Raw genomic sequence first — 69322 nt, 5'->3', positions numbered from 1 at the left:
TGAGCCTTCTCCCCCTTTGTGTGGTGTTAGTCACACTGGTATGAGTGTCTGTAATTCAACTACATATATTGTAGTAGTTAATCCACCTGATAAATGCTCTTGTGTCTGACTGCATGATTTCAGAGCTTTAACCCAGATTTGTACCTTTTTATAATCAGTGTTTGCTACTGTCTGAAAGAAAATGCCTAAATGTTCTGTTAATTTCTTTTTCTATACCATTGTGTGTAGATCCCAAGATCAGGATCTTCGATTTGGGCAGGAAGAAGGCCAAGGTCGATGAGTTCCCTCTGTGCGGCCACATGGTTTCTGATGAGTACGAGCAGCTTTCTTCAGAGGGTGAGTAGTGGAGGAGCCATGACCAGATGCATAGATGTGCCCTCTGAAACCTGTTATTTAGGTGTTTTTTTCTGCCTGGGAGCTGAGAAACTAAAGTACTCATGGTGCTAAATTAATAAAACCCCTTGCTGTCACAAGCCAATGTTTTTCTTAAATAATTAGGAGGAAAATTGACAAATTTGTGAGAAAATCACTGAAATCTAATATTCACTTTCAAGGCCTTTAGTGGAACATGCACCCTTACACTTGGAACAGATGTTGGGAATATGTAGTGTTGTATATGCAGATGTGTAAATTTAGACTTGTATGAGGCTTTCTGTTCATGTGCACGTGAATGCCTGTGAAAAGGGTTACTTGGTACACTTGCTGAGTGTTGTCCACAGACACTTTGGACAAGTGTAGAATACTATGGGTGCTTGGTACTCATAAGTCTGTGCAGTTAAATGTGTTGAAACTGGTAGATGCAGATATGTAAATGTATTAGCAGGGATGTTTTTGAGAAGAACTGTACAGAAAGGTTACAGCAGCAACATGCTACAGTGGTTTATTCAATTGTAGTGCATCCATCCGAGTATACACATGAAAACTCAATGAAGAAATAATCTCCCTAAAAAAAAAAGCACAGAACCAAGCACTAAGGAGTTGCACAAATAAAAAAGCTAATGATTCACTATACTGGCACTGAACCTGAAATGCTGTCAGTGCATGCCAAGTTCAGTTACTAATGTCATTTTTTGTCATTTTGTCCCCCTCCATGTCCTCCTGTGTAGCTCTGGAGGCTGCCCGTATCTGTGCTAACAAGTACATGGTGAAGACCTGCGGTAAGGATGGTTTCCACATCCGCATGCGTCTGCATCCCTTCCATGTCATCCGTATCAACAAAATGTTATCCTGTGCTGGAGCTGATAGGTAAGATCTCAAAGATTTTTACAAATGGATGAAGAGCTATTTTGCCAAATCCAGATGATTTGAATACCACCATATGCATTCATCGTACAGTGTTAAACATATTTGCGGCTCTGTTCTCCATCTTCTGATTGTCAGGCTCCAGACTGGAATGCGTGGTGCTTTTGGTAAACCCCAGGGCACCGTGGCCCGTGTGCACATTGGTCAGGTGATCATGTCTGTCCGTACCAAGGCCCAGAACAAGGAGCACGTGGTTGAGGCTCTGCGCAGAGCCAAGTTCAAGTTCCCTGGACGCCAGAAGGTAAACAAGCGTGTCACCTGTCTTAACACTCAAACCATGGAGTTATATTTATCAGTCAGTTGTATGAAACAATTGGAATATCACAGGCTAGAGAAAACTTAACTACGGCTGCAATTATTCAGATCAATCATGTTCTCAACTACTAATTTTTTTGTTGGGTCTGATGAAAAATGTCAGTTTCCCTAAGTCCAAGATGACGTCCTTGAATGTGTTTTGTCCACAACCCAAAGATAATCAGTTTGCTGTCTTACAGCAGGAAAGAAACCAGGAAATATTCACATTTAAGAAGCTGGAACCTGGCAATTCTGACTTTTCTGAAATACATACATTTAAAAAAAAAACTACCAAAGTATTTGGCAATCAATATAATAACAATATAAATATACACAATCGAGTAATCTAACTTAAAGGAAGGGATCACCCGAAAAGCAGAAGTCAGTCATCATCTCCTCCCTCCATGCTCAGGTGAAGTTTCATAGTCCACAACATTTCTGGAGCTTAACAGCAAAACAGCTGTTCAGCATTCTCCAAAACAACTAAGGTAGCTGGGGACTTGTTTGAAATGTAAAAACAAAAACCACCTCAAAAAACCCCACAAAACCTTCTCCAGTGTAATCCAAGTCTCCGGGACATGGAGGGTGTAGATAACGTCTTTTTAAAAATCAGTTTGTGGTCTCGGGGGTTCTGGAGACTTGGATTATGTCTGACGAGCTGTATGCAGCCGTTTTGTTTACATCTTAAAACCCTTCAGTTGTTAAGGAGAATGCTGCCATGCTGAGTGAGTAGATATTGACTGAACTTGTATTTGTTTAAATTGTTCCATAACAAGCATCACTTTACCTTCATGGTACAGCTCTGCAGTTTATTAAGCCGACTAGTCTCACTGAAGTGTGGTTCTGGTGTGCAAAGGCTGCAGATAGTGACTCTTTGGTTGTGTATGTCCTCAGCTGGGTGGTGCTGAGTGCTTTAAGGGACCACTGAGACAGAGCTTGTCAGGGGCCTTATCAGGCTTTTGAGCTGTTAAGTGAATTGCAGGTGTTTATTGTTACACTTACAAGTTTGTGTTGAACTTGTGTCTTTGTTCTCACATTCAGATCCACATTTCCAAGAAGTACGGCTTCACCAAGTTCAATGCCTGTGACTTTGATGACATGATGGCTGAGAAGCGTCTGATTTCAGATGGCTGTGGGGTGAAGTACATCCCCAGCAGAGGCCCTCTTGCCCGTTGGAAGGCCCTGCACGCTGTGTAGAGCGGCTACAGCATTTCTGTGACCACAGGCTACCAATAAAAGTGGGTTTGATTACAAAACTGAATGTTGTGATGGCTGATTTATTTCATAGGGTGTCTACATTAGGCAACTGTATTTAAACTTGGTCTTTGGTACAGATAATGTATACACATATAGGCAAGTCAGCTTTTTTATATTCCAATAAGGACATTTTAATGACCCTTTTAATTGAAATATCACAAATTTGTGTTAGTCTTATGGGCTGATCATTTTGGCAGTAGTGTACACTGATTTCATAAATTGTTGCTCAAAGATATAAAATCTGATGGACTTGAGTTCATAACTATCAGAACAGATGGGATAATGGAAACCTTCACTCCACAATACTTCAGAGAGGAAGAATTTTTAGACACTTCTTTGACCACTACTATTACTACTACTCAAGCGGCTAGCCCTGTTATGGGACTGAAAATCCCTGCTGTGCTGGGCTATAGTGTAGAGTCAAACTGAGAAACTACTGCCAACTTGGCTCTACAGTCAGATTTAGCCTAAACTTTCTTAAAGGAGCCATTTGTAATTTCCAGCCACCAGCTTCAATTGAATAGTGGGCAGTATTTCCCTTTCTCAATGTTTAGTTCAAACCCTTTTTGGCATTTATCTTATATACACTACTCAAAAAAATGAAGGGGACATTTTAATCACATCAGATCTTGATGAACAAATGAATCAAGTTGAAAATCTTTACTGATGTACATTGTATAATTTGTTGAGAACAAAATGACGTAACAACGATCAGTGGAAACCAAAATCATGAACCCATCGAGGGCTGGATTCAAAATCACACTGGAAATCAGAGTAAAAATTTGAAATCACAGGCTGATCCAACTTGTTTGAATTTCATCAACGCAACTCATAATGTGACTCGGTAGTGTGTATGGCCCCTGTGTGCCTGTACGCACCCAGACAACGTCTGGGCATGCTCCTGATTGGTCGCATGGTGTCCTGCCAGACCTGGATCAGGGCATCGGTGAGCTCCTGGAGGGTCTGTGGCTGTACTTGGTGGCGTTGGATGCACTGATACATAACATCCCATAGGTGCTCAATTGGATTTGGGTCAGGGGAATGGCATCAGAGCCTTTGTCATCCAGGAACTGCCTACACACTGTGGCCACATGAGGTCGGCGTTGTCCTGCACCAGGAGGAACCCAGGGCCCACTGCACCAGTGTAAGGTCAGACGATCACTCTGAGGATGTCATCCTGGTACCTAACAGCAGTCAGAGTACCACTGACCACTTCATTTACTTGTCTGTGGCCACCACATGAAAACCATTCCCTTTTTGGGGGTTGTCTTGCTTTTGCCTCTCCATTGCACCTGTTGTCACTTTCATTTGCACCAAAGCAGGTGAAAGTGATTCACAATCACTAAATGGACAGATTGATATCCATGAGGTTTAACTGACTTGGTGTTATATTGTGACCATAAGTGTTCCCTTATTTTCTTTTGAGCAGTATATTTATCTCCTCAGACTTTTCGTTTTTCAAGTGATAAGAAATACTAAGATGTTTAAGTAAAAGACATACAATGGACTTGTAGTAAATACATTAAAGAAAGATTGCACAAATCTTTACATTCTTTAGTTTGATGCTCCCAGACTCAGCTGATGTGACTGATGTAGACAAATGATGTGCAAGCACGTGAAAGGGCTTGAAATGTGTCTATGCAGTTTAGAAGCACTGGGATTTATTTAAAAAAAGAAAACTTGATGAGGAAATGTGCGCACATTTAAGAAAACTGACCCAAGTGTATGAACAGTTTGTAGAGGGGAGAAATGGTGAATTGAACCAGATGTCTAAACATTCCTTAATTTCACGTTTATGATAATGTAGATCTTAAATTGACATTTAAACAAGCAGTGTTGTTTGTAGTAATAAGCTGCAACCAGTCCACAAACACCTTTCAATTGTAAGGGATATAAACCAACTCTTAATCTAATTTAAATTAATCTTCAATCAAAGTCTGCTCAATATTTAATCAGTGCTGTCTCACCATCATAGAGGGGAGGGCTGGACTGTAGCTATGGTTACTAACTGATGTCATCATCAGTTGAAGAAATCCAAGATTACATCAACTGGCATTAAAAAATGGTAGAAATGAGCTTTAGTTTCAATATTCATATATGACCAGGTACAATTTCACATTTCACAGTTTTTGTGTGTTACATTTCTGCAGTAAAGATGCTTCAGGCTGGAGCAGCAATATTGGACTGTGGGAGGAAGCTGGAGTACCTCACATGTTCCACATGCAAACTCCACACAGAAACCAAGGACTTACTTGCTTTGAGTCAACAGTGCTAACCGCTGCACCAATACTGGCAACATGAACGGGTTAACTTGCCTTCTGATCTAATGGAGCAGCACAATGTACAATCCATTTATCAAGTATAACCCCAACCCTTATAACATCAAGGGACGCTTTGTCTTTCCACAGAAACACATTTGCTAACCTCCAACCTGTTCAGGCCTTTTAACAACAATCAGATTTATGACTTGATGGCTACTTGTTTGTAACCTACCTTGTAATGTGTTCACCTAGTACAAAGCACAGTTGCTGTCACTCAGCACAGGTGCTGATTGCTGCCTTTGTCAGCAGTTAGACAGGAACCTTTATAAATGTTGCAGTATGTGCAGAACAAGCCTGTCAGGTTCGTGGGAATTTATGTTTGACCTGTCCCTTAAAAAAGAAGTTCTAACCCTAAAGACTGGATTCATACAGTGTGTGTGTGTTTGTGTTTTTGTTGTATTGTAATATTGTAATGTCCATTTGAGTTGTCATTGTTATATTCTTATATTTTGGTATCTAATGCAATTTTTGTATTTGTTATTTTGTAAAGAAAACAAGTACGTTTTTATTCCACTTTGTCATGTGACTTTTTCTATGTGTGGTCGACTGACACTGTATATATATATAAACTACAGTTAAATGTGCATTTCAAGTGTAAAAAAAATAACCCTAATAGTTACCTAGTAGTATACCTTAAGGAACAAAAATACTATATAACTAGTAGACTATCAATATGATGTTAAGTTCACTTAAAGAAAACTTAAAGTATATTTGCAATATGAAATCACTGTATTAAACTAGTAGTTTACTAAGAGAATACCTTATGTTAAAGCCATGGCTGTGCTTCCCTCTGTTCTCAGTGCTCCCTGTCTCTCCCTGTGCATAACACTTTAAGTGTACTTTAATAAACTAATGAGAGGGCTAGAAGTATAAAACTAGTAAACTAGCTCCTCTATCCCAATAAAGGCCAGTTATTTCAGTTGTACCACCATTACCTGGAGTAGTGACAGGAGGAAAACCATGCCTCTTCCTGTTTTTGTTGTCAGTGGCAGTTGTCGTAGTTCACCCTTCATTTTTGCAGGAAAAATGGAACATGGAGGGCAGGCTGAATATCATAGTGAGATTTATAGATAACCAGTCTATACGCAGATGGTGCCATCTCCTACAGCCATTACAGTGTGCAAAAGTTAAAGCAAAAAAGTTGTCTATTGCCAGTTTAAGTTTAATTTCATATGTGAACAACAATGAGTCCTTAGTGATTAGTAGCCTTATTCAGATGACTTGGTGTGGTTCCTCACAGGACAGACTAGGTGTGGTCTATCAAGTGTGCAGTAGATTACAGAAGCAGAAAGAAAGCAATGCATACTGTACATGTCTCATTCAGTCATTACTATATACGACAGCAAACTGCACTGGATGCATTCAGCCTGTGGCTGCTGCTGTCCAGCTCGGGAATTCTCTCTGCTTGACAGCACTACCAATGGTAGTGAAGGAGCGATGCATCAATGCAACCACAGGTTCTGCTCCAAACTCCACACTGATGGACAGCTGACAGAGCATCATGTCCAGCTTCTACATGACCTAGAAAATCCTGAGCCAACTGTTGCCCATCCTCCAAGGCTTGTTTCTAGCCTGTCTGGGGGGCAGGGGGTGGATGAAAACCCCATGGTGGTGCCACTGATAGGCTTCATCCTGTCCAGACTTGTGATGCTGCTGATGTTGACTCTGGACTGGCCTGTGGAGGTCTTGTGGGTGGCGGTAACACGGAAATAACTAACCGATCACCAAACCATGACAACAACAAATGAAATGGCAACTTGTAGAGCGCATACCTTCCACTAAGGCCCAACAGTCCCCTTTAAGCCTAATCCAATATCCAAATAAAACATATTTAATTCTTCTAAATCCAGATTTTTATTAGGATCTACATCAAAATTTTACTCTCTCAAAGATACCAGCTAACTACGCCAGATTTCCACAAAATGTGTCATATCATGTTCACATTACATATCTATGACCTGACTTTCATTTCAGATGGTGATGGTGGTGGAGTTGCAGGTGACTAGACTGCCCCACTAGTGACCACAGTTTGAGATTGTGTCTCAACTTAAAAAAAAACTTAATTTGTAAATGTGAAACCACTGGTTATTTTTCAGGAGACCGTGGGACAATTTCCAGCCATGTTTGTGTTGACAAAAACAGATATTTTGGACGGGAAGTCAAGACATTTGCAGCCATGTTTGTGGCGACTATAACAGGTATTTTAAGCCAAAACATGATGTGTTCCTAACCCTAACCAAGTGTTTTTTTGCCTAAACCTAACCAGAGCATAAGTACAGTGTTGAAAATTGAACTTAAAAACATGAAGTTTCAACTTTCATAAAGAAAGTTTTAAATTGTCTGTAGTTTTGCAGAAACATACCTTGCCAAAATGTATTCTGGCTATTAGGTTGCAAGAACAATGTATGATTCCGTGAGAAATAATGAAAATGTTGAAAAGCACCCTATCTCACAATATTCAAGCAAGAAAAAAATCCTGGATCCATTGCTTTAGCAGGATCCACACCAAAAGTTAATGGGATCTATTCTGGGACAAGACCCATCCTCCATCCAAGTTTTTTAGAAATCCGTTCAGTAGTTTTTGTGTAATCCTGCTGACAAACCAACCAACCAACCAACCAACCAACAAACAGACATTGGTGAAAACATAACCTCTTGTGGGAGATTACAAAAATGTGACTTATATGATTATAATTTTGGAGCTGGTTTAGTATGATTGTGACCAAATTATAATAGGCCTGATTGTGTTTGTGTTAACATATGTATATGTATTATTCAATTTATAATATCTTGTTCACATTTTATTCACAAACATGGACATTGTACCTGCCTCAAAAATCCAGTGTTCACTCAATAGTCTGTGTTGTGTCTCAAAAATTGTCCTCAAGTCAACAAAAGTGGACATTTTGACATTCACATTACACACTAAGCTTCATGAAGGTGTCACTGCACTGCACTGCATCACAACCTTATGATCAGCTCTTTGTGTTTTGCCTATGAATGATGCGTCTAAATGCTGTCAAGTGACAGCTTTACCTCCACAGTGACACTTCCACAGTATGTGTGCACACTGTTGTCATGGTGAGAGGCTGAGAAACCAGCCCTATTCCATCCCCATCCAGTGAGTGAAGAAGAGGTGAGAAAAAGAAAAGGGGGGCTGAAAGAGGAGGTAGGCAGGAAGAGAGGAAACAGCGGCGGCTCCAAAAGACCACGTGGGAGACTGTTGTATTTCACAGCGTCACATGTGAAATACATGCGTCACTATGAGTCAGAGATGGTGATGGCATCCTCATCTTCACTTCAGGTCTCTCTGTGTCAAGACGGAAGACTTACATCAAACCACACAGACAGGATTTCATCCAGTGCGGACTGTAATGAGGCAGGGAGGACTGTCCCTGCTATTCCACAGAGATACGCACACATACACACAATCACGTCTCGTGGCTTACCACACAAGCCCCACCCCCTCGTCTCTGGTTTGTTAGCCTCTATTTACCTCCGTGTTAATCCTCTCCCCTTTCACATCCCCCCTCCCACACCCTCATCTCTCTCGCACGCTCTCTCTTTTGCTCCTTCCCTCTCTCCCCTCAAAGCCAGCCGGCTGCTATTTGATCCAGGCTGCTTGTTACATGATCTCCGGGAATACAGCGCTCGCTACTTGATGGCTTTTTGGGTTGTTCTCGCGTTGCTGTGTAGGGAGCACAAAAGGATGCAAGTGCCACACTGAACCTACGTTGTCTGACCTTTCCTTCCCCTTCCCTTACTGTGATTGTAACCTTTTTATACATCCATCTCCCTGAACTCCCCTCTCACCCACTATCAAGACCCCCTCAACCCCCTGTATCTTGATTAATGCTGCCGCCCCCTCGACAATGTTACCATGCATTAACTGGCTGCAGCCTCTCCTTGCCTTGATCTCCTCCACCTTGCTAACGCGAGGCCACAACTGTCCATCCAGCTGTTTGTGTCCAGACCACCACACTGTGGACTGCACTGGTCAAGGTCTAACCAGAGTCCCAGACTCCATCCCTCTGGACGTTCGCCGTCTCCTGCTCTCCAACAATTGGATTCCCTGGATTCCTGCTGACTTCCTGGTCCTCTACAGTGACCTGGTCTACCTAGACCTGAGGAATAACTCCCTCTCTCAGCTTGACCCAGGGACCCTGACCACCTCCTCAAGATTAGTCTTCTTGGACCTGGGGAGCAACAACCTGACAGAAATCACCTCTGGGACATTTGGGGAGTCCAGGAGTTTGATCAAACTGCGACTGGGGAACAACCCCTACCTCAACATGGTAGGTAGAGATGCTTTCACAGGGTTGACTTCTTTGAGAGAGCTGGAGCTGGAGAGAAATGGTCTCACAGAACTGGATGTCAGCATCCTGGAATCCCTGCCTTCTCTGCGAATGCTCCGTCTGGAAGGGAACCCCTGGTTCTGCAACTGTGACTTTGCCAAACTGTTTGTATGGCTGATGGAGAACCGCCACAAGCTCCCAAAGGGTAAGAGGGCAACAATAATTTTTCTTGAAAATTGGACGTTTAACATTCAATTCAGCAAAAGCAAGTAGAACAAAAGAAATCCAATGAATTAACAAAAACACATCAATACAGTGATGTGACTGAGAGCAGGTCTTTATCTTTGTATTCAGAGGTACAAAATGTAAATGTGGTCTATCCAGTGATGAAGTTGACAATTTTTGGTATCGTTGGAATCGAGATAGGCAGAGTTGTGGAGCCAGACACAATGGACAAGACAAAGCCATTGCTGTACACTGAACAACACTGAAGACTGAAATATATACCGAGAACAATGCAACTTGATGAGTGAACCAGATTGACCTCAGTAGTAGTGTTTTCAGGCGTATGTAGACTGTATAGATTTACATTCATAAAGACATTTTGTATTTATTTATATAAGAATAATTACCAAACCAAAGGAAAAACTATAGAAACTCTATAGAGCTCTTCAAATAATGATACAGCACTGTAAGTGTGCTCCTCTGCAAATCCTCATCTATTTGAATTAAGTAACCCTTACAATTAACCTCTGAGGTGCGACTTCTGTTGAATAGGAAAGGTGAGTGGAAATAGAGGGATATCCCATTGACAAACAAGTATGTGTGCTGAGCCATGTGGCTGAAACCATACAGGCACAATGTTACAGTATTTTGGAATGCAACTAGCTGGAAAACAATAGAATTACTGAAACCTCTTAGCTTTTTCTGGAACTTCTAACTGTATCTCAATAACCCTTATCAGCAGAGTTTGCTCAGTTGTAGTGACATAACTTTAGTATGAACATGAGCAGGTCATATGCATATGGGGAGATGGAAGCTTCTGTTTTTGTTCAAAGACGGTCTCTGGCATGATTTCTCATTGATTTTGACCATTTACTAGTTGATGTCGTGACCACTTTTAGTCTTTTGTTCACAGAAACTCAGACCAAAGCAAGTTCAGCTGCACAAATGAACCAGATTTTGAGTAAGACTTTTTAAAGATTTTACATTATATACTGTTGATGACTGAACGATGCATCATATTTGAGGTGCTAATCTTTGTTCTTTAAATCTTAACCTTGAGACTGAATATGTAGTAGTGTAGTGGAGTAAAAAGTAAAATATTTGCTTGAAATTTTTAGTATAAGTAGCATAAAATGTAAACACTGCACATAAGTAGGCCTACAATAGTTAAGTGAATGTGCTTAGTTACTTGAACCACTGGTTATATTGATGTAATATAATTTTTTATATACATAGATTATCTTGACACTGGCATACAGTAAAATAAAGCCTTTTAACATTGCACAGCTATATCAACAACAAAGTACAGGGTTAACTTACAAAATGCAAGATTAATTTAAATATCTTTCTTCAACACAGGGTTTGTACAACAAAATGCAAGTTGTTGTCCCTCTATTCTCCCCACAAACTAAACTTATGTAAATAGATGAATAAATAATTACTCATAAAAATAAACTAACTATCGTCTATTGCGGGAACTCTCTGTGACAGAGATATGTTAAAAATGTCAGTGATAAGATCAACTAGCTGACTGCACATGCTTAGTGTTAGTGCTTAACCATGCAAGTACAAGGCCAGGTATATTACCTGGACCAACAACTTTATTTCTATTCACGCTCAGCAGGATTTTTTCAGGACCATACAGCTTTGATTGAGGAGATCAAAGCGAGCATAAAATGTATTGAGCTCATCTGGCATCTAAATTAAAAAACGGAGCAAAGTTGGGGAGTAACTGGCCTCTTCGTTTGCGTAAGCTACTGTCACCGTTGGGTGATGAGTAGCTGAGAGCACAAATGTCCAGAGTCAACAATCCAAAAATGCAAACAGAAATTGTCTTCTGTTTACTTTTAGGTCACTTAAATAACATTGACTCACTTCAGTACAGTGACACTGTGAAAAAGACAAGCTCTGCTTGTTTTTAACTGGGCCATTATGGTTTTGAGTTTTAAAAAAGAATGAATGACAGAGTGGCAAGGCAACCCAAAGCCTTGACTGTTTACTACACCACTTCTAATACTGTGACACCAAAACAGTGACACCAGCTACCTATGTCTAAACTCCTTCATCACAGTAAAGTGACACACACACACACACACACACACACACACACACACACACACACACACACACACACACGCACACACTGAATTAGATAAATGGCTTTAGGAGGAGGGTGAACAGACTTGGAAGTTTCTGGGATGCTCTGCAGAGTCACTTTCAGAGGACATTTTCCTGCAGCCATTTTACATCTGTGGTCCTGGCTACATTCAGAATGATACGTGTTTGTGTCTGTTCAACTGTGTGTGTATACAGATGTGTCAAGTTGTATGTCCCCTTCTGTGTTGCCACTTTGTGTTCCTCTCAACGCTATGTATGCACACATGCAATATCTTTGTTCTGTTTCACATGTGCTTGTTTGTATCTGTGCATAATATACATATGCACTGTTGTGTGCACAGGAATACATACATTTGCACATTCGATTAAACATGTATTCCCACATGTGTACATTTTTACATGTTTGTGAACACGCACTTTAGTGCATTTATGTATGCGTGTGTTTTAATGTCATTGTGCTGTGCAGTGCCCATATGAATGAATATACATGTGTTCTTTGTTCACGTACCGTTATGATTATATTTCATTGCTAATGCTCATGTACTTACATCTGCATATTTGTGTTTTATTTCTCTCTATGTTGTCCTACTTGTGTTCCTCTCTATATACACAGTGTGTGTGTGTGTGTGTGTGTGTGTGTGTGTGTGTGTGAAGGGATGTTTGTCTCTCTGTCTGTCTCCTGCATGTCTGTGTGAGCATGAGTCTGGCTGCCTGTTGTAGTGCCACGTGACTGGAATATCACCAAGGGATGAGGTCACTAAGTCCCTTTTCATGTGGAAAACCCTTCTGGTCTTACAGTGACTCACACACACAAACACACAGACACATGCACAACCAGACACACAGGCATAAACACACACTTGACAATGATGTCTAGTGACTCTTGGGTACAGCAGTGCTACAGAGGAATCAGGATAAAATGGAAGTGCCTCTCTCTACACAATAGACACAAAGTGTTTAGGGATAGGACAATGATAGATTCTATCCCAGATTGAAATAAAAATGCTCAGGATAAGTTGATCTTAATGAATTTCCATTATCATGATTATTTCATTATCATGATCATGCGAGTGTCCTCATGCGATTGACTTGGAAAAGCTGTCTAGCTCTATAATGTACAATGCTTCATTTTTTTTCATGATTCATTTTGAATTGCCACAATGGAGAGCTTGCATTCCCATCTCTGTGACCACCACCCAGCTCTATTCTCTGGACAGTTTGATTGTTTTTCATGAAAAAAAAGGAAAGAAATGTATATCCTTTTTGTGACACTATAACAATATTTGTTTCTTAACAACATATAAGATACATTGATTCCAGATTGTTGCTGCTAGGTATATAGGCGGACTGTCTGTTTTATGGTCAGGATTTAATGCTAGTGTTTATGCAGCTGTGTGAATCACAGAGCTGGTACAGTAGAGACTGGCTAACGTTAGGGGTAATGTGAGGCCTCTGGCAAACTTTTGCAAAATGATGTTAGCTTTTCTAACATCAAACATTTAGCTCGTATTATAGTGCAAAAAGTAAACAAAACGAATACCATGAAACAATATTAAATGGCATCTCTGAAAGATGTTTAAATTAGTGTAAGGCTAAATCCATATTTCCACCCTCTGGACCTTTAAATTGGACAGTCTTCAAGACTCGTTGTCTTCCCTTGAACATGCCCACAATGTCTGCAAACCTGCAAGTCTGCACGTCTGCAAGTGTAGTAAAGTCCGGACATTTGGATGCAGCCAATGACTTGTTCTGACATGACGAGCCCATTAAACACGACTGTTGTCTCAGGCAGCTGTCTGTCTGTTGGTGCGTTCTATTGCACTCGTAACCCAGAAAAAATAACTGGATGTGGATATGTGCGTGTAACATTTTTGTTGTGTAATGAAATCTTTCATTTATGCTGTGTTCTATCACGATTTTCTCAGACCAAGTAACTATGCTGATGCTTATACCTCTGCAGATATCTCTAATGTGATAATACCAAGATCATTCATAAAGACCTTGCAGTTGCAGCGATAACCTCCATTCATATTGGGTGCTTCATTTTCTTGCTTAGGTGCTTCATTTTCTTGGTTGTCTGTCAGCTGGTTCTCTTGTTGTTTTCTCTCTTCACAGGTATGGAGGGAATAGAGTGCTCCCTGCCTCTGGATGGTCGTCGTGTCCCCCTCAGTTTACTCTCTGAAGACAGTTTCCGGGAGTGCCGTGGTACCCTCTCCTTAACTGACTACCTCATTGTTATCTTCTCCGGCATCTCTGTCTCAGTGGTGGCCATCATGGCCAGCTTCTTCCTGGCTTCCACAGTCCACTGCTTCCAGCGCCTCAGCAAGGGCGGCAAAGGAGACGAAGAGGAAGGGATCGACTGATGAGAGGGAGGAAAGGAGAAATGAATTACATATAATGCAAGCGTTTCATGAAAATTCTTGCTCCGATATCCTCTTGGTATCCCAGAGAGAGCTCGACAAAACATGGCAGCAAGGAGAGATCAGTGGTGGGGAGAGTCAAAGAGCCACACTCTGAAAGCTCTTACCATGTCATATCCAAGAGCACAATCAAGCTATCATGAGTCACAGACTGGTTTGGGAAATATCAGATAGGCTTGAATCACTATAAACAGGTGTTGTTTTTACTGAATGTAGCCATTTCTGCTTCTGTGTTCAGCACTGACTGTAGAGATCAGTGAAGCTTTTCATTTGAAACAGGAGAGCAATAGCATTGTCCTCATTAAGACTGAGATCGGTAAAAGTACTGTTGGTGGCGATAATGGGACAAACGTGACAAAGCACTGGGACTATAGGGAATCAAAGATTAGCAAGGGTAATATAAAATGTGTCTCAAACAATTTGTATAAATACTAACCTGATTCCAAAAAAGTTAGGACGCTGTGTAAAGTACATGAAAACAGGATGCAATTATTGCAAATCCTTCCTGACCTACATTCAATTGAAGACAGTGTAAGATATTTAATGTTCAAACCAATTAATCGCGGTCAAAATTTTACATACACTTCCAGTTCCAATGATTTCTACAGCTCTCATGTTTCTGTGATGAATGAGTGAACACAAACTACTTTGTCACAAAAACATTCATGAAGTTTGGTTCAGTAATGAATTTATTATAGGTCTTCTGACAATGTGACCAAATCTGCTGGATCAAAAATATACATATAGTAACTTGAACGATCAATGTAGGTGATTATAGAAAGTTATGTGAATCAAATGTTCTTTGTAGCATGGCCTCTTAACTTCTTCTGAGTGATTCTGATTGATAACAGCTGCTGACTTTTCTGGACCCATTTTAATAGGGCTTGTTTGATACATGCATTAGACTCAGCCACAATGGGAAAGAGCTCAGCATTGATCTGGAAGAGCACATTACTGATTTGAACAAGTCAGTAAAGTCACTTGGAGCCTTTTCAAAGCAGTTACAGGTCCCAAGATCAACTGTACAAACAGTTAGGCTGTACCACGATCAGGAAGAAAACACAAACTATCACCTGCTGCTGACAGAAAACTGGTCAGGATGGTCAAGAGTCAACCAAAAACCACCAAAAAGGAAGTCTGCAATGAATTAGAAGCTGCTGGAAGACAGGTGTCAGTGTCCACAGTCAAGTGTGTTTTACATCAACATGAGCTGAGAGGCTGCCATGTTAGAAAGAAGCCCTTGTTCCAGACACAGCACCTTAAAGCTGGACTGAAGTTTGCTGCTGATCACATGGACAAAGGAAAAACCTTATGGAGGAAAACTCTGTGGTCACATGAATCAAATATTGATGAAGAAGGAGGATTATCTCCAAATTCTTCAGGAAAACCTCAAACCATCAGCAGAAGATTGGCTCTTGGGTGCAGTTGGGTGTTCCAACAGGACAATGATCCCAAACACACATCAGGAGTGGTAAAGGAATGGACTTCCTAAATCCTTTCTTGAACCCCATGGAGAGCATGTGGACTGAAGAAACAAGTCTGTGCCAGGAGGCCAACAAATTTAGGGAACATTAGCACTTGGCCAAGTTGCTCCGTATTGTGCCAAAACAGTATTGTCCCTTCTCCCCAGTCCCCCGCTGGCCTGCACCCACATTGCTCCAGCCCAAACCGGTCCTTAACACGGTTACTTCTTGTACATATTGTACGTAATCGTAGAACAATGGAGAACACAGAGAACTTGACTTTGCTGACTTTTTTGTGGTTTATTTTGTGTGGTTTGGTCATAGACGGCCCTCTCACATTCCTGGATTTCTTGATTATGCAAGGCGGTGTAATACCAATGCTTTTACGTAGTGCAAACGTGTACCTGAGCGCGGTACGGAGCACTCACACTAGTCAAACAAATTGGACTTGGGGGTCAAACGTGCTTGGGCACGGTATGGACTGCCTAGTGTGAGTGCGCCCTTAGTTGAACTTCACCTGTTCTGTCAAGAGGAGTGGTTAAAATTCAGCCAGAGGACGACCAGAAGCTTGTGGATGGATATTAAAAGCAGCTAACTGAGGTGAAAATGGCCGAGAAACATTTAACCAAATATTAGAATTACTGTTTGTATATTTTTGATCCAGCAGATTTGGTCACATTTTCAGAAGACTATAATAAATTCATTACTGAACCAAACTTCATGAATGTTTCTGTGACAAAGTAGTTTGTGTTCCTCTCATTCATCACAGAAACATGGGACTGCTGTGGTATATATGTATGTAAACATTTGACCGCGACTGTACAATCATTCAGAATTTGATGTTTACAACACATTCCAAAACAGTCTGGACTGGAACATGTTCACCACTGTATTATATCATTTCTTTTAACAATACTCAGCGTTCGGGAACTGAGGACACTAATTGTTAAAGTTTTCAAATTGGAATTCTTTCCCATTCTTGCTTGATGTTTGACTACAGTTGTTCAACATTTCCAAGTCTCCATTGTCTGGACTTCAGGCAGGTCAGTCCAGTACCTGCACTGTCCTAATATGAAGCCACGCTGTTGTAACATGTGACGAATGTGGCTTGGCGTTGTCTTGCTGGAATAAGCAGGGATGTCCCTGAAAAAGACATCATCTGGATGGCGGCATATGTTGTATGTACCTTTCAGCATTAATGGTTCCTTCACAGATGTGTAAGTTGCCCATGTCAGTGGCACTAACACATCCCCATACCATCTTGCTCTTCAACTTTGTGCTGGTAACAATCTTGGTGGTGCCCTTTGGCCCAGATTTCCATGATTCCAAAACTTATATGAAATGCGGACTCATCAGACCAAAGCACATTTTTCCACTATGCATAAATTCATCTCAAATGAGCTCGGGTTGAGAGAGAACTCAGGAGTGTTCCTGGATGTTGTTGACGTTTGGCTTTTACTTTGCACGGTAGAGCCTTAACTTGCTTTTGCGTTTTCTGAAGTGTTCCTGAGCCCATCTAGTGATGTCCTTAACACAGTCATGTTGGTTCTTAACACAGTACCGCTTGATGGATCAAAGGACATTCAAGTTTAGTCTTCAGCCTTGCCCCTGACGTGCAAAAATATCTCCAGATTCTCTGAATCTTTTAATGATATTATGGATTATAGATTAACAGGGCATCTCAACATATTTGAATTGTGACCTTTCATGTTGGCCCCTGGAATTATATACCCAAAAAGATTTATGCCAGGATTGTACTATAGGATATTTTATTCTTGTGAGACGGTCACTGTGTCAGATTAGGCAGTCGTCAATTCATAAATTCTTGCCATGACAAGCCAGACTACATGTTGGACATCATTCACATGACAGAACCAACAACTTATTTTCTCTTTTACATTTCTCCATCTTTGCACTTGTGCACAGAGGAGTGCTTTGTGCTTTAGCAGGCCAACATCACAGAACACATCATCAAAGTTGTCAAACTAGGCAAGAGAATGCAACAAGAAGACTTGGTGGAAACGGCTCATATATGGCTGGACTGTGTCCAGTGTGCTGAACTGTGGTAATATGATTGCATGGATAGTCTGTGGTGGTAGTAGTCACAGTAACATCTGTTCTTAAAGTGTACTGAACAGCAGATCACGTGACATGGTTAAGCAAGGTGTGAGCAAAAAGTTTTATGAATGCAGAACAATATGTTGGATTTGCAGGAAAACTTAATAAAACTTGGAATGAGCAGCAGGCGGTGAGGGAAACTGCTGTAAAAGCCTCCTAAGAATGTAACTGAGGACTGTTCACACCTGATCATTTTGAAAGTACAACACTCTTTAAGTCAGACCCAACCCAGATCAGTGGGCTACTAGGACCTGCTTTATGTCAGGCCATCAGGTTTTAGAGGTCCAGGTCAACAACAGACCTTTACTGAGAGGGTCTGCAGGTTCAGCTGGTGGTTAAGTGCCTTGCTCAACAGCACCTTGGTTTTTGAATGAACAGTTACAGAATTTGAGCTTTTTAAGATATTCACATACTCTCGTTTTACATTTGCTTTTTAATTTGATTTTATTCTATTCTAGTACTGAAACAAATGCCTCATTTTGTATCTCAACATACTGTATACTCATAATTGACCCTGGTAATCTTGTATATTGGCATACTGAACTACAGTTTACTTAAAGGTATCATCAGCAAACTGCAGTCATTATTGAGGGGTTCATTGCAGTGTGGGTGCACAGGTGACATGATAGGATATATAATTGGATTTTATTTCTAAAATTAATAATTCCTGAAACAAAAACATTACATGTGCAGCTAATGGTTACAGAAAATGTGGACTTTCTCTCCTCACAGAGCCTTAACCACACGCCCTGTTTACACCTGGTATTAACATGCATCTTAGCTGATCAGATCACAAGCAGAAAGCTTAAGTCCATCATTGCACACCTTGCATTAACATGTGTCTCAAGTGACCACCTCAGATCTCACCTCACCTGCTCTTTATGCAACTAGCAAGTACATCATTTCTGTTTGCAAAGACCAAATGCGTTGTTTTTAATCGGTGGCCCAACCATAGTACAAACAGACACAATGTTCTTTACACAAAAAAGAAATAACTTAAGGTTTTAAATACCGAATTTACAAGAAGCAAATTATTAAGAATTTGTCACAGACAGGGTTTTACAAAATGCATAAAGTTTCTCCTAACTCACAAAAAGACAGCAATTCCATAAAGGAGTCTGGGGACTTTCTCCATGGGCAACAAAGAAGTAGCCTACATTGGTTACTGTTTTTGTATTTGTAAAATTTTACATGTTTACCATCAATGAAATGTTTCTTCTCTCATAAATTGAGTGTAAATGGTGAAATCAGTTAAAGCAGTGTGTTCAAACAGCTGCTAAATGTTGGCAGGGAAGATGCACTTTAGACACAGAAGCAGACAGGCTGGTACAGTGATGCTGCAACGCTTTATAGAAGGAAAGAAACAACTTCATGTTTTGTATTAAACCCTGAATTTACAAGTAGCACCAATCATGTTTTGCAAAGTTTGATTCTCAACAACTCTCTGGATTTTTGAAGATAGTCTGGGGGACGGTGGTCGCAGGTTCAGTGGTCAGATCAGTCAGTGTATGACAAACATCTGCTGCTTACATTGACAGGTTAAGAGGTTGAGAGAGCCCAAATGCATAGTTTGCATTAGAGTGAACCAAATGTTTCATGTTTCACAGAGGACGTCAGCCGAGTTGGCGGTCCTTCAGTGCTTCCCAGGATGCACGTGCATAAACACTGCTTAAAGAATGTGGTCGCATGAGGCCCAGATCACCTCTGAATGTGATTGCAGGGATTTGAACCCATCCGGACACAAGAGCATTAGTGGGATCCAACACTGATGTTGGGTTATCAGACCTGGACCAGTTTATCCCCAAAAGGTGTTTTAATGGGGGTCAAGGTCAGGACTTTGAGTAGGCCAGTCAAGTTACTAAACAGGGAAAACCAAGTCTTTATGGATCTCACGTTGTGCACAGGGGCATTTTCATGTTCAAACAGGGAAGGAATAAACTAAATAACTAAATAAGCTGTTACCACAAAGTTGTATACTGTATACATACTCTACTGGGACTAAGGAGCCATGCCCACACCAGGGAAAGAAAGGCCAGACCGGAAATAAAGTATGAGGACAAAAGCATCAAAGCATCAGCCATGTTGTGGACTTTGTTGTGGCACATAGATATAAAATATATACAGCTAAAATTCCTATGAAATACTGTGACTTGATGATAAGGCACTGAAGAAACAAAGAATACTTGACACTGGATTAGCTTTAATCATAATGTTAAGTTTACTTATATTGTAAGTAACTTATCTTTCCACTATATGCAAAGAAATGCATCAGAGAGGTGGTATAACATAGATTGGTTGTAGCAAAGCATATGCCACCGTGGACAAAAAGTGAAGTGATAGGTGCCTTAAGATCAAAAAAGGAATCCAGAACTGAGGTTCCCATTCTCATTATCTTTAAATGAGACTCAGTTTTTCTTTTGTCAATGATAATTTGTGCTCACCATAGGGCTTGAGGACACTGAAGTCATGTCTTGGGTTTTTTGGGGGGGGGAATTTGAGGTTTTAGCAACTTACATTCTACAGCTAAAGACAAAAACATGGTGGGTATACATATGGCCAGGTATCCTTTCCCTCTCCTCTACTGTACCTCCTGTTTTCAGTAGGAGTGGCGAGCCTGAAATCAACAACATTTAGAGAGGTGAGGAAGGGGTGAGAGGAACAGAGGTCCGGAGGTTAGAGAAGTGATTCTAAAACTTCTTTATGTCAAGGATCCTAAACTGACACAAATTAGACCACAGACACCCATTTAATAAGATTGTGTCCCTGGGTCCCCCATCCGATGAAATGTTTGCATGTAGAAGTTTATTACAGAAAACGTATGAAACCCATGACCAAAACTGTAATGGGTTTCATACACAATTATTCCAAATATTATCGAAAATGCAATATAACCAATATCCAATATAATCACGGATGCTGCAATGTTTTTGATTCCTTGAAGTGAAATGTGTGCCAAACAGCATTGTAAGGAAGTACTGTAGTGCTGTAGAGTCTTGGCCTACACATTTTTTTCTCAATAAGTTTGTTTGGTACAGACTGCAACAATTGTCACATCATCATGATTTTAATAGTTTTTACAGTGAAAATGAAAATTGTGATGCAAGAATGATCATTTACAATAATCATGAATCATATCACAATTATTTTGGAAAAGTCATAGTTGTTTTGAGTTTGTTAGTAGTGGTTCATTTTCAGAAAGTTGTTAGGGGACTTCAGTTTTTCTGACACTGGTCCTGGTCTCAGTAGCTACATTAGTCCTGCTCATGGTTTTCTTCATAGAGATAGATAGATCACCTTGTGGATTTTATTTTTGCCCCATTTTTCACTTGATTTGAATGCCCCGTCTCATTGACAAGCCAGTCTTTCTCACTGCTGATGTAAATTGTCTTCCCTCTTAAAGGATATGGGATGATGAACTTCATCAAAAGAGCAATGATGAAGAGTTGTGGTACTCCATATGTATCAGTGCTGCTCTCTACTGGGCATAAATAGACTTTGTCAGCCTGAAAGGCTCTCTGGACATACGACAGGTCTCCACTAGATTTGTAACCTCCAGTATGAAAGGGCTTCATGTGTTATGATTACTGAGGATGATTGTAAGGTTATTTCAATGTGTATAGTGAAAGACGTGGGTGACAGAGGATAACCAGATGTAATAAAGATGTTTTGCTCTGAACTGTGAATATTGCATGTCCATTTTGTTCTGCCTGATAAAACTGCATGAGTATCTGCTAACTCGCCAACACATCTCCAAAATGTAATGTTTGTCTTTACCAGAGTCTCTGACTGTGATGCAACTGGATACAGCAACTGAAGAAACATTCATCCCCAAACCAAAGGGTCTAACTAAATATTTGCACATTAAACAACAGTTAAAGAAAAATGTCTGCGCCGTTACCTCTGGACTCAACCAACCATGGACTTTTGCTTTTCCTTATCCTATTCTGAGAGCACTAAAGACACTTTAGTATTGTGGGGGTAATGGAAACACTTGGGGTCATTAGCATTTTGGATTTTCTTTTTTGGATTAATTTCAAATTGTGGGGCTGCATTTGCCTTTCATTCATCTGTGATCATGTGAGTAAAGCACTATGATTATCTTGCTTTTTTCATGCCATATAAATTATTCGAATTCCAAGTTCAATTCTGGACTTGGAAAGACAACACGTTTTCTGTTATTAGACTGTATTACAATATATTATGTACGAAGTACAAGGGAGAAGTCGTTCAACCACCAAAAATGATCCATGTCAACCATAAGGGGGTTTTGTAGTTCACATCTTGCTAACTTTGTAACTATTTATCTACACTTTTCTTACATAGAGGATATATTAATGTAGCATGTGCAAAACCCACTGTTGTGATCTAGTCTCTAGGTTTTTGGATTCAACATTGGTGTCAAGTCATATTTTGGAACCTGATTGTTAAAATTCAGTTAAAGATTTAAAAATACTGTACTGTCTAACCAATCATTCTATCTGCAAGGTCAGATTTGGTGCAAATATTAATTTATGTTTTGTTTTGAATTGGTAAGCTGTAAAATGTGTTATGACATCTCACTCCACAACAGGATTGACCAAATGAAATAATTGTGATACATCAAAATTCGCAGTCTTAGTTATGCAAAACATCACTTGATCTATCTTTTACTTTTAATGTGACCAGTAACCTGTAACAGTGTTGGAACTGATTTTTTCGTGTCACTGGGGACCAGTAAAAGTTTGTAGGTGTTGGCTGCTCCATTGTGCAACTGTCAAACCCACGTGACCAGCAGAAGGTCCTCCAGGATGACTGTAAACTGAATGTACAGTTCACAAGTCTCTCTCACTGCATCTGTGTACAGTATTGCTGTCTTGGTCTGGTTTGACGTCAGCAGGGCCAGTTGATTGGAGTTTCTGGCATTGGTCAGCTGAGTCACTGTGGCATGGGGACATGTTCTGGGGAATACTCAGCTATTTCTATCAAAGGCTCATGGGGCTGGGGCCTGCAGGCCAGGATTCAGACTAGAGTGCTAGCAGACAAGGAGAATTGGGTGATGACCATGTCCTCTCCTATCTAATAGCTACTTTGCTAGCCCTAACCTTACTGACTCAAATGAACTGCTTCTTAGTTATACTTGAATTTCACTTCCAGAAGGTGTTAGAAACAAGTTTCTACCTTAGAAAAAAAATCCAAGCGGACCAAGCACATTCCTTGCAGTCTGTGTCACTGCCACATGCAGTTAGCCTACATTTCTGGGGAGGTCCACATCAGGCTACGGTGTAGGCATTGGCATTGGCTGCTGCGTCGATTCAACAATTAACCACATCCCATTCTTGGTTTGAGAAAGAATGTTAGAAACTCTGGCTTTTCCATTCAGTAGTCCTTTGGTCAGCAGCATTCACTCATCTGCCTGCATCATGTTTACAAAGCTGCTGGTCAAGTGTCATCATAGAGTGCCATTAATTTGCTTTATTACTTTTTTTTTAACTCACTTTTTATTTCACATATTCGTTCAGCAAAACACACAACAAATATCATATAACAAGGCGGAGATTGATAAACACGTGCTCCTGGTCCAATCCATAGTCCCTTCAAGTCTTTTGTGACTGTTAATATAAAATAGTCCTTTTCCCTTTGTTAAGGGTAATTCTCTGGTACCAACAGTTGTTATCAACCTTACACTAACTATACAGTTAGACAGCCTCATTTTAGGCCCAAATTGGATCCACTGCTATTTTGGTGGCCCTTCAAATTGAGTTTGACATTTTTAATTTCTTTCTTGCTGTTGACCATATTTTCAGTGTTGCCCGGATCCATTCATTACCAATTCCAATCAGCCTCTGTATCCTTTCATTCAGAAATGGAATTTTTCTAAAGGTATATTTTGACATGAGTTTTGCTCCATTCCCACCCAGATGGTTTCTGTCTCTTTAGTTATTCACATAATAATAGCTCTTATTTGTGCTGCCCAGTTATAATTTTTTTAATTAGGTACATTTAATCCTTCCTTCTCTTTTGGGCAAAGAAGTATTTTATATTTAATTCTGGCTCCTAAATTCTGCCAAATAAATTTAGATATGATTTTGTCCAACATTTGAAAAGTGGAGCTAGAGCCCATAATTGGCAATGACTGGAATAAAAACAACAATCTTGGTACGATGTTCATTCTCACAGTTTCAGTTCCTTCCATCAGTGATAGGGGTCGTACCTCCCATCTAACCAAATCCCTCTTTATTTCTGTGATCAATTTTCCATAGTTTTCCTCAAATAACTGTGATATGATAGAGTAATGATAATACCCAGATATCTAAACCCTGTCGTGGTCCATTTAAAATGAAACTTTCCCTCTAATTCTGTTGGATATTTGCCTGAGAGCATCATGACTATTGATTTAGATTCATTTGTCAAATAACCTGATATTTCCCCATATTCATTTAGATTTTGGATCAGAGCTGGTATAGTTGAGGATAGTTCACTTATATAGGTTAATATATCATCAGCAAATAGAGATATTTTGTGTTCCACTCCCCCTTCATTTGTATAGCCGTTATGTCTTTGTTTTGTCTAATCAACTCAGCTAATGGTTCAATACCTGTAGCGAACAATGACGGACTCAGACAATCCCTCTGTCTGACTCCTCTTATGAGGAAGAAGAAGTCAGAGCAACAGCCATTTACTCTAATCCGTGATTTCGGGTTTTTATACACCAATTTTACCCAGTCTAGAAAAGTTGAGTGAAAAACAAAAGCCCCCCTAAGTATGATACAGGAAGCTCCACCTGACGCGATCAAATGCCTTTTGTGCATCTAAACTGAGCATCATGGGAGGCTGTCGGTTGTTTTCAGTACAAGATAGAAGATTTAATGTTCCTCTAATATTGTTAGCATCTTGTCTCCCTGTGATAAACCCTGTTTGATCTGGTTTGATTCATTTTGATAAATATTTTTGCATCCTCTGTGCCAAGATGTTTGTTAATATCTTCAAGTTGTTACAGAGCTGTAACAGCAAACTAACAGGTCTATATTCTTCACATGTATTTGGGTCTTTTCCTTCCTTATATAGGACCGGGATGATGGCTTCTATCGAGATTGAAAATCTAACAGTTTCTCCACAGAATCCTCTTTTATCAGACCATCACTTAATAACTTTTGAAGTTCTACTACTGGACTACACACCATTAGGCAAAAACTCCTTCACTAGACGTCTATCTGATAGTGCTGTAGCTAAATTTAAGGAAATTATACCGCTGGCACTGAATACAATGCCGTGTCTTAATATAATAGAGGACTCCTCCGCTAACCTCAGTTCCTCACAAATTGATCATCTTGTTGATAGCACTGCAGGCTCATTGCGAACAACACTGGACTCTATTGCCCCTCTGAAAAAGAAACCTATAAAGCACAGGAGGTTAGCACCCTGGTATAACTCAGATACCCGCAAATTGAAGCAAACATCACGGAAATTTGAAAGGAAATGGCGTTCCACTAATTTAGAAGAATCCCGCTTAGCCTGGAAAGATAGCCTTAAAATATATAGGAAGGCCCTCCGCAATGCCAGAGCAAGCTATTACTCGTCATTAATAGAGGAAAACAAAAACAACACCAGGTTTCTTTTCAGCACTGTAGCCAGGCTGACAGAAAGTCACAGCTCTACTGAACCATGTATTCCTACAACGCTCAGTAGTAATGACTTCATGAGCTTCTTCAATGATAAAATTTTAACTATTAGAGACAAAATCCATCATCGCTTGCCCTCAACTGGCACTATTGTTTCTTTAAACACAGGAACCTCAGAAACAGTTGTAAATTCTGACTTATATTTAGACTGCTTCTCTCCCATTGACCTCCACCAACTAACTTCGATGGTTTCTTCATCTAGACCAACAACTTGTCTCCTAGACCCCATCCCAACTAGGTTGCTGAAAGAAACTTTACCTTTAATTAGCACATCTCTACTTGAAATGATCAACGTGTCTCTATTAACAGGATACGTACCACAGTCCTTTAAACTAGCTGTAATTAGACCGCTCCTTAAAAAGCCTAATCTTGATCCAGAAGCTTTAGCCAACTATAGACCTATATCCAACCTCCCTTTCCTCTCCAAGATCCTTGAGAAAGCAGTCGCCAACCAGCTATGTGACTTTCTTCATAACAATAGTTTATATGAGGATTTTCAATCAGGTTTTAGAACACATCATAGCACAGAGACGGCACTGGTGAAAGTTACAAATGACCTCCTAATTGCTTCTGACAAAGGACTTGTCTCTGTCCTGGTCTTACTAGATCTTAGTGCTGCATTTGATACCATTGATCATCACATTCTACTACAGAGACTGGAAGACTTAATTGGCATTAAAGGACCCGCATTAAACTGGTTTATGTCCTATTTATCGGATCGATTTCAGTTTGTACATGTTAATGATGAGTCATCCCTGTATACCAAGGTTAGTCATGGTGTTCCTCAAGGCTCCGTGCTTGGACCCATACTATTCACCTTATATATGCTCCCTCTAGGAAATATAATTCGGAAACACTCCATAAACTTTCATTGTTACGCAGATGATACCCAGTTATACCTATCAATAAAGCCAGATGAAACTAATCAGCTAACTAAACTCCATGCATGTCTCAAGGACATTAAGACCTGGATGACCTGCAATTTTCTGCTGTTAAATTCAGATAAAACCGAAGTTATAGTACTTGGTCCTAAACACCTTAGAGATGCATTATCTAATGATATAGCTAGTTTGGATGGCATTAACTTGGCCTCCAGCACCACCGTCAGGAATCTGGGAGTTATCTTTGATCAAGATATGTCCTTCAACTCCCACATAAAACAAATTTCATGGTCTGCATTTTTCCATCTACGTAACATTGCAAAAATCAGGCCCATCCTGTCTCAAAAAGACGCAGAAAAGCTAGTCCATGCATTTGTTACTTCCAGGCTGGACTATTGTAATTCTCTATTATCAGGCTGCCCTAACAAGTCTCTAAAGAGTCTCCAGCTGGTCCAGAATGCTGCAGCACGTGTACTGACAGGAACTAAGAAAAGAGATCATATTACTCCTGTATTGGCCTCTCTGCACTGGCTCCCTGTAAAATCAAGAATAGAGTTTAAAATCCTTCTCCTCACTTACAAAGCTGTTAATGGTCAGGCACCATCATATCTCCAGGAGCTCATACTACCCTATCACCCAACTAGAGCATTACGCTCCCAGAACGCAGGATTACTTGTAGTTCCTAAAGTCTCCAAAAGCAGAATGGGAGCCAGAGCCTTCAGTTATCAAGCTCCTCTTCTGTGGAACCTACCATCTTCCTGTTTTAGTCCGGGAGGCGGACACCCTCTCTACCTTTAAGAGTAGACTTAAGACCTTCCTTTTCGATAGAGCTTATAGTTAGGGCTGGCCCAGGCCCGTCTTGGACCAGCTCTTAGTTATGCTGCTATAGGCCTAGTCCGGGGGACAAATGACACACTGAGCTTCTCTCTCCTCCTCTCCTCTCCATCTGTATACATTATGCCTGTATACATGCCCCATCTCTGCATGTCACTGACTTCACTTCTTCCCCGGAGTCCTTGTGCTTTCTAGTCCTACAGGCTCCCATGGATCCTGGCCGCGCCCGGGTCGTGGATCGTGGATGCGCCTACTGCTATGGCCCTGCCTGATCGTGGATGCGCCTACTGCCATGACCCTGCCTGATCATGGATGCGCCTACTGCCATGGCCCTGCCTGACACCCACCACTACTGTTGCTAATATTAGTCATATCTCTGCTACATACGTTCCACTACTATTATTTTAATGCATTACTACATACTATCCTTACCGTTAACCACTACTACTGTTATCACTAGTAATCACATTTCCATGTGCATTTCATTGTTGTTGCTGTGATGCCTCTTTATGTGCTTTCATTCCTGTCAACCATCCATTATAATTGTATACATTGTGATCTCGTTGATCTGCTCTGTACATGCGACATCTATTGCATGTCTGTCCGTCCTGGGAGAGGGATCCCTCCTCTGTGGCTCTTCCTGAGGTTTCTTCCGCATTTTTTTTTTCCCTGTTAAAAGGGCTTTTTTTTGGGGGGCAAGTTTTTCCTCACTCGAATCGAGGGTCGAAGGACAGAGGGTGTCGTCTCTGTACAGATTGTAAAGCCCTCCGAGGCAAACTGTGATTTGTGAATTTGGGCTATACAAATAAAATTTGATTTGATTTGATTTGATTTGACCAGGTTAGTGGTGGGTCACCTGATGAGAGGGCATAGTGAAATACTTTAAATAATAAAAACTATCAACGCATTATATTGACTGCCTGAAAATGTATGAAAAGTTGAATGAATATAATGGATTATATGGTTTGGTTTAAGTTTAATTTCATAGCCTATACACACACTAAATCTTCATTTTGACCATCTGATAGGGAGATACATGCAGAGGTTGAGGTGTATTATCAGCAATGAATGGACAAAGGGGAGGTCAGAATGGTTGCCTTCATTCCTGATAATGGACAGCTCATCAGGCATGTCATGTGTTTTACCATCAGATTATATCATTATACCATCAAAGTTTTCCACAATCATTTACACTGTTTCCCTGGCAATACCTTGACTAATACCTGGAGGTTTTTTTATGATTGCATGAGGTTCTTATACAATGGAAACGTGTACTACTCCACAAAATAGGACAAACTTTAGATATGACTTACTAGCAACAGATGATAAACTAGTCCACGTAGCTCATCAAACCTTTTAAGTTAACGTTATACTAGTGAGATTCATGGTCAATAACTTTTTGCGTATGCCAGACAATAACAATAAATATAATCTGACTGAATTTTCAAAAACAAGACTAGCTGGCTAGCAAGCCATGTCATTGTCCCCAAATCAATATCAAGATGTTCACGAACGACAGTCCATGTGTTTCAGCCGCATCCTGAAGGAGCGAGTTGAATAGGATGTGATGTGAGATCACTGGTGCCCCATGTTCTTAAAAACGCTGCAAAAGTAGATAAAACATATATGGTAGAAAAAAGACGTTGCCCTCTAGGGTGTCCTTCCACTGGACAAAAATGTGGTGACGTGCCCTCTAGGGTACTTTCTGCGCTCTAGTACCCCACCACATACAGCTGGTGCCCCTCTGCCCCTAAAACATCCTGAGTCCACCACTGTGTGAGATGATGGCTTGTGGTCAGAGGGACAGTGTAGTCCTCTTGCAGCTTATGTTTTGCACCATCCTGTAGCGCTCACAGGACGATTCACTAAAGGACTATACTCGGTACTGGACATCATATATTTAGATACAGGCAGCAGCACATTCATTTGTAACAGTGTACACATAGTTTCACTGGAACTACTAGAGTAGCTCCATAGATTTCCTTTAATCATGAGTTATTTGACAGTCTGTGGCAATCAATATCTGTGGTAAGTCATTTTTAGTAGGTCAATGTTTAATTCACTGCCAGGAGGTTTTATGGGGCAAGTTTCTGCTTTGAAAGCGTTCAGAGTTGGATTAATATGAAGGACAACAAGGTTTTGGGTTTCCATTCATATTGAAGCTCCATACTGGTCTTCTGACAGTCAGACACACTGATTTGACACACTTTTTTTTGTTTTACCTGTAATTCACTTCAAGAATATTTTAAAAGCAAGTTTCTACCTGAGAAACCTTCAAAGTTGAGCTGAAGCGTTGTTCTCAGTTGTTTCCCCTCCACTGCATACACGGTCAGCTGCCTGTCTTTGCGTCACAGCCTCAGTATGTCTGCGCTCAGTTGTGTGTATTAGTGAGTGCCTGGTTTCCTGTATGAATACTTAATGCAAACCACGTGGTGTAAAAGCAGACTGCAGCTTCTTTTGTTCAAATCAATCAAACCAGAGACGGGCAGAGAGCTGCTGAATCAGGAAATCACCGGTACATTTATTTGTTGTTAGCTTTATCGAATTACAAATAACATTTTTTTCGAAATCACAAAGGCTGTACGTACGCTAAACGTAAAGCGTATCCAATGAAGAAAATAATTCAAAAGTTTGTATTGTAGCATCGTTTCATGTAACGTGTCTTTATTTAGATTCCTGTTAGCTTACAGTAGCGAGGTAACGTTAGCTTAATGAAGACTATCTGCCAGCTATTTAGCTAATTTTACACTTATCATTCAACTTATTCCTGTCTGGGTTCGATAGAGTTATCCACTTCTGTATAGCATACCGACTCTATGTGGCTCGTTTGTTTAGCAGCTAGCTCTGTAACTTTACAAGTTGAGCGTTAGCACGTCAGCTAGCTTGCTACCCAACCATTATGTGAACAAAGAACGACAGTGGTTAGCTGCTTAGCCTAATGATGCTAGCAGCTTGCTACCAGACGGACACCGGTACACGCTTTAGTTTGCCGTTTGGTTTCTGGTTTCTTTCCATTGGTTACTGACTAAACTGCCATTGAAGATTCTCATTTAAGACAACAGAGCAATTTTCATCTAATTGCCGGTTGTAGACAATAGAGGCAACCGGGGCTAATGTCACTTAAGCGTATAATAAACTTGCTTAGTTTAGCTTAGTTCAAGCCGTTTAAAGACGCATACAGTATTCTGATCGGAAGCGCTAAGTATGTGTGTGTTTACAGGCAGTAAAGTCTTTTTTTACTTATATACTTGTTGAATTTCGTAAAGTTAACGAAAAGCAGAAGTGTGGAAGTTCTTGTGTAGCCAATGTCCATTCTTCCACAGCCCGTTCATGACTTGTAATCGTTGGTGTCTGCAGTATTTGATGTGTTACGTGTGTTATGTTAGCTTTCTTTCCCATGTGGAGCATCTTCACGTTACGTTATACGTTATTATTTTTTATCCTTGATTGTCTCGTATCATTCGTGTGTCCTGCCATTCTTCAAACATGAATGCTCCTGTAATTGATACTGTGTAGACCTGCATCCTAGTAAACTATCACAGCATTATATTTTGTCATGCTTTATGTAATATGTATTTGCTCACAGTGTTTCTCCTTGCTGTGGCCCAGTATCTCCTTAGATTATTAGTTTCATTGTGTTGAGTTCAAGTACAGTTAGTTTTAGTTATGAATAATTGTTACATCCTGTATAAACTGATCACTGTCTCTTTCCCACACAAACAGCTTCTGATTGAAAAATGCCACGTAAGAAGGTGACAGATGTCTCAGGTAACGGTGGGATGAAAAAGAAGAGGGTCAGCGGCAAAAGGAAAGAGAGGGACTTCAGCAGCGATGATGAATTTGACTTTGAGCAGGAGAACAACAAGAAATCTGGCAAGCCTTCCACCAAGTCTGGTCTCCAGCCTGTTACTGTGGCAGATGACGTCAAAGAGAAAATAGTGGGTTTGAAAACAAATAGTTTTTTCTGTCTCTTCAGAATTATGTCTTTTTAAAATCTTCCTTTAACTGATATCTTCTCATGGGTCTCATGATTTTTTGTGTTTGAGTTGCAATTCAGAATATTGAATTATTACCTCAGTACAATAACTGTCAGTCAGCAAGTCAGCCAGTTTTTTTAATGTCATGTAGGATATCGTGAACGTTGACATGGAATGACATTTTCTTTATCTGTTATCAGCTTTCTGATGAAATATTGAATGAATACTTCCTGCAGGAACAGTTTTTGTGTTCACTTAGTGTCCCCCAGAAACTTACTTAGGGAAAAAAATGAGATGACACAAGTGTCCCCACTGTAAGAATGTTCCTTCCAAATCACAGATTCTGTGATCTAGCTGTTGTGGAAATATTTGCTTTTTTAGAAATTATTATTATTATTATTATTGTCATTAACTTAATTTTGTCCTTTCTACAGAAACTTGAGTGCCCAAAGGTAAAAGGTCAACTACTCATCTTTGGAGCAACCAACTGGGATTTGATTGGAAGAAAGGAGGTGCCTAAACAACAAGGTGGAATATTTTTTATGTCAAGTAGCTGGGTCATGTTTAGAGTAGGATGGATAGCTGTGTCTGCTGACGTTCCCTTTTTATCAGCTGATGCATCTTAATTTATGATTTCCATGCTTAACTAGTGTATGAACTATCACAATAACACGATTATCATATAAGTCATTTCAATTTTATGCCCGTATGATTTCAAAATTCATGACAGAATGTGATACACCTGTACAATCCCAATCAGAATGTGGTCGTCACTAAAGTTGTGATGCAGTGTAATAAATATTGACCTCCTATTATGAGCTTTTTGGTGGTACCTGTCTTAAGTTATAGGACACAATTGGAGGTTTTCTTTGAGCCCTGAGTGTGGAGTGTAGATCAGATGTAGACGCTTTTTCAGCCAGACAGAATCAATAAAAGATTGATCAGGTTTTCTAGTGTGTCAGCAGTAGAGAATGAAATGAGCACACATTAGATGTACCTGTGTCTCTTTGTTTGGGATGCACAGGCCACATATGTGTTAATCACAGTCAGATCCCATTAATTTACTGTGACAGTAATGTCTTTTCATATGTATGCATGTTCTGTGCTGCCCCCCTGCAGCTGGTCCACTGATGCCTTGGGCAGGCTGTGCACTGTGTGGTTCAGTCTCTGCCGCACTTCTCTGGTACACAGATAAATCTGCTTTGTTGAGATTGGAGGGGGAGGTTGGGGGTGTCAGCAGGAGCAGCTGCATGGACAAAAACCATCTTGGGGGGTGGGGGAGATGCACAAAAACCATCTCAAGGGGAGGTGAGAGGCACAAAATCTATCTCAAGGGGGGGTGAGATGCACAAAAAACATCTCTAGGGGGGTAAGACACCGTGCTTAGTACCAAAGCACCAAAAAATACAATTCTTTTGTAGTTCACTTAGGCTGAAATTATACTTGACGTAATGTTGTCATCAGGGGGTGTACACATAGGCTCTATGTGGAGATCCACGTATCTCCATTTTGTGTGGTCACTACGTTACAACAAGCTCGGTATACATCTGTGAACGCCTGGAATGCAGATTCCAGAAGGTAGTATAAACAGTACTACATCTCTGTGTATGCATCCATCTGGAAGTATATTCCAGGCCTTTCTTACAGTATATAGCTCAGCTGACAGATGTCAGTAAAGCAGGTCCGTTCCGTTCAGTTACTCTGAGCAGAGAGCACAGAGCCACAAAACTGCTTTCACATGACTGAATAATTGAGCTGACTGTACACATCTGATCACTAATGTTATCAAAAGTATCAAGACTTGAGGACTTTTTCCTTACCATGTGTTTAAAACCAGCTGTGTTTTAATGTGTGGTCTTTTGTGTTTCCAGCTGCTTTCCGCAACCTGGGTCAGAATCTGTGGGGTCCTCATCGCTACGGCTGTCTGAATGATGTCCAGGTTAGCTGTGTGGTGTCTGGTTCCTGTGCTGCACACAGTCTCCTCATGACCACTGAGGGCAAGCTGTGGAGCTGGGGTAAGTAACATGCTGCATTAGGGTGCAAATGATTTCCTGCTAAAAGTATTGTGTAAGCCACATCCACAAAGGCTGCAGAATAATACCCAGCAAATACAGCTCTGATTACTTACTGTAACTAAGTAAATATGTATGCAGATTTGTGAGAGTGGAAGCAGTTACTTATCAGCAGTGCTTGGTTTGTTGCTTCCTCAGGTCGTAATGACAAAGGGCAGCTGGGTCATGGTGACACCAAACGTCTGGAGGCTCCCAAGCTGATCGAGGCCCTCGCAGATCATGTGATTGTTGCTGCAGCCTGTGGACGCAATCACACCCTGGCTCTCACAGGTAAGCTGAACCATACTGTACGTTATCGTCAGGGGTGCTTGTGTTTTCGCCACAGCCAAACACTACAGCAGCTGATTTCAGAAAATGTTGTTAGTATAATCATCTGATTTCATCATTGGTTGGAATGTAAACCAGCATACTCAGTAGAAGGGTTGAGTGATTATCTCTTTATTGCCAAATCTTGGTTACTTGATCGCCGATAGGTGATCTAATCGCCAGTGGGAGTAGGAGCACCACAGCATGCCAGTGGAATGCTGGCATGGATGACATAGGCTTAGTGTCAAATAAACTAGTAACATTTAGGGTATTTGGGGATATTATGTGTTTTACCTAGAAACCAAAAGGATACCACACAGCCTATCTGCAAGCTGTGTAAAAGTCTGTTCTTGGTGAGACCATATCACAGCATCATGTTCTGTGAAACATTATTTCTAATATCGCAATCCAAATCATATGCATAACGTTAACTACTCTTACTGAGCGCAGAGCAAAGGTTTTGTGAGCAGGCATAAGGAGAACGGAGATGTGTCAGAACTGGTTTGTAATTAAGGATTTGAAATTCACTTGCTAATTGTATATTTTTATGGGGCTCAGCAGGCCGATAAGCTGCCCAACCAAAAACATCTCTAAATGCGCATGTGTATGGAACATATAGAATGGAATAAGTTTATTGTCCAGCTGAAGCAGGAAAATATAAACTCAAACGTGTCCACAAGATTAAAAATAAAAACATCACATTAAAGATGTCTTGATTTTACAACAATCCACCCATGGTGTCCAGCACACACTCTCGTATTTAAAGGTGCCTGTAGTTGGTTGATCACATTAATTGATTCTAGAGATTATTAGTTCCTCTTAGATCTGGTTGTAAGTAAATTAAAATTGCCTTAATATTGGTGGAGGAAAAAACAATTGTCAATTATTACTTCAATCGTCAATATAGGATCCGATCCCCAATTGGCACAAGCTTACTCTGGGGTCATAATTATTCAATACAAAATGAGTTTGTATTAGCCATCACTGGGACAAAAATGGTGGAGTTGACTTTTCATTAGTCTATATTTTGAATGTATTGAAAACGGGACAGAATGTAAGAGTCGGTATATGCTGCTGTGTTTGCTGACGTCAGTCTTTCTCCTCAGAGGATGGCACTGCATACTCTTTTGGTGAGAACAAGTTGGGCCAGCTTGGCCAAGGCAGCCAGACTGATGCAGTCCTCAGCCCAGCACCGGTAAGACATCAGTGTCACACCTGGCACACACTGTGGACCCAGGGAACACAGACTTCATATGGATACACACTTTACAGATTATCAATATTTCTGCTCAGTGTGGTGGTGTAGCAGTCAGAATCAGGCATATCAGATAACATTGATACAAGGCAGGATGGATCCATAATTTCATGTTGTTAAGCCCAAATTCTGACCCTACCATCTGAATGTCAACCAGGCAATGTTTTCTTATTGTGAAGAAAAACTTTTGTGATTCCAGTGGATCTATACTACTCAGTTTGGCTGTAGCTGTTGATAATGTTGCCAGCGATAAGCTATTGTCAGATTGCATTTTAAAAACTGAAACTGAAGCCAGATTAGTAGCAGTGGTGCTTACATAAAGTATCACAGATGCTATCAAACAGCACAGGAGATCAGGAGTGACTTCACAACAACACTCAGCCAACACAACCATGTCACTTCACAACCCCTGCAAGTAGTTAGTGTAACATCCATGATGGACTGTTGTGTCACAGCCTCTAACAGCCATAACTGTAGTCATTACCACAACAATAGCAACACCCAAAGCTACATGCATGACAAACTTACTAGCCTGACTGGGTATCTTAACATTAGCTTTAATGATGTACACAGGTTGTGTTGCATAACATGACGTTGCCAATTGCCAGTTGTGGTGACAGTCACAAATATGGTTAGAAAGAAAGCAAAAAGTGATTTGGAGGTAACACAAAAGTAGACGATAGTACAACCCTGTGACCTTTCATAGTGATCTGTTAGTGCACCATATGTATAGTCTACTTTCTGTCTCTCCCTCTAGATTTCATACAATGGCCAGCCCCTGGTGAAGGTGGCTTGTGGTGCAGAATTTAGCATGGTGGTGGACTGCAAAGGAAACCTGTACTCCTTCGGCTGCCCAGAGTACGGACAACTGGGTACGCTCACAGTGTGCAAACACATCTGTTGTTTTTAATATGTCAGCTTTGTTTGAAGTGTGTTGAGTGAAGTTTTCCAAAGACAGCTTATTAGAGATGTTTTGCCACCAGCCCCTGCACATTTCATGTGAGGTCATTAGGAAACAGTTTCTTCTCAGTCCAACTGAGAGCGCTGACAAGTTGATTTCTACACTGCTCTTTTTTATGTGAAGTTTCATGTTAAAAATGCAAATGTCAGCTGATAATATCAGGTTTAAAAAATAGACATCACCAACATTAGTATCAGCCTTAAAAATACAGTATGGGTCAGGTCATGCTTTTTATATATTTGTATCTCTCATTGCAGGTCACAACAGTGATGGGAAATTCATAGCTCGTGCCCAGCGCATCGAGTTTGACTGTGAGCTCATCGCTCGCCGTGTCGCCATTTTCATCGAGAAGTCCAAGGATGGCCAGGTCATGCCTGTGCCCAATGTGGTGGTCCGAGATGTGTGCTGTGGTGCTAATCATACGGTGAGAAAATATGGATCTATCACTCTCATCAGAACCAACTCAAATTACACAGTAACGGGTGCTACTGCAGTGACTTCATCCATTACACAGTGTCACACTGTACAGCGCTGCTCACAAGCGCACAAACAAATGCCATTATCCTTTACACTGAGTATTTAAACTGTGTGTGTGTGTCTGTGTGTGTCTTAGCTGGTCCTGGACTCTCAGAAGCGAGTGTTCAGCTGGGGTTTTGGTGGTTACGGCCGTCTGGGTCACACGGAGCAGAAGGACGAGATGGTTCCCCGACTGGTCAAACTGTTTGACTTCCCTGGACGTGGTGCCAGTCAGATCTGTACAGGCTACCAGTGTTCCTTCGCTGTTAGTGAGATGGGTAAGAAATAGGGTTGAGTGAGTACTGAAACTAGTATCTGCAACAGACCAAAATTTGGCACAGATTGATTTAATGTCAATTGGTACTCGGTAGAACTGACATAATTTGGTCATTACCCTTAAAAGTGCCGACTTTGGTACCCAACCCTAGTTGTAAAGGAAAATCCTCATTTGGGTATCTGACTGGATTTTATTGATTCAAGTTCATAATAAAGTTAATTAATAATACATTTAGCAACTTCTGATCAACTCATATCAATTTCACCCTTAAATGAACAACTTCTGGTTAGTTCCACACTCTTCTGATGTTCAAGCAAAGGTTCTAAATACAAAATACCAAATGTGAAGTCTAGTCAAAGCAACATATTGAATAAATGATGCTGAATGTGTGCTTCTGTAGATGTCTGATCTCCTGCTGTTTTTTCAGGGGGGCTGTTCTTCTGGGGGGTGACAAACACCTCCAGGGAGTCAACCATGTACCCCAAAGCTGTGCAGGATCTGTGTGGATGGAAGATTCGCAGTCTGGCATGTGGGTGAGTAGTGACATTACTTGTTCGCGCCTCTCTGTGCCATGGTGAGTGTTTTTTGATTTGTGTGGAGGTCATTTTATTGTCTTGCCCTAAAAGGATGTCTCACCAAGGATCAGATATCTGATTATTGATGTATCTAAAGCCCGTATGCTCCACTACTCTACAAAGTATATCATTCAGGGGGGTTTCAGGCATTGTTAGAACCTCAAATGAGCAGTTTGAAGCATACTGTGATCTTGAGGCTGTTGCACACACACAGACCCGGCTACCTACATACAAGGAGACGCTGTAATATACAGCATGTTTACATAAGGCAGATGTGCCCTCATCAGCACCAGGTATGCTGTTGGTGAGGGAAAGTGTTTGTCCTTTAGGGGCTGGCTAATGACTATACATTTTCCAATCCCCATCTGTAATTCCATATTCATGTTTGTGTTTGTACAGGAAGAGCAGTATTGTTATCGCTGCAGATGAGAGTACGATCAGCTGGGGACCGTCACCCACGTTTGGAGAGTTGGTAAGACCTGAGACCTCAGTAATGGCTTAGTCATTACAAGATTCACTGTTCTTCATTCAAAAATGGTACTGTTACACTACACTGGTGACGGATAAGTTGGCTGTTGTAACAGTCTCACATTGTCATTTGTCCTTCAGGGATATGGAGACAACAAACCCAAATCATCCACCACTGCCCAGGAGGTTAAGACCTTGGATGGAATCTACATTGAGCAGGTAAATGGACATGTCAATCAAAAGTTCTGATCAGCTCCTATAGGAGAGAACTTTTAATAAATCACTTAGTGAGTCCACACCGATCATCTGAAATTGAAAATGCAGCCATTTTCTTTCTACTCTGGCCCTTACATAGCCAACTGTAGTCTGTCTTTGTTAACTCACCCATAAAACAAAAGTTTCTGAAAGTTTCACAGTGCTGTGCTGGGTCCAAAAACTGAAAAAAAATTCAAGATGAAAGATCACTGTCTTGCTTGCCTTTGACTCACAGAATCTAAAATTTTTGCACTGATCTTCATCTTGCCAATGGTTTTTGAAGCCCCAGATCAGAGGTTGATGGCTATGTGTGAACTGAGCACCCAGAGCAGGCATGTCACTGACGTCAGCTGGATATCTAGCAAGTCAAATATGTGGTTGAGTCGCAGACAGGTCAGGGAGCCAGAAAATGAGCTAGAGCCAATGAGCAGACCGTCCACTCCTTTCTCTCTCTGCAGCAGCTCTCTAAATCCAGATGTATCATCCATTTGTTTGTATGGAGCTGGCACAATAACAGCATTAAGTTTCTACACACTCTTCAGTATTTGTTGCCATGTTGTTCTTGCTGAACCACCATATGAGCAGGCAGTTTCAGGTTTTCAGTGTGAAAGTGGTGCTTGCCGCCTGCGCATTCTAATCCATTCTTTTTGTTTTGTTTTTGTACTGCATATCAGCACAAACAGTCCAAACTACATCCCACTCAACACTGACTGTGTGGGGTTATCAACAACAACTTTATTCACTTAAGAAAGGAGTGTCATGTTCATCTTTTTACTTTTGCAGGTGGAGATGGGCTATTCTCACTCTCTGGTTATTGCCAGACAGGACACTGAGCAGGAACAGGAGAAACTGAAAAAGCTGCCTGAATACAACCCCCGAACAATCTGATTGGGCCTCCAAGAGCAACATCTCAACCCTTTTCACTGGAGCAGAGACCAGCAATGCTCAACAGGAACAGCTGCTGGTCTCATGTACCAGTGAGATGGTTAGGGTTAGTTTGAAGGATCTCCACACACCTCAGCTGCCAGCAAACTGGCTCTACACCAATTTGGACACTGAAATCAAAGAAAATGGGACTGGACACAAACAGATCCTCTGGATGCTCCAGCGCTCCCAAAAAACGGACAGAATATCTCTACTTTCCACCTCAAGTAAACCTGCAACAGTTTACTTGGAGCACTTCAACCCTAGCAGAGTAGTGCTTCCCAAAAACCCTTTTCTATTTTGTAATACAGCCAAACATTCATTTTTTCATGTATCTTGTTCTGTTGTCTTTGTTGCAGTATTTGAAATGATAAAGTTGTCACAGTTTAAGGGTGCTACAGCAGGACCCTCAGTCTTTTCCCACTGAGGGCTTTTCAAAGACCAATACTCCATATCTGTGCCTTTTTCTACATGTTTGTTCAGGATATGGAAGTCTTGTTTGTGTTGTTCAGAGGATCAGTTAATCAGTCTGATTTAGTGTATATGACAGTATCCAGCTGCCACAGACTACAATCAGGACTGGAACATGACACTCTGAGTTAGTGCACTCCACTTAATGTTGCATTCCATTTGTTGTCGTCTTTAGTGTTTGGAGCAAGGATGCACACCTCAGTCCTTCCAAGACCACCGTGTCTGCTAGCTCTTGTCTTTGCTCATTTGAGTAATAGTAATTATTACAACACTCTAAGTGGTTTTACAAGCAGGTCAGAACTTTTACAACCAACAATGCAATATGTAGAAATGGTTCAGTGTATTAAGATGTGCTGAAACAAAGGCTTGTCCTTTTTTTAAAAAACAAAACTAACAGCAGAGGTGTTTTCCTACTTGTACTGCATTCTTTTTTTATGGTGAAATTTCTGTGGGTTACATTGTTTTTTCATTGAAATGGTTAAATAAAGATTCACATGAATTGATATTTCTTCTCGTCAACCCTTGGGCTGTAATGGTACCATTTACCTATCATCTATGTGTTAGTGGTTTGCAGAAACATTAACTGCCAGTATTTTATCCTGGTTATTGGGCTGTTACCAAAGGCATTCTTATCTAACCACTCAATCTCTTCTTCGCTGATACTCCTCTCCCACAGTCTGCCAAGTCGGGAGCTGTTATTTTTATATGTAGGGGCGGAGAGGTGGGTGAGGTTGGTGATGAAAGCAGTTGCCTGCCTCAAGACCGCCTAATGGTAAAATGTAACTACAATAGCTATATTTCAACCTGTAGAGGGCAGGCTCTGTGCATATTATATGCATATATTTAGCTCAGAGTTTGAAATTGTGATATGTGCAATGAACTAAGATTAATATTGTGTCCAAACATGTAAGAAAGCAGCCAGTAAACGGTGCAAAAGATGTTCTAATTTCATTTATACAATTAAAACACTTTCACATACTAAAGTTTTAAGGAAATTAAAATAATCTACAGTATAGACCTGCACTTTCTCATAAGACCCTCTGAGCTCCCAGTCAGACTGCTACATACACAGCTAACTGAACTAACTAGTGGTTAACGACAGCTACAGTTAGCAGCAGTTCGTAGTTACTCTGATGATGTGCTGCCCTCTATTGGTTTGGAGTATGAATTCAAGGTGGCCAATTCTTACATATTCACCTTCAAACCTTGACACCACCAAAATATTAGTTTAACATTTGTTAAACGCATCTCCCGAAACCTCAGCTCAATTTTTCAAATCAGTAGACCATTCTGTTGATTACTTTTGGCTTTCTTTAATACGAAACATATGCAAATAAAGATGGGGAAAAAAGAAATATCAATAAGATGACTCTTATTTAATGTTAATGTCTGTATTCAGATAGAACAGGCTACACACTTACACATTGTTTCACCTCAGATCAGAGTAATGTGTAACACTTGTGAAATGTTGTCATGTGTTGCACGGTCACAGACTAGTATCACTTTATTTTATAAATGGAATCCTGTTGGTAATCCTTTTTTACTGACTCCATCTGTAATCTACTTTCTGCAACTTAACTGGAATACAGGTACCTTTTTCTTTTGTATACTATGTAATCCCATTACATGTATTGTTACTCCCCAAGCCTGAATATCACTATTAATTTAACCACGGGTGTGATCAATTTTAACAATACATCAAAATACTGTTTGAACATGTGTTTTGGCTTCTTGAGCCCATGTAACATGTTTAAAAATACATTTCAATTTCAAGGTACATACAGTATAAAGACTGATGCCATATTGTATACAGTGAATGTATCATAAATATTGCATTGACACATAGTATCACAAGAGGATACAATGCACATTTGTCCATCCAATAAACTCAAATTGGGCAAAACTGACAAGCAGCTTCCCAGTGTCAGGCTGAAAACTATTAGTTGATACTGCAACATTGTTAAGAGTTCAAACCAGAGCTGCACAGACTTCATTAGAATTACTGGATCGCCTTCCCGTTTCTTCCTCCGTTCTCCCCAACTGCTCATTTTATTCCCCAACACAGCAGTCGGTCACCTGAGGCCTCTTTTATGCTCTGGAAGATTAACAGCTAAGAAGTGAGAGAAACCAGTTGGTAATGAAGGTGTGGCATTTTCAAGGCCAGTATTTAGGTTAACTTAGTGAATTCAATATTGAGATTTGCAATAATGTGATTTAGTATTTCTTTGCTTGGAGTTAAAAGTACAGAGTTTTGTTTTTGATGCATAAGCTTATAGTTTTCAGCGTTATGTCCATGGTTCCAGTCTTTGTGTGTATATGATGAAAAAGTGTAAACCCAGTGTACAGTTTGTCATCAGAGTAGACCGCTAACCTGTGAGCCATGTTGGTCCTGTTACACAGCAACAGGAAATTAAATGAAATTCCCTGGACAAGCTTCTGTACTGTAAACAACATTTATTTAAATGTACAAAATCAGATGGATTATCATTTTAATCTTCATCTTCCTCCTCCTCTTCATCCTGGTTGATCTGGAAGTAGCGGAGCTCGTAGCTCTCCTTGGTGTTTGCCACCACGCGCAGCCAGTCACGCAGATTGTTTTTCTTCAGGTACTTCTTTGTCAGATACTTCAGGTATCTGCACAGCAGGAGACAAAAACAGTCAGTCCTTCAAAGCTCTTCTGAAAGTGATTCATGTGAAAGTGACTGTCGGGACAGAAAGTCACTCGTTTAATCAAAGTTTGACCAGACTGCTCTATTAGCTTCACATGATTTCACCTCCATTATCATATCTTCTATTATTCACTTGCTTTTAATTATAATTTATACCAACACAGGAAATATAATGCAACCCATGCAACCAATACTCAAACTTGTCATGTTTACACTTCAAATTAAGATTCAATTAAGATTCAGTTTACTGTGACAGAAAAGCAGAACATCTGAGAAAAGGAGAAACCAGATTCAGGGCTGGAATTTCAGATGGGTTATGTACTTTTCTGCTAACGGAACTAATATTTGTTTCAACACTATTCCAGTGTCAACCCTGCAGACTGAATGTCATAATACAAGACAGTGTATCATTGCATGCATAACATGGCGCATGGCCACAGTCTTGTCGTGACATCAATAGCTTCACAGTGAGTGATGCAGATATCAATTTTCTCTTCTAACTCTCACCAGGAAAGCACATAAAGGTTGATATCCCAAAATATCAAACTGTTAAATAAGAAATGTCCAATGGAAACACATCATTAACAGCTCCCCGCTTGTTTATCTACAGTAGATGTGTCAGTTTCTCACAGCACAGGGTCAAACTTCTGTCAACAATAACATGTATATTATGCATGTGTTTTAACACTGGTAAACCAACTAAAAGCAGCCTACTCTTCTTCCGGTGGAAGCAGCAGATCATATACCTCAGACTAAATCATGCAGACTTCAAATTCTTAACATTCTGAACTAGAAATTTTCTCAAGAAATTTTAAAGCGTGCCTGACTTCTGGTGCGTTTCCTGGTACCAATATTGGCAGTACCAAGAGTACTGAGTAAGTAGAGAGACAGAAAGGGCCAGAGAGGGCGAGACACATACAGAGGCAGAAAGCAGAGAAAAAAACTGTTGCAGAGGGACAGATGAAGTGATTTACACATTCAATTATCCAATCACGATCAGTGAGCTTTGTGGTACTGGGAGATACTGGCAGAATGAGACCTCTTATATTGTCTGACAAACACCATGTGTCTCTGCCTTTACCTGACGAGGAGAGGATGTGCTAGAGCTTCCATCCTATCACACAGGTTAGGGTCCAGCGTTTCCCATACATAGGCTTGGGCATTAGTAAAATAGAGTAACTTTAGAGATGTGCAGGACACAGTCTTTAATTTGAGTTAAACAGCCAGCGGTAGCTGTCTGATAAGAAGACAAGATCTGGAAACGTGTGATTTAGTGGATTACATCGACAGAATCTGTTCTGCTTACATGGACGATGAGCTGTTCTGTGGCTGAACTGGCTAGGACCCTGACATTAACAATGTTAACATGCAGCAGTGACCTGTCTGTGTCAGTGTGTTTACTTAAGATTAAGGAGTAAGCAGGGCTACTATCAATGTGTGTTGGTTACCTTGCTTCAGTTCACAGATCACATTATGTAAATTGCCTAGGTAGAGCTGGTGGACAAACACAGAGCCTCGCAGGTCAGATTGTGTGAGGTATACTGGTTGGTATACAGGTTTCATCACAGTGTCACATTCTGCCATGTCATGGCTTTTACAATACTGTCATCACTGTCACAAGTGTTTTAGCATATTAGAATACTCAGTCAGAGAGCTAAGCATGTACTCACAGAACTAAAGTTACATCCAGTAACCGTTTTCCTCACTACTGCCGAATTTGGTAAAACAAACAGGTAGAAGGTAAACAGCGCACCCCAATTTCCATCACTAAAGTCTTTGTGGGCCAGGAACGTAAAAAGCAGGATGCGCTTCGTAAGTCAAGCTCAAGGATGGATCATTAATGATTTCCCACTTCAAAACTAAGTTTGGCCATTTTCCATTGTGTTGAGACAGTTTTTTTCTTGAGAATGAGGCTGAAATCAGATCCCAACTGTGTAATACTAAGTGATCTGCTACAATCGTATGTGTTGTGCTGCATTAATACCTGCAGCGCCGTTGTTTTCCTGATGCAGATGGGATATCAGGCTAAACACTGCATGTTAATACCAGGGGGAAACAGGCACTATGTGATCTTCATTACAAGGGATAAGGCAACTCACTATGGATGCACTGATGTCCTTCAAACTTCTTAATGACGAGAATGACCTTGCCTGTGCTGATGTTTTAAATTTAATGTTCTGCTGTGAGCCTAGAGTCCATTTAGCCATTTTCCAAATAAGCAGGTGTTAAAGGGTGAACAGGTGCTACTTGCCTTTTGGAGAAGGGCACCTCAGAGGAAACTGTGATCTTGCTCTTGCTCCTCTCGATGGAGACCACACCACCACCCAGGTTGCCGGCTTTCCCATTCACCTTGATGCGCTCCTGAAGAAAATGCTCCTGAAAACACATCAGTGGAAACGTCACGCACACACCACCGGCAGCTGTGTGTACACTACTCTGAGATCTCCTGGTTCAAACTAAATATCTGCAGTTAGTGGCAAATATCACATGTTCACTGGGACAAGTTACATAACTGGGCTAAATGTAACCGGGTTCTGATATTGTGGTGACACTCACTTCTGTCTGGGTACATCAGCATTATTGTTTCTTGCATTAGATCTGTGGTAAACAGACTACTGAGAACAACTGATGAGCAGTGGACTTACAAAGTTGGCAGCGTCCATGATGCCATCTTCAACAGGGTGGGTGCAGTCCAGTGTGAACTTCAGGACCTGCTTCTTCTTCTTACCACCTTTGCCGGTGTTTTGCTTTTTCTGCTAACAGGACAGAGCAGTTAACACACATACTTCACACAAAGCTAGACCGCAGAAGTTTAATCAATTAATCGTTACATATAATCATCTTTTACGTCGACAGTGCGTTTTCACGTTTATTGACAAAAACATGTGGTGCCGCGTCCAGAATAAGTTCATGTATTCTGTCTGTGTCGTGTTAAGAGGCGCTTTGACTGGCCGATGTGAGAAACCATCTAACGTTCTGGTGTCGGAGCTACAGATTAAACTACGGGCTCAACCATTTACTTATTTAATATAAATTGCTTCTTCAACTAAATCATTTGTGAAGCTTGTTAAACAAACCGCTGGCATGCAATAATCCGGACACGCTATCCGAGTTAACAACGTGGTGAGCTCTGGTAGCTACCGACGCGGTGTAGCCGAGTTAGCGTTAGCTTAGGGGAAGCTGTAGGCCACACGAATCCTCAGCTAAGTTACATATGAGCTCAGAAATACACTTTCAAGCCCAACTCAAGCATTATGATTTGACCATGACTTCCTACAGCACCGTCGGTCCAATCCGCTCGTTTTCACGCAGGAAAACCGACAATTTGGTGGATTTATCAACACGCGTTTTTACTTACAAGAGGCGCCATGGCGGAGAAGCTAGCTGAAAGGAAGATCAGGGTCTGCGCATGCGTTACATGTACGAGTCAAATACCGAATTATCGATTGGATCCGTGCATCTTCAGTGGAGAAGTGGAACAAATACAGTGGACAACGACAGGAAAGGTCCATCCTTTGTAAATATCTGTTTTTATTCCCATTTAAGTCTTAAAGTGAGACTCATAAAAAAACATTTACATGATCATTTCTTTGTGCACAGAAATGAATCAATAATATACATTTGTGTAACTATAATTATATACACCACCGGTAGCATGAGTGTCATGTAAACCGTGTCACCAGTCTTCTGGTCTAGAGATCAGCTGTCCCCCATAAACCATGGTGACATAAACAACCAGAGAGATGGCCACCACTCCAATGTGTGTGTGTGTGTGTGTGTGTGTGTGTGTGTTTTAGTGTGTGTCAAAATGTCAAACAAACTGCTGGCCTCGCCTGACTGCTAGCAGATGAATTCATCTTGGTTTCTTGTGAAAGTAATAAGGGACTTTTGATTTATGTTGCATCGCTGGTGATGTCATTTTACAGAGTGCCTGCTTAATGTTTGATTCAAACTTTCTTGGCTTGTTCAAATATTTGAAACCTTTGTCAGATCTAACCTGGTCCGGCTTGTTTAAAGTGCTGGAGACAGAGAGGAAGGATGTCCCACTTGTCACTTCAGTGGGATTTAGTGGGGGGAAGGACTTCTGATAAATAGGAGGAAGCCGAGATACATTCAATATTTTAGTTAGAGGACTTCATGAGTAAAACTAGTGCTTTGGGCTGGCTTGATTGTCAGTGCTGGGCATAAATACTAAATTACTTCTAGGATACTTTGGAAGTTGGATCAACTCTATTATCTTGGCTTGTTATTATCATACATACAATGAATGTGAAAATAGCTCGTTTATAATAATCATTGGGATTCATTTAGTCAAAGCCACTAAATGAATCCTCATATTGAAGATTTGGGTTTTATTATTAAACTCATACCACGAAGACCCGCCCTAATCTGCCTCTAATTGGCTTGATTGGTTGCTCTTGTTGGGGTTAGAAGAGCAGCCAATCAGAAGCTTAGTAGGGGGCGGGTCTTCGTGAAATACCTGCTGCATCACCACTTAACAACCAGCATGGAACCGCTTAAATATTCCGTTCCTTAGCAACACGAAATAATAAAGAGGTTAGCAACAGATTTAGTAAGTAAACAGTGTTTACGAACTAAATCTGTTGCTAACCTCTACATTGTACTAAACACATGTGTAAAGCGATCGTGGACGAACATAAATTTAGAGAAGATGTTTAAAAACACATTTCAAGGCAGATTCTTGTCTATTTTCTACAGCATCGGCAGCAAACCGCTCCAGATATGGGATGAAAAGGTAAGCAGCGATTCAGAGCGGATGCTATGAAGCTTATCAAGCTTCCTTAGCTGGTCGTGCTAAAGCTAACTAACTATATTCCCATTGACTGCGCAGCCTTTATATACATAATTTTCTGTGTGTACACAGGCGAGGAATGGTCGCATCGAGAGAGTCACAGACGATGACATCCGCTCCCAGGTGTTGGAGGTGGAGGGGGTAAACGTCTGGTGAGTTTGTGTCTGTTGAACTGATTCTTCAGCTCAGGGCAACTCATTAAAGCACCCTCATCTCTTCTCGTCTCTGTAGTACCACCTACATAACATGTCCTGCAGACCCCAAGAAGACACTGGGCATCAAGCTTCCCATTCTTGTTCTGATCGTCAAGAATCTGAAGAAGTATTTCACCTTTGAAGTCGAGGTAGGTATATTCACTCACAGATACCGACCTGTTCCATGTTTTGGTGGTATAAACAAGTAAAGTGGACATATTCTCCCATCTTTAAACTTTCAGGTGCTAGATGATAAAAACATTCGCCGGCGGTTTCGGTTGAGTACCTACCGAAGCACGACGCGAGTGGACCCGTTGCTCTGCACCATGCCAGTGAAGCTGGACGACGGCTGGAACCAGATTCAGTTCAACCTGTTGGACTTCACCAGGAGGGCCTATGGAACCAATTACCTTGAGACGCTGCGTGTACAGGTCAGTGCACAGAGACAGATTAGAAACCAGCTACAACTCTAACTGTATTCTCTTTCAGTTGCTCATGTCTGACCTGCTGTTTTCCTCTCAGATCCACGCTAACTGTCGAATAAGGAGAGTGTATTTCTCAGACAGACTGTACTCTGAGGACGAGCTCCCAGCAGAGTTTAAACTCCGCCTGCCTGTCCAGAGCCAGAAAGCCAAGGTGAAACACACACATCCACGCACACACATCACTGCATTGACTTAGAACACCACATGTAACTTGTCTTACCCCCCTGTCTGTTTTTGTGTTCGTCTCTTGTAGAAGTAGACATTCTCAACCTGCTCTCTTCCCCCGGACCTGATGTGGAGTTTTGATGTGTATGGTTTTCTGCAAAATAAAGTTTTTTTGTCTTCAATTTCAATGCATGCTGTATTTTAAAGATGACAGTATCAATACGAGCCAAATAACCAGGATATTCACAATAATCCATATACCTACTACTAGAATGAAGGCCCGGTGCTGGTGTTTAAAAATACAAAGAACAACAGATGAGTCCATTCATCAAATATAAATAATCTTTATCAAACAACACAAATAATCTCAGTATGAACAGATCAGCAATACATTCATTCCACTAAATGTTGCATCAAACAATCATCCAGGAACAAAATGAACTTAAATGACATAAAGCTGCATCTTCAACTCATTTTCCAAATGCAGTAAGTGCAAGGGTTTCAGGAGAACAAGATAACATGAAAAATGTTAAAATCCCTGTCTTAAGCATAAACACTGTGACTTCATATTTTCCTTCTCGCAATATCAGAAAAACAAAACACAAAATTTGTTTCCCTGATAACACAAAGAACCAGTGAATTCTTTAGAATAAATATGAATTCAGTCTCATCCATGCAAACTGTCTGGGAAGCCTTCAAAGTAACGTGCAGAGGCTGGATAATTTCTTATTCAACTGCCAAACGTTGGCTAAGGAATGAAAAGAAAAACGACCTATTAGCGGAAATTAAGACTCTAGAGTCTCAACACATGGTTGACACAACAAATTCTGTCTTGAAGAAGGATCTTCTCATGGCCAGGGCTGACCTTCAGTCAATATCGTCTGCGTAGAAGACATTCTGAGAGTGGCGACAAAGCAGGTAAAATGCTCACCTATCAGCTTAAGCAGCAGGAGAACAAACAGTCAATTCCAGCAATAAGGGACAGCAGTGGGAATCGCTTAAATGAAGTTATCAGAGCGATCTGTTGAATTGTGCCGACCAGCGACTGCAGCTGAGCAACAGAGCGATTTTTTGGGAGCGACAGCGACAGCGACAAAAATAAAAGGTCCGGTGTGAACGAACCTTAATGACTATAAAGTGTTCGTGAAAGTTCTGGCGCTCCGTCTAGAGAAAGTCATCACCTCCCTGGTTCATATAGACCAGGTAGGATTTATACCAGGCAGACTCCCAGCCAACAACATGAGAAGATTGCTTCAAGTCATGTTAAAAGCTAGCTCTCTCCAGTGTCCAGCGGTAGCGATATCGCTGGATGCGGAAAAAGCTTTCGATAGATTAGAATGGCCTTATTTGTTCCAGATATTGTCAAGATATGGTTTTGGACCATCTGCTGTGCAGTGGTTCAAGGCCCTGTATAATAGCCCTGTTGCCACAGTCAAGGTTAATGGTCTGATCTCTAAGCCTTTTCATCTCTACTGTGGCACAAGACAGGGCTGCCCCTTAAGCCCTTTAATATTTGTCCTAGCTCTGGAATCACTAGCATGCGCCATTCGTGAGCATGCCAATATAACTGGCATAAGGATAGGTGGCCACGATTTTAAGTTAAATATGTATGCAGACGACATCTTATTGACCTTATCAAACCCAATTCATTCAATACCAAAAGTTTTGGAATTAATTAAATCGTTTGGCTTGTTTTCAGGATACCAAATTAATTGGAGTAAGAGTGAAGCAATTCCGTTGAACTCTAAAACCTTCTCAGCGGACCTGAAAACCACCCCTTTTGTGTGGAGACCAGAAGGAATGAGGTATTTAGGAATAACCATCAGATCGCCAGTTTCTAAAATTTTTGATCTTAATGGTTCTCCCTTCTAAGAACGATTCGTGACGACATCAAAAGATGGACAACTCTCCCACTGTCACTATGGGGCAGAGCAGAGGTAATAAAGACTAATATTCTACCGAGATTAATTTACATCATTGCTTCCCTCCCATTGCAATTTCCACAGGGCTGGTTTAAAGAGATTGAGGCTTTGTTCACCAGCTTCTTATGGAAAGATAAGAAACCAAAAATAAACCGTAAAAAGCTCTCCAAACTGAGATCCTAAGGTGGGTTAGGTGTCCCAGATGCATTTCTGTATTATCTGTCATACAATGCGAGATTTCCACTCTCTTGGGGCTACAATGATATCTCAACCAGAGGTACCTGGGATTGGCTTGAGAGGGAGTAAATTAGGGAAAATAACAGGTCCATTTCTTTATCCTCACTATGGTATTGCCCCAAATTTCCATCTAAATTAGAGAATCCAATCATTAAATTTACATGCGACATTGTGAAAATGATACATAGTAACTTATGCACCAGTGGAATTTCCCTCCCCTCCCCTATGGAACAATCCCTTATTAACAACAGGTGGGAATCCATTATCTGACAACGCATGGCAGAGTCTGAATATACATGGCTTAGCCAAGTGCTGAGGGATGGTTCAATGCTTCCACTAACTGCGCTCAAGGCAAATTTTGGACTGAGTAGCAGCTCTTTCTTAACATACCTACAACTTAAAGCCAACTTAAACTGATTATCAATGCCGGGCAGTGCCATCGGTTGCCACAAGGAGTTGGATGAGAAGTTGGAGGCTATCGCCCATGGGAGAGGAGTGGTATCCAAACTTTATAGGCTTTTATCCCTTTCCTCCCCCAATTGCAATACCTCGACCCAATTGCAGTGGCAGCAAGATTTGGGAATTAACTTGTCATCTTCTGAATGGGATGGCTTGTGGAGGAACGTAATTAATACAAGCAAATGCGTAAGATATAGAGTAATACAAATGAAGATAATGCATAGGGCATATCTAACTCCAGTCAGACTAAAAAAGATGGACCAGAGCCTATCGGCTCAATGTTGGCATGGATGTGGAGAAGAGGGATTGCTCCTCCATATGCTATGGCACTGCCCAGTCATTGAGTCCCTATGGAGAGAGGTGGCACATTTCCTGTCAGGGATCCTCAAAGTTGACTTTCAGCTTTCCTCTAAAACACAATACAAATACAATAAAGCCAAGGCAGACAACACATCTGTAGCATGTACTGATACACTTAGAGCTTGCATTGATGTCATTAGTAGTTGAGAAATAGTGGCGAAGAGGCTGCCTGGAGGTCCACGACTGTGGACTCCACAGAGGCAGGATTCTGTCTGGCTTCTGCTCGCTCGGCAGCGCTTCACATTTGTTTCCAAAAACTCGAGCAGTGCCCGGTTACAAACACTGTTTCCACTTTAAAAGCACTTCAATGATGATGATGAATGATGGATCAGTTTCAATTAATAGAGATCCAAGTGCTATTACACTCTAAGTTTAGGATCTGATGCTAGATAGAGATATTATAGAGATATTGCAGGCTGGTGTGTGTGTTTCTGTGTGTGTGTGTGTGTGTGTGCGTGTATGTGTATGTGTATGTGTATGTGTATGTGTGTATACAACATGACTTGCACATCTTCATGAACTTCAGACTAAGACTTCTTCCTGCTGTGTATTTAAAGTGAAAAGATCATGAAAATAAATAAAAAAGTCTGGACGTCCTGACCTTGACAAACTTGTCTGAAGGAGCGAAGCAGCCGACACACAGAGAGATGAGGATCCAGCCCCGAGCGTGAGAACTCTTAGACGGGTTCTGACTCAGCTGCTTACAGATCTGACAGCAGATCTCATCCCTAACACACACCAGATTACATCAATTACATTAACACTGTACTTAGCAAACTAAAGCGCTATTCATGACCACGTCAGGTGTGTGTGTGTGTGTGTGTTTTATGTGTGTACCTCAGTGCTGGTCTCAGGATCCCGTTGCCGATGATGAGGTGAAGTTTCTCCAGGTTGGATGTGGGCCGGTCCTCCAGCATGCTGTTGCCGTGGAGACTGTACTCACCATCGTTAAGGCGTTTGGTGACCTGAAACGCATCACATTGTAACTTTTCTAGTTCTGCAATGTGAAACTATCAGAAAGGTAGTCAGCTCTCTGTCTCTCACCTCCTCAGTGATCTTGGATTTCTTCTTCAGGGTGAGAGACACCAGCTTGTGTCGGACACTGTTCTTCTTGTGGCTTTCTGAGTGAGGCGTCTGCAGGGAGGACGGGAAAGAAACAGCTCAAAGACTAATCAGAGATGCTTCTGCTAGCAGGTACAGAAACTAGTCCTCCAGTAAATCTGCTCAGACTATATAAATCTCATCCCTCCAAACCCTCCTCTTCCTGACCTCTCCCTCCCCCTGCAGCTCCTGCAGCTCTCTCTTGTAGGTCTTCTTTCCCAGCGTCTCGTAGATTTTTGTCATGACGGGGATCTTCTCACTTCCGTCACTGATGGCCTCTGTGACTCTGTTACTCACTGCATGGAGTTACTTTGATTTGCCCCTTTTCACATTATATCAAAATTGCACTGCATTCTGTGAGAAAATAAAAACAGAACAATAATAAACCCCTCAAGCTGTAGACCGAGAGCTTGCATCCAAAAGTGTCAAGCTGGTTTAGAGTACTTTGTGGCTCCATCATTCAAGAGAAAAAAAGTTGATTTAATCTAATACAGTGACAGGAAAACATTTTTTCTTTTAGCTCACCTCAAAGCCGGTGGGGGCTTGTCCCTCCTGGCCTGACAAAGAGCCTGTCGTCCCCAGGAAGCCAAACATCTTGTCCACCATGTCAGAGTCGTTGACGGGCTCCAGATGGGCCTTCTCCATCTGCTCCACCATCTCCTTCTTCCTGCGGACCTCCTCCTTCTCCTGCTTCTCCCGCTCAGCATCCTCTCTTGCCAGCTGGGCAAGACGCTCCTAGAAAATCAAAATCACACTGGTTTTGAAACAATAATAATAATAGTTTGCAGTTAATGTAGTTTGTTATGTGCCACCTGGTTCCCTCAGCGGCAGAACAGGAGGAGGGATAACAATCACTGTATTGGAGTCACTGGGTGGAGGAGTGAAAAGTATATTTCTCATAACTGTAGGTGTATTTGAGAAAAATAGAATATACTGTATTTATGCATTTATAAATACTTATATATCTATAAATTTATAAATAAGTATATTCATAAATAAATAGATATTTATACAGTATAGATGGATAAGAAAAAAAAACAGGAAACAAAAGCACATAACAATTTAAATAAAAGAAATTCTAGATCATTTCAACTTGAATAAGACATTACAGTTTGTTTTAATATGACGAACAAACTGAGTTTTGAAAATGTCAGACTCCTTTGTTGGACTCCCACCTGGTGTTTGCGTTCAGCCCGGCCTTCGCTCTCTTTGCAGACATCGGATTCCTTAGTTTGGCCTCATCAGCCAGACGCATCTTCTCGGCCTCCAGCCGCCTGTGGTACTGAAAGGAAGAGACACTGGGTACCAAAAACAACTCAGGGTCAACCAAAAGGTTTGTTCTTGAGAACATCTCAGTTCAAAATTAGAATTAAAGAATGAAAAGCAGCTGAAAATAAAAATAAAAATTCAAATAAATTACAAGTACCTCAAAATTGTACATAAGTAGCCTGCAGTACTTGGTGTGTATGTGTGTGTCTCTACCTCTCCCTTCAGCCTATTGTATAGACGGGGAGCGATCATTCCTCTGATGTAGGCCTGGATGGTGATGACGGCCCACCGGTAGCATGAGTGTCATGTAAACCGTGTCACCAGTCTTCTGGTCTAGAGATCAGCTGTCCCCCATAAACCATGGTGACATAAACAACCAGAGAGATGGCCACCACTCCAATGTGTGTGTGTGTGTGTATGTGTGTGTGTGTGTGTGTGTGTGTGTGTGTGTTTTAGTGTGTGTCAAAATGTCAAACAAACTGCTGTAGCACAGACCTCGCCTGACTGCTAGCAGATGAATTCATCTTGGTTTCTTGTGAAAGTAATAAGGGACTTTTGATTTATGTTGCATCGCTGGTGATGTCATTTTACAGAGTGCCTGCTTAATGTTTGATTCAAACTTTCTTGGCTTGTTCAAATATTTGAAACCTTTGTCAGATCTAACCTGGTCCGGCTTGTTTAAAGTGCTGGAGACAGAGAGGAAGGATGTCCCACTTGACACTTCAGTGGGATTTAGTGGGGGGAAGGAGTTCTGATAAATAGGAGGAAGCCGAGATATATTCAATATTTTAGTTAGAGGACTTCATGAGTAAAACTAGTGCTTTGGGCTGGCTTGATTGTCAGTGCTGGGCATAAATACTAAATTACTTCTAGGATACTTTGGAAGTTGGATCAACTCTATTATCTTGGCTTGTTATTATCATACATACAATGAATGTGAAAATAGCTCGTTTATAATAATCATTGGGATTCATTTAGTCAAAGCCACTAAATGAATCCTCATATTGAAGATTTGGTTTTATTATTAAACTCATACCCCGAAGACCCGCCCTAATCTGCCTCTAATTGCCTTGATTGGTTGCTCTTGTTGGGGTTAGAAGAGCAGCCAATCAGAAGCTTAGTAGGGGGCGGGTCTTCGTGAAATACCAGCTGCATCACCACTTAACAACCAGCATGGAACCGCTTAAATATTCCGTTCCTTAGCAACACGAAATAATAAAGAGGTTAGCAACAGATTTAGTAAGTAAACAGTGTTTACGAACTAAATCTGTTGCTAACCTCTACATTGTACTAAACACATGTGTAAAGCGATCGTGGACGAACATAAATTTAGAGAAGATGTTTAAAAACACATTTCAAGGCAGATTCTTGTCTATTTTCTACAGCATCGGCAGCAAACCGCTCCAGATATGGGATGAAAAGGTAAGCAGCGATTCAGAGCGGATGCTATGAAGCTTATCAAGCTTCCTTAGCTGGTCGTGCTAAAGCTAACTAACTATATTTCCATTGACTGCGCAGCCTTTATATACATAATTTTCTGTGTGTACACAGGCGAGGAATGGTCGCATCGAGAGAGTCACAGACGATAACATCCGCTCCCAGGTGTTGGAGGTGGAGGGGGCAAATGTCTGGTGAGTTTTTGTCTGTTGAACTGATTCTTCAGCTCAGGGCAACTCATTAAAGCACCCTCATCTCTTCTCTTCTCTGTAGTACCACCTACATAACATGTCCTGCAGACCCCAAGAAGACACTGGGCATCAAGCTTCCCATTCTTGTTCTGATCGTCAAGAATCTGAAGAAGTATTTCACCTTTGAAGTCGAGGTAGGTATATTCACTCACAGATACCGACCTGTTCCATGTTTTGGTGGTATAAACAAGTAAAGTGGACATATTCTCCCATCTTTAAACTTTCAGGTGCTAGATGATAAAAACATTCGCCGGCGGTTTCGGTTGAGTACCTACCGAAGCACGACGCGAGTGGACCCGTTGCTCTGCACCATGCCAGTGAAGCTGGACGACGGCTGGAACCAGATTCAGTTCAACCTGTTGGACTTCACCAGGAGGGCCTATGGAACCAATTACCTTGAGACGCTGCGTGTACAGGTCAGTGCACAGAGACAGATTAGAAACCAGCTACAACTCTAACTGTATTCTCTTTCAGTTGCTCATGTCTGACCTGCTGTTTTCCTCTCAGATCCACGCTAACTGTCGAATAAGGAGAGTGTATTTCTCAGACAGACTGTACTCTGAGGACGAGCTCCCAGCAGAGTTTAAACTCCGCCTGCCTGTCCAGAGCCAGAAAGCCAAGGTGAAACACACACATCCACGCACACACATCACTGCATTGACTTAGAGCACCACATGTAACTTGTCTTACCCCCCTGTCTGTTTTTGTGTTTGTCTCTTGTAGAAGTAGACATTCTCAACCTGCTCTCTTCCCCCGGACCTGATGTGGAGTTTTGATGTGTATGGTTTTCTGCAAAATAAAGTTTTTTTGTCTTCAATTTCAATGCATGCTGTATTTTAAAGACGACAGTATCAATACGAGCCAAATAACCAGGATATTCACAATAATCCAGATACCTACTACTAGAATGAAGGCCCGGTGCTGGTGATAAAAAAGTACAAAGAACAACAGATGAGTCCATTCATCAAATATAAATAATCTTTATCAAACAACACAAATAATCTCAGTATGAACAGATCAGCAATACATTCATTCCACTAAATGTTGCATCAAACAATCATCCAGGAACAAAATGAACTTAAATGACATAAAGCTGCATCTTCAACCCATTTTCCAAATGCAGTAAGTGCAAGGGTTTCAGGAGAACAAGATAACATGAAAAATGTTAAAATCCCTGTCTTAAGCATAAACACTGTGACTTCATATTTTCCTTCTCGCAATATCAGAAAAACAAAACACAAAATTTGTTTCCCTGATAACACAAAGAACCAGTGAATTCTTTAGAATAAATATGAATTCAGTCTCATCCATGCAAACCGTCTGGGAAGCCTTCAAAGTAACGTGCAGAGGCTGGATAATTTCTTATTCAACTGCCAAACGCTGGCTAAGGAATGAAAAGAAAAACGACCTATTAGCGGAAATTAAGACTCTAGAGTCTCAACACATGGTTGACACAACAAATTCTGTCTTGAAGAAGGATCTTCTCATGGCCAGGGCTGACCTTCAGTCAATATCGTCTGCGTAGAAGACATTCTGAGAGTGGCGACAAAGCAGGTAAAATGCTCACCTATCAGCTTAAGCAGCAGGAGAACAAACAGTCAATTCCAGCAATAAGGGACAGCAGTGGGAATCGCTTAAATGAAGTTATCAGAGCGATCTGTTGAATTGTGCCGACCAGCGACTGCAGCTGAGCAACAGAGCGATTTTTTGGGAGCGACAGCGACAGCGACAGCGACAAAAATAAAAGGTCCGGTGTGAACGAACCTTAATGACTATAAAGTGTTCGTGAAAGTTCTGGTGCTCCGTCTAGAGAAAGTCATCACCTCCCTGGTTCATATAGACCAGGTAGGATTTATACCAGGCAGACTCCCAGCCAACAACATGAGAAGATTGCTTCAGCTAGCTCTCTCCAGTGTCCAGCGGTAGCGATATCGCTGGATGCGGAAAAAGCTTTCGATAGATTAGAATGGCCTTATTTGTTCCAGATATTGTCAAGATATGGTTTTGGACCATCTGCTGTGCAGTGGTTCAAGGCCCTGTATAATAGCCCTGTTGCCACAGTCAAGGTTAATGGTCTGATCTCTAAGCCTTTTCATCTCTACTGTGGCACAAGACAGGGCTGCCCCTTAAGCCCTTTAATATTTGTCCTAGCTCTGGAATCACTAGCATGCGCCATTCGTGAGCATGCCAATATAACTGGCATAAGGATAGGTGGCCACGATTTTAAGTTAAATATGTATGCAGACGACATCTTATTGACCTTATCAAACCCAATTCATTCAATACCAAAAGTTTTGGAATTAATTAAATCGTTTGGCTTGTTTTCAGCATACCAAATTAATTGGAGTAAGAGTGAAGCAATTCCGTTGAACTCTAAAACCTTCTCAGCGGACCTGAAAACCACCCCTTTTGTGTGGAGACCAGAAGGAATGAGGTATTTAGGAATAACCATCAGATCGCCAGTTTCTAAAATTTTTTATCTTAATGGTTCTCCCTTCTAAGAACGATTCGTGACGACATCAAAAGATGGACAACTCTCCCACTGTCACTATGGGGCAGAGCAGAGGTAATAAAGACTAATATTCTACCGAGATTAATTTACATCATTGCTTCCCTCCCATTGCAATTTCCACAGGGCTGGTTTAAAGAGATTGAGGCTTTGTTCACCAGCTTCTTATGGAAAGATAAGAAACCAAAAATAAACCGTAAAAAGCTCTCCAAACTGAGATCCTAAGGTGGGTTAGGTGTCCCAGATGCATTTCTGTATTATCTGTCATACAATGCGAGATTTCCACTCTCTTGGGGCTACAATGATATCTCAACCAGAGGTACCTGGGATTGGCTTGAGAGGGAGTAAATTAGGGAAAATAACAGGTCCATTTCTTTATCTTCACTATGGTATTGCCCCAAATTTCCATCTAAATTAGAGAATCCAATCATTACATTTACATGCGACATTGTGAAAATGATACATAGTAACTTATGCACCAGTGGAATTTCCCTCCCCTCCCCTATGGAACAATCCCTTATTAACAACAGGTGGGAATCCATTATCTGACAACGCATGGCAGAGTCTGAATATACATGGCTTAGCCAAGTGCTGAGGGATGGTTCAATGCTTCCACTAACTGCGCTCAAGGCAAATTTTGGACTGAGTAGCAGCTCTTTCTTAACATACCTACAACTTAAAGCCAACTTAAACTGATTATCAATGCCGGGCAGTGCCATCGGTTGCCACAAGGAGTTGGATGAGAAGTTGGAGGCTATCGCCCATGGGAGAGGAGTGGTATCCGAACTTTATAGGCTTTTATCCCTTTCCTCCCCCAATTGCAATACCTCGACCCAATTGCAGTGGCAGCAAGATTTGGGAATTAACTTGTCATCTTCTGAATGGGATGGCTTGTGGAGGAACGTAATTAATACAAGCAAATGCGTAAGATATAGAGTAATACAAATGAAGATAATGCATAGGGCATATCTAACTCCAGTCAGACTAAAAAAGATGGACCAGAGCCTATCGGCTCAATGTTGGCATGGATGTGGAGAAGAGGGATCGCTCCTCCATATGCTATGGCACTGCCCAGTCATTGAGTCCCTATGGAGAGAGGTGGCACATTTCCTGTCAGGGATCCTCAAAGTTGACTTTCAGCTTTCCTCTAAAACATGCCTGCTCGGGGCCCGTGTCCAGAATATCCAAAGTAATAAACACCAAAGAGTGGTTGCCCTGCGTGCCTCTCAACAAAGCGTATGATTTTAATGAACCGGAAGGTGAGGAAACCCTCCTGCTTCTCCAGAGATAGATGGCTGGAAGAATTCCTTTTTCTCTTAAGCATGGAAAGAGCCACCTCCATCCTTAGGGAGTTAGATGAGGATACAAGCGAGCTCTGGGTCAGCATAAGATCCTTCCTTGGTGTACAAGCACACAGGTCCTGTTTAATTTTTTTCTGTGCAGTATGCAGAAGGTTACTTTATTCTGTACGCCAGAATCCTGTTCAATCCCCCCCACCACCACCACCACCATAGTGGCAGTGTGGCTGTTGTTTTTTTGTTTTGTTTTGTTTTGTTTAGTTGGTTTGTCTTGTTTTGTTTTTGTTTGTGATGCTTTTGTTGTTGTCACGTGTTATTGTTGAGTGTGTGTTTATTGTTGTTTATTGTTTGTTTTTTATCATATGTGAAAATAAAACAAAAATATGAAAGGAAAAAAAAGAAAAACAAAACAAAGCCAGGTATGATTAAAAGTAAACAACTGAACTGCGTGAACACATTGACAGACTGGAGAGTCACGCAAATGAAAACAAGAAAGAATTAATCGCACCATTTAAGTACAAGTTCAAATTAGCATTAAATGTCTCTGCCAGCATATTCTGTCACAGACTGACTTGAGTCATTTTAATCGTTTAGTGGTCAAGTCTTTCCACTGCACAAATGTGCATTTTGGCATTGAGATACAGGAGTTGCAAATATGATCCTCAAGGCATTGTTGCTACATCTGCTGCTTCAGCAATAATCCTCAGATGTTTACTCTTTATCAAACAAGAGACTACTGCAACACAGGTTTTAAACTGGGTGACGTGTTGATAAGAGTCAGGTCAGATTAATGGATGTATAAAGCTGCCATTTGTGCACTGAAATACCAATAATGTGATAAGGTTTACGTATGGCTCTCATTAACAACAACTGATCTAAAAATGAACACTTGAAAAAAGGTCACATTGCTATAGGGTTACATTTGGACAAGAGTTTGACGTAAGGGCAGTAAGTGTTATAAACTGTTAGTATAAAATGTTTGTACGTGTTCAGAGTAAGCATATTTTTCCCAGCAGGCACGTATAAATTTCAATAAGGATCGTCAGAAAAAATACAATAAAGCCAAGGCAGACAACACATCTGTAGCATGTACTGATACACTTAGAGCTTGCATTGATGTCATTAGTAGTTGAGAAATAGTGGCGAAGAGGCTGCCTGGAGGTCCACGACTGTGGACTCCACAGAGGCAGGATTCTGTCTGGCTTCTGCTCGCTCGGCAGCGCTTCACATTTGTTTCCAAAAACTCGAGCAGTGCCCGGTTACAAACACTGTTTCCACTTTAAAAGCACTTCAATGATGATGATGAATGATGGATCAGTTTCAATTAATAGAGATCCAAGTGCTATTACACTCTAAGTTTAGGATCTGATGCTAGATAGAGATATTATAGAGATATTGCAGGCTGGTGTGTGTGTTTCTGTGTGTGTGTGTGTGTGTGTGTGTGTGTGTGTGCGTGTATGTATATGTGTATGTGTGTATACAACATGACTTGCACATCTTCATGAACTTCAGACTAAGACTTCTTCCTGCTGTGTATTTAAAGTGAAAAGATCATAAAAATAAATAAAAAAGTCTGGACGTCCTGACCTTGACAAACTTGTCTGAAGGAGCGAAGCAGCCGCCACACAGAGAGATGAGGATCCAGCCCCGAGCGTGAGAACTCTTAGACGGGTTCTGACTCAGCTGCTTACAGATCTGACAGCAGATCTCATCCCTAACACACACCAGATTACATCAATTACATTAACACTGTACTTACTTAGCAAACTAAAGCGCTATTCATGACCACGTCAGGTGTGTGTGTGTGTGTGTGTTTTATGTGTGTACCTCAGTGCTGGTCTCAGGATCCCGTTGCCGATGATGAGGTGAAGTTTCTCCAGGTTGGATGTGGGCCGGTCCTCCAGCATGCTGTTGCCGTGGAGACTGTACTCACCATCGTTAAGGCGTTTGGTGACCTGAAACGCATCACATTGTAACTTTTCTAGTTCTGCAATGTGAAACTATCAGAAAGGTAGTCAGCTCTCTGTCTCTCACCTCCTCAGTGATCTTGGATTTCTTCTTCAGGGTGAGAGACACCAGCTTGTGTCGGACACTGTTCTTCTTGTGGCTTTCTGAGTGAGGCGTCTGCAGGGAGGACGGGAAGGAAACAGCTCAAAGACTAATCAGAGATGCTTCTGCTAGCAGGTACAGAAACTAGTCCTCCAGTAAATCTGCTCAGACTATATAAATCTCATCCCTCCAAACCCTCCTCTTCCTGACCTCTCCCTCCCCCTGCAGCTCCTGCAGCTCTCTCTTGTAGGTCTTCTTTCCCAGCGTCTCGTAGATTTTTGTCATGACGGGGATCTTCTCACTTCCGTCACTGATGGCCTCTGTGACTCTGTTACTCACTGCATGGAGTTACTTTGATTTGCCCCTTTTCACATTATATCAAAATTGCACTGCATTCTGTGAGAAAATAAAAACAGAACAATAATAAACCCCTCAAGCTGTAGACCGAGAGCTTGCATCCAAAAGTGTCAAGCTGGTTTAGAGTACTTTGTGGCTCCATCATTCAAGAGAAAAAAAGTTGATTTAATCTAATACAGTGACAGGAAAACATTTTTTCTTTTAGCTCACCTCAAAGCCGGTGGGGGCTTGTCCCTCCTGGCCTGACAAAGAGCCTGTCGTCCCCAGGAAGCCAAACATCTTGTCCACCATGTCAGAGTCGTTGACGGGCTCCAGATGGGCCTTCTCCATCTGCTCCACCATCTCCTTCTTCCTGCGGACCTCCTCCTTCTCCTGCTTCTCCCGCTCAGCATCCTCTCTTGCCAGCTGGGCAAGACGCTCCTAGAAAATCAAAATCACACTGGTTTTGAAACAATAATAATAATAGTTTGCAGTTAATGTAGTTTGTTATGTGCCACCTGGTTCCCTCAGCGGCAGAACAGGAGGAGGGATAACAATCACTGTATTGGAGTCACTGGGTGGAGGAGTGAAAAGTATATTTCTCATAACTGTAGGTGTATTTGAGAAAAATAGAATATACTGTATTTATGCATTTATAAATACTTATATATCTATAAATTTATAAATAAGTATATTCATTAATAAATAGATATTTATACAGTATAGATGGATAAGAAAAAAAAACAGGAAACAAAAGCACATAACAATTTAAATAAAAGAAATTCTAGATCATTTCAACTTGAATAAGACATTACAGTTTGTTTTAATATGACGAACAAACTGAGTTTTGAAAATGTCAGACTTCTTTGTTGGACTCCCACCTGGTGTTTGCGTTCAGCCCGGCCCTCGCTCTCTTTGCAGACATCGGATTCCTTAGTTTGGCCTCATCAGCCAGACGCATCTTCTCGGCCTCCAGCCGCCTGTGGTACTGAAACGAAGAGACACTGGGTACCAAAAACAACTCAGGGTCAACCAAAAGGTTTGTTCTTGAGAACATCTCAGTTCAAAATTAGAATTAAAGAATGAAAAGCAGCTGAAAATAAAAATAAAAATTCAAATAAATTACAAGTACCTCAAAATTGTACATAAGTAGCCTACAGTACTTGGTGTGTATGTGTGTGTCTCTACCTCTCCCTTCAGCCTATTGTATAGACGGGGAGCGATCATTCCTCTGATGTAGGCCTGGATGGTGATGACGGCCCACCGGTAGCATGAGTGTCATGTAAACCGTGTCACCAGTCTTCTGGTCTAGAGATCAGCTGTCGCCCATAAACCATGGTGACATAAACAACCAGAGAGATGGCCACCACTCCAATGTGTGTGTGTGTGTGTGTGTGTGTGTGTGTGTGTGTGTTTTAGTGTGTGTCAAAATGTCAAACAAACTGCTGGCCTCGCCTGACTGCTAGCAGATGAATTCATCTTGGTTTCTTGTGAAAGTAATAGGTCCGTGAAAGTAATAGGTCCGTCTTGTTTAAAGTGCTGGAGACAGAGAGGAAGGATGTCCCACTTGACACTTCAGTGGGATTTAGTGGGGGGAAGGAGTTCTGATAAATAGGAGGAAGCTGAGATATATTCAATATTTTAGTTAGAGGACTTCATGAGTAAAACTAGTGCTTTGGGCTGGCTTGATTGTCAGTGCTGGGCATAAATCCTAAATTACTTCTAGGATACTTTGGAAGTTGGATCAACTCTATTATCTTGGCTTGTTATTATCATACATACAATGAATGTGAAAATAGCTCATTTATAATAATCATTGGGATTCATTTAGTCAAAGCCACTAAATGAATCCTCATATTGAAGATTTGGTTTTATTATTAAACTCATTCCACGAGGACCCGCCCTAATCTGCCTCTAATTGGCTTGATTGGTTGCTCTTGTTGGGGTTAGAAGAGCAGCCAATCAGAAGCTTAGTAGGGGGCGGGTCTTCATGAAATACCAGCTGCATCACCACTTAACAACCAGCATGGAACCGCTTAAATATTCCGTTCCTTAGCAACACGAAATAATAAAGAGGTTAGCAACAGATTTAGTAAGTAAACAGTGTTTACGAACTAAATCTGTTGCTAACCTCTACATTGTACTAAACACATGTGTAAAGCGATCGTGGACGAACATAAATTTAGAGAAGATGTTTAAAAACACATTTCAAGGCAGATTCTTGTCTATTTTCTACAGCATCGGCAGCAAACCGCTCCAGATATGGGATGAAAAGGTAAGCAGCGATTCAGAGTGGATGCTATGAAGCTTATCAAGCTTCCTTAGCTGGTCGTGCTAAAGCTAACTAACTATATTTCCATTGACTGCGCAGCCTTTATATACATAATTTTCTGTGTGTACACAGGCGAGGAATGGTCGCATCGAGAGAGTCACAGACGATGACATCCGCTCCCAGGTGTTGGAGGTGGAGGGGGCAAACGTCTGGTGAGTTTGTGTCTGTTGAACTGATTCTTCAGCTCAGGGCAACTCATTAAAGCACCCTCATCTCTTCTCTTCTCTGTAGTACCACCTACATAACATGTCCTGCAGACCCCAAGAAGACACTGGGCATCAAGCTTCCTATTCTTGTTCTGATCGTCAAGAATCTGAAGAAGTATTTCACCTTTGAAGTCGAGGTAGGTATATTCACTCACAGATACCGACCTGTTCCATGTTTTGGTGGTATAAACAAGTAAAGTGGACATATTCTCCCATCTTTAAACTTTCAGGTGCTAGATGATAAAAACATTCGCCGGCGGTTTCGGTTGAGTACCTACCGAAGCACGACGCGAGTGGACCCGTTGCTCTGCACCATGCCAGTGAAGCTGGACGACGGCTGGAACCAGATTCAGTTCAACCTGTTGGACTTCACCAGGAGGGCCTATGGAACCAATTACCTTGAGACGCTGCGTGTACAGGTCAGTGCACAGAGACAGATTAGAAACCAGCTACAACTCTAACTGTATTCTCTTTCAGTTGCTCATGTCTGACCTGCTGTTTTCCTCTCAGATCCACGCTAACTGTCGAATAAGGAGAGTGTATTTCTCAGACAGACTGTACTCTGAGGACGAGCTCCCAGCAGAGTTTAAACTCCGCCTGCCTGTCCAGAGCCAGAAAGCCAAGGTGAAACACACACATCCACGCACACACATCACTGCATTGACTTAGAGCACCACATGTAACTTGTCTTACCCCCCTGTCTGTTTTTGTGTTCGTCTCTTGTAGAAGTAGACATTCTCAACCTGCTCTCTTCCCCCGGACCTGATGTGGAGTTTTGATGTGTATGGTTTTCTGCAAAATAAAGTTTTTTTGTCTTCAATTTCAATGCATGCTGTATTTTAAAGACGACAGTATCAATATGATATGTATTATGTATTCTGTATACAGCATGAACAGATTAGCAATACATTAATTTCACTAAATGTTGCATCAAACAATCATCCACGAACAAAATGAACTTAAATGACATAAAGCTGCATCTTCAACCCATTTTCCAAATGCAGTAAGTGCAAGGGTTTCAGGAGAACAAGATAACATGAAAAATGAGCTGGGAAGAGTTTTGATATCCCTGTCTGAAGTATAAACACTGTGATTTCATATTTTCCTTCTCGCATTATCAGAAAATTGGACAAGAAGCGTATAAAAATGTTTAATCTGAAAGTAAATAGTAACTGAGGCTGTCAGATAAATGAAGTTGAGCAAAAATGTGCCCCTGGGATGGAAAATACAGCTACGCTTTCTGCTTCAACATATCATGATGAAGTAAATGTTGATTGCACAATGTAACAGAATAATGAAACTACATCTATAAACCTCTCAATCACTAAACAATTTTGTCTGCCATCGGGCATGTGGTCACCAGGGAAAAGGAAGGTTAACTGTTGATCCATTTCTATTATAGACTAAATGAGTGAATAATCTCACGTTGTGTCCTGTGTTGTTGTTATTTGTGACTCTGAGGAAAACTGAAACCATCCAGTTGTCTCTGCATCGCTCTCAGCTATGCCAACAATACTTGGAAACGCTGGGGGAAAAGTTGAGTAAATGTATATAGAGAATACATAGAGCTGGATAATGAAAGATAAATAACTTCAGAGTGGTACCAGCATGTTAAAAATCAGTACCAATATTTTGGCCGCAGCTTGCACTCAACCATGAAGTAATATGCAGAGCAAAATGCAGTCATAACTGTAAATGTGTTTGATTCTATTAAGGTAGAAGTAAATAAAAATGTCATACATCTCGCAGCCCAGTTGCCAGGATAAAATTTTAGCATTTCCACAAAACGTGTCATATCACGTTCACATCATAGTTTATTGACTGAATTTCACGTCAGTAGGTGGAGGGGACTTAGTCTACTTGCCAGGAATGTGAACCCAGAAATGTCGAGTACACCAAAGTTTTATGTTAGAAATGTACAGTATGGGTCCCCAGCATTAAGAAACTGCCAGATGCTAACTTGCATATGTTGGGCAATTTGCATAATTAGCATTATTAGCATTAATTAGCATAATCACAATATTGGAGTGGTTTTGGGGGTTATTGAGGATGCTGAATCCATTTCTGACATTTTCAAATTTCAAAATGGCATGTTAAATCAAAAGTGGCCATATTTCAACTCCCGGTGGGCCGATTTCGATGAATTTTGAGTCAATTTAGAAGTTTTAGAGGACGCTGAATCTATAAATATAAATTGTATTGATATTTATGAACACAATTATCCAAATGATGCAGAATATGTAACAAAACTAGGACTATGTAACTAATCTGTGATTAGTCTGTTAAATCACCCTAGTTACCAGGGTTAGTCTAGTGTTATTGAAATAAATTACAACATATCCATTCTGCATGTAATTTCCTTTCTCCTGTGGGAATGCTGCTTAGTGGCTAGCTAATGTCCATTGTCATGTCAGCGGTTCCTGTAACATGATTACAAGTTTAAAATTATAATTTATTTCTAAAACAACATACACTACCGTTCAAAAGTTTGGGGTCACCCAGACAATCTCATGTTTTCCATGAAAACTCACACTTTTATTCATCAAATGAGTTGCAAAATGAATAGAAAATATAGTCAAGACATTGACGAGGTTAGAAATAATGATTTTTATTTGAAATAATAATTTTGTCCTTCAAACTTTGCTTTCGTCAAAGAATTCTCCATTTGCAGCAATTACAGCCTTGCAGACCTTTGGCATTCTAGCTGTCAATTTGTTGAAGTAATCTGAAGAAATTTTACCCCACGCTTCCTGAAGCATCTTCCACAAGTTGGATTGGCTTGATGGGCACTTCTTACGTACCATACGGTCAAGCTGCTCCCACAACAGCTCAATAGGGCTGAAATCTGGTGACTGCGCTGGCCACTCCATCACAGACAGAATACCAGCTGACTGCTTCTTCCCTAAATAGTTCTTGCTTAGTTTGGAGGTGTGCTTTGGGTCATTGTCCTGTTGTAGGAGGAAATTGGCTCTAATCAAGCGCTGTCCACAGGGTATGGCATGGCATTGCAAAATGGAGCGATAGCCTTCCTTATTCAAAATCCCTTTTACTTTGTACAAATCTCCCACTTTACCAGCACCAAAGCAGCCCCAGACCATCATGTTACCTCCACCATGCTTGACAGATGGCGTCAGGCACTCCTCCAGCATCTTTTCACTTGTTCTGCGTCTCATAAATGTTCTTCTGTGTGATCCAAACACCTCAAACTTAGATTCATCTGTCCATGACACTCTTTTCCAATCTTCCTCTGTCCAATGTCTGTGTTCTTTGGCCCATATTAATCTTTTCCTTTTATTGGCCAGTCTCAGATATGACTTTTTCTTTGCCACTCTGCCTAGAAGGCCAGGATCCCGGAGTCGCCTCTTCACTGTGGACGTTGAGACTGGCGTTTTGCGGGTACCATTTAATGAAGCTGCCAGTTGAGGACCTGTGAGGTGTCTATTTCTCAAACTAGAGACTCTAATGTACTTGTCCTCTTGCTTAGTTGTGCACTGGAGCCTCCCACTTCTCTTTCTATTCTGGTTAGAGCCTGTTTGTGCTGTTCTCTGAAGGGAGTAGTACACACCGTTGTAGGACATCTTCAGTTTCTTGGCAATTTCTCGCATGGATTAGCCTTCATTTCTCAGAACAAGACTAGACTGTCGAGTTCCAGAAGAAAGTTCTCTTTTTCTGGCCATTTTGAGAGTATAATCAAACCCACAAATGCTGACGCTCCAGATACTCAACTAGCTCAAAGGAAGGCCAGTTTTATAGCTTCTCTAATCAGCACAACAGTTTTTAGCTGCGCTAACATAATTGCACAAGGGTTTTCTAATCATCAATTAGCCTTTTAACACGATTAGCTAACACAATGTACAATTAGAACACAGGAATGATGGCTGCTTGAAATGGGCCTCTGTACACCCATGTAGATACTCCATTAAAAATCAGCTGTTTCCAGCTAGAATAGTCACTTACCACATTAACAATGTCTGACTGTATTTCTGATTAATTTAATGTTATCTTCATTGAAAAAAACAGTGCTTTCCTTTCAAAAATAATACATTTCTAAGTGACCCCAAACTTTCAAATGATAGTGTATTCACTTAGCTAGCAAGCTAACTATGGATCTGGAGAAGAATTCACTAGGTTTTCCTATTACACATTAGCAAAAAGCTAATCGCAATTGCCAACTTTTGATTGTGATTGTATTAAGACAACACTTAATTATAATAAAATAGTATAATAAAAATGCCTGTTATTGGAGAGGGAGTGATACAGACAACTTACAGATAAGCCTACATGAACTGTCCGCCATCAAGGCATCCATCACTAGAGTAAATGCATTCAAAATGATGAGGTAGGCTAACTTTTTTTGGTAGTTGTGGTAACATTAACTGTTGATTAAGTCCCTGGATTTTACTCAAAAGAACTCCTATCATATTTTAACAATTTAAACCACCCCTAAATTAAATATGCACTACATACACACTATAAAGGTAATAAGTGAAGAACTGGCTAGATGACCAGCCAATGATAGCTAACACTGTGTTCTCATCACAACATGTAAAGTTTGCTCTCACTGTTTTCTGTACCACAGCCGTGGGAGAGAGAGGGAGGCAGATTGAGAGAAAGAAAAAAAGTAATGAATTACTCTGTAATTACACTGACAGCTCTGACAGCTGATCCTCTCACTGTTCCACAACCACAAGATGTTACTTGTCACTTCGATCATGACGGTGACACTGTCCTATAAGGTGCTGTATATAGGCTACTAAATATCATGGTATATTTAGTATTTATAGCATATAGTTCAGAGAAAACCACAGATACAAGATGAATCTGACAGAAGGACGAAACTGAGAGAAAAAAGTGCAATTACAAATCAATCTGCTACTTCAGCACCATAGCACATTCACTAGGCAACCCCTCAGCCCTGCACTCTCTGCTTCCAGAGGATGGAGAGGGGGGATGTCAGATTAAAAAGGGAGATGCCTTTTTGTCATTTTGATGAGGGGGATGGCATCCCCTTCAATTCACCTACTGGTTTAAATATAATATATCAGCCCTATAATAAATTCTTTCTTCATCCCTCACCAGTCTTGCTCTAGAACAGCTACACTATCCAGTTTAAAGGCTACCATTAATTCTGCATAAACTCACATTCAAATGACTACTAGAAGTTCAGGATTCAAGAATACTTTAAATGTCACTATGCAATACAATATTGTATAATGAAATTACTGTTTTTAATCCCCTGAGATACATAGCCTATGAAAACACAAACTATAATTAATAATTAAGTCAGAAAAATTAACTATTCATGGTGGAGTGAATGAGTTCAAGAGTCTCACTGATGGAAGCTTTAATTTTGGTTAATGGCAATTGGACATTCAAGACGTCTCGATACTTATAATTTATTTCACAGAAGGTAAAGAAAATTTAAACTGTAACTTTATTTATTACACTGTATATATATATATAGTTCCAATCAAAAGTATTCAACCCCCACTACAAATTAGGTTTATTGGCAAAATGTACAAACTAGCAGCTGTTTGCAATAAACAAATCAAACAAGAACAATTTAAATAGCTCAACACAACTAATATTACAAGTGGTTTCTCCAAATTCAACACAAAATGCCACTTTTAATGACTACTGCAGTCTCAAAATTATCCAACCCCTTCATGACAAGCATCTTTTGTACTTAGTAGAGCACCCTTTTGCTGTTATGACCTGCTGCAAACGTGATGCATAGCCAGACACCAGCTTCTGGCAGTGTTCTTGAGGAATCTTAGCCCATTCCTCAAGGTCAAAGGCCTTCAGTTCACCAATATTTTTGGGTTTGCGTGCTGCAACCATCTTTCTCAAATCCCACCAGAGATTTTCAATGGGGTTCAAGTCAGCCGACTGTGATGGCCACTTTAGTATCTTCCAGGACTTCTTCTGAAACCAAGCCTTGGTGGACTTTGAGGTATGCTTGGGATCATTGTCCTGTTGGAAGGTCC

General features: G+C 40.9%; 9 protein-coding genes across 14 annotated transcripts in view; 6 read left to right on the top strand and 3 right to left on the bottom strand.

The window, feature by feature from the left end:
• The window catches only part of rpl10 (ribosomal protein L10), a 5349-nt gene extending 2492 nt beyond the window's left edge, over positions 1 to 2857 (top strand). Inside the window, exons 3-6 of the mRNA XM_084366258.1 lie at positions 229 to 336; positions 1107 to 1245; positions 1381 to 1543; positions 2638 to 2857. Of these exons, the coding sequence (XP_084222384.1) occupies positions 229 to 336; positions 1107 to 1245; positions 1381 to 1543; positions 2638 to 2793 (566 nt within the window). The 3' untranslated portion in view covers positions 2794 to 2857. The remainder of the gene's footprint in view (positions 1 to 228; positions 337 to 1106; positions 1246 to 1380; positions 1544 to 2637) is intronic.
• Positions 2858 to 8713: 5856 nt separating this feature from the next.
• On the top strand, positions 8714 to 14848 carry lrrc38a (leucine rich repeat containing 38a). Its single transcript, XM_084366352.1, has 2 exons — positions 8714 to 9674; positions 13928 to 14848. Exons 1-2 carry the CDS (start codon positions 9047 to 9049, stop codon positions 14173 to 14175), a joined length of 876 nt encoding a protein of 291 aa, XP_084222478.1. The 5' UTR covers positions 8714 to 9046; the 3' UTR covers positions 14176 to 14848.
• Positions 14849 to 29565: 14717 nt separating this feature from the next.
• Positions 29566 to 39746, top strand: rcc2 (regulator of chromosome condensation 2). 4 transcript variants are annotated; one of them, XM_084366347.1, is made up of 13 exons: positions 29566 to 29701; positions 30910 to 31124; positions 31598 to 31691; positions 33035 to 33178; positions 33374 to 33505; positions 34648 to 34736; positions 35554 to 35668; positions 36015 to 36181; positions 36371 to 36551; positions 36978 to 37083; positions 37525 to 37597; positions 37735 to 37812; positions 38632 to 39746. In XM_084366347.1, exons 2-13 carry the CDS (start codon positions 30924 to 30926, stop codon positions 38734 to 38736), a joined length of 1485 nt encoding a protein of 494 aa, XP_084222473.1. In that variant the 5' UTR covers positions 29566 to 29701; positions 30910 to 30923; the 3' UTR covers positions 38737 to 39746. The 4 variants fall into 4 exon arrangements, with proteins under 4 accessions (XP_084222473.1, XP_084222476.1, XP_084222475.1 ...); XM_084366350.1 differs by lacking the exon at positions 29566 to 29701 and adding an exon at positions 29747 to 29815; XM_084366349.1 differs by lacking the exon at positions 29566 to 29701 and adding an exon at positions 30064 to 30158.
• A 1931-nt stretch (positions 39747 to 41677) lies between these two features.
• LOC311265047 (large ribosomal subunit protein eL22) lies at positions 41678 to 45374 on the bottom strand. Of its 3 annotated transcripts, none has more exons than XM_084366353.1 (4): positions 45271 to 45374; positions 44558 to 44668; positions 44164 to 44288; positions 41678 to 41877 (listed from the first exon to the last, which is right to left on the bottom strand). In XM_084366353.1, the coding sequence occupies exons 1-4, from the start codon at positions 45280 to 45282 to the stop codon at positions 41733 to 41735; spliced, it is 393 nt and encodes a 130-aa protein (XP_084222479.1). In that variant the 5' UTR covers positions 45283 to 45374; the 3' UTR covers positions 41678 to 41732. The 3 variants fall into 3 exon arrangements, with proteins under 3 accessions (XP_084222479.1, XP_084222480.1, XP_084222481.1); XM_084366354.1 differs by having other exon boundaries at positions 44558 to 44665; positions 45271 to 45372; XM_084366355.1 differs by lacking the exon at positions 45271 to 45374 and adding an exon at positions 44990 to 45013 and having other exon boundaries at positions 44558 to 44665.
• A 1130-nt stretch (positions 45375 to 46504) lies between these two features.
• LOC311265408 (cilia- and flagella-associated protein 20-like) lies at positions 46505 to 47751 on the top strand. Its single transcript, XM_084367020.1, has 6 exons — positions 46505 to 46668; positions 46798 to 46877; positions 46957 to 47068; positions 47162 to 47350; positions 47442 to 47555; positions 47658 to 47751. The coding sequence occupies exons 1-6, from the start codon at positions 46585 to 46587 to the stop codon at positions 47661 to 47663; spliced, it is 585 nt and encodes a 194-aa protein (XP_084223146.1). The 5' UTR covers positions 46505 to 46584; the 3' UTR covers positions 47664 to 47751.
• A 685-nt stretch (positions 47752 to 48436) lies between these two features.
• LOC311264781 (unconventional myosin-VIIa-like) lies at positions 48437 to 52893 on the bottom strand (the record flags this gene model as incomplete). The annotated part of the gene is made up of 6 exons (XM_084365881.1): positions 52824 to 52893; positions 52174 to 52383; positions 51592 to 51681; positions 51385 to 51512; positions 51149 to 51275; positions 48437 to 48466 (listed from the first exon to the last, which is right to left on the bottom strand). The coding sequence occupies exons 2-6, from the start codon at positions 52303 to 52305 to the stop codon at positions 48437 to 48439; spliced, it is 507 nt and encodes a 168-aa protein (XP_084222007.1). The 5' UTR covers positions 52306 to 52383; positions 52824 to 52893.
• Positions 52894 to 54173: 1280 nt separating this feature from the next.
• On the top strand, positions 54174 to 55422 carry LOC311265767 (cilia- and flagella-associated protein 20-like). The gene is made up of 6 exons (XM_084367748.1): positions 54174 to 54339; positions 54469 to 54548; positions 54628 to 54739; positions 54833 to 55021; positions 55113 to 55226; positions 55329 to 55422. The coding sequence occupies exons 1-6, from the start codon at positions 54256 to 54258 to the stop codon at positions 55332 to 55334; spliced, it is 585 nt and encodes a 194-aa protein (XP_084223874.1). The 5' UTR covers positions 54174 to 54255; the 3' UTR covers positions 55335 to 55422.
• Positions 55423 to 56108: 686 nt separating this feature from the next.
• On the bottom strand, positions 56109 to 62276 carry LOC311264780 (unconventional myosin-VIIa-like; the record flags this gene model as incomplete). The annotated part of the gene is made up of 7 exons (XM_084365880.1): positions 56109 to 56138; positions 60000 to 60126; positions 60240 to 60367; positions 60447 to 60536; positions 61029 to 61238; positions 61679 to 61710; positions 62258 to 62276. The coding sequence occupies 7 exons, from the start codon at positions 62274 to 62276 to the stop codon at positions 56109 to 56111; spliced, it is 636 nt and encodes a 211-aa protein (XP_084222006.1).
• A 630-nt stretch (positions 62277 to 62906) lies between these two features.
• On the top strand, positions 62907 to 64155 carry LOC311264935 (cilia- and flagella-associated protein 20-like). Its single transcript, XM_084366159.1, has 6 exons — positions 62907 to 63072; positions 63202 to 63281; positions 63361 to 63472; positions 63566 to 63754; positions 63846 to 63959; positions 64062 to 64155. The coding sequence occupies exons 1-6, from the start codon at positions 62989 to 62991 to the stop codon at positions 64065 to 64067; spliced, it is 585 nt and encodes a 194-aa protein (XP_084222285.1). The 5' UTR covers positions 62907 to 62988; the 3' UTR covers positions 64068 to 64155.
• Positions 64156 to 69322: the final 5167 nt, after the last annotated feature.

Source organism: Pagrus pagrus (genome assembly GCF_965226575.1).
Source record: "Pagrus pagrus genome assembly, chromosome: 11".
Lineage (NCBI taxonomy): Eukaryota > Metazoa > Chordata > Actinopteri > Spariformes > Sparidae > Pagrus > Pagrus pagrus.
The sequence above is the reverse complement of the archived record's forward strand: the minus strand, read 5'-3'. Positions and strand labels throughout refer to the sequence as shown.

Excerpts from the sequence above, each read along its gene's own strand:
- lrrc38a (XM_084366352.1), top strand. The coding sequence starts at position 9,047 with ATGTTACCATGCATTAACTGGCTGCAGCCTCTCCTTGCCTTGATCTCC. Across the intron at positions 9,675-13,927 it reads CCGCCACAAGCTCCCAAAGG|GTATGGAGGGAATAGAGTGC; the intron begins GTAAGAGGGCAA and ends CTCTCTTCACAG.
- rcc2 (XM_084366347.1), top strand. The coding sequence starts at position 30,924 with ATGCCACGTAAGAAGGTGACAGATGTCTCAGGTAACGGTGGGATGAAA. Across the intron at positions 36,552-36,977 it reads CTTCGCTGTTAGTGAGATGG|GGGGGCTGTTCTTCTGGGGG; the intron begins GTAAGAAATAGG and ends CTGTTTTTTCAG. Across the intron at positions 37,598-37,734 it reads CACCCACGTTTGGAGAGTTG|GGATATGGAGACAACAAACC; the intron begins GTAAGACCTGAG and ends TTTGTCCTTCAG.
- LOC311265047 (XM_084366353.1), bottom strand. Across the intron at positions 44,289-44,557 it reads TCATGGACGCTGCCAACTTT|GAGCATTTTCTTCAGGAGCG; the intron begins GTAAGTCCACTG and ends ATGTGTTTTCAG. Across the intron at positions 41,878-44,163 it reads GAGGTGCCCTTCTCCAAAAG|ATACCTGAAGTATCTGACAA; the intron begins GCAAGTAGCACC and ends CCTGCTGTGCAG.
- LOC311265408 (XM_084367020.1), top strand. The coding sequence starts at position 46,585 with ATGTTTAAAAACACATTTCAAGGCAGATTCTTGTCTATTTTCTACAGC. Across the intron at positions 46,878-46,956 it reads GTGGAGGGGGTAAACGTCTG|TACCACCTACATAACATGTC; the intron begins GTGAGTTTGTGT and ends TCGTCTCTGTAG. Across the intron at positions 47,069-47,161 it reads ATTTCACCTTTGAAGTCGAG|GTGCTAGATGATAAAAACAT; the intron begins GTAGGTATATTC and ends TTAAACTTTCAG.
- LOC311265767 (XM_084367748.1), top strand. The coding sequence starts at position 54,256 with ATGTTTAAAAACACATTTCAAGGCAGATTCTTGTCTATTTTCTACAGC. Across the intron at positions 54,340-54,468 it reads TCCAGATATGGGATGAAAAG|GCGAGGAATGGTCGCATCGA; the intron begins GTAAGCAGCGAT and ends GTGTGTACACAG. Across the intron at positions 54,549-54,627 it reads GTGGAGGGGGCAAATGTCTG|TACCACCTACATAACATGTC; the intron begins GTGAGTTTTTGT and ends TCTTCTCTGTAG.
- LOC311264935 (XM_084366159.1), top strand. The coding sequence starts at position 62,989 with ATGTTTAAAAACACATTTCAAGGCAGATTCTTGTCTATTTTCTACAGC. Across the intron at positions 63,282-63,360 it reads GTGGAGGGGGCAAACGTCTG|TACCACCTACATAACATGTC; the intron begins GTGAGTTTGTGT and ends TCTTCTCTGTAG. Across the intron at positions 63,473-63,565 it reads ATTTCACCTTTGAAGTCGAG|GTGCTAGATGATAAAAACAT; the intron begins GTAGGTATATTC and ends TTAAACTTTCAG.